Source organism: Megascapheus bottae, chromosome 23, assembly GCF_031878675.1.
Source record: "Megascapheus bottae isolate mThoBot1 chromosome 23, mThoBot2.hap1, whole genome shotgun sequence".
Lineage (NCBI taxonomy): Eukaryota > Metazoa > Chordata > Mammalia > Rodentia > Geomyidae > Megascapheus > Megascapheus bottae.
In genome coordinates, this window is record NC_143531.1 from 24,851,531 (window position 1) to 24,923,619 (window position 72,089).

The window sequence follows — 72,089 nt, forward strand, 5'->3', positions numbered from 1 at the left end:
AATTCCATGAAGACTCCAATTCATGTAGAATATTCTGTTGGACAGCTCTGCTCCTAGAAAGCTCGCCTTCTGTTTCATTGTGTTGTACTTTTTTTCTCCAAACAGTCATATTTACTAACCTTTGGGAGTTATGAGGGATCGGAAAACTTCATTGAAGTATGAATGTGTTATAACAAGTAAGAATTCTGTTTGTAGTCCTGTAGAAGAGAAAAGACTTTGTGGTTTATTTCATGAACTTTTAAAGTACTCATTTAAATTTATTGAACAAAACAACGAAACAGAATCTATTTAACCAAGTTGACATATATTCATACTTATACATAATATGTAGTATCATACATGTATGTATATATTATACATGTACATTATATATTTATGAATGTATATAATTAACATTATAGGAACTTAATTGATTTTGAAATGAATTCTCTGATGAAGAGAAAATCTCTAAAAGCTAGCATGATATACTCAAAATTGCTTTGGTTCAAGCATATTGAAAGCAAAAGTACTTTTTTTGGTGGGTCATGGGGCTTGAACTCTGGGCCTGGGCACTGTCCCTGAGCTCTTCAGCCTTACTCTTGAGCTAAGCCCTACTTCCCATTTTCTAGAAGTTAATTGGAGATAAGAGTCTCAGGTCCTTTTGTGTCAGGGATGGCTTTGAACCTTGAGCTACTCAGCCTCCTGCATAGCTGGGATTACAGGCGTGAGCCACTATGCCCATAGCAAAAGTACTTTTTAAATAAAAATAAAACCATGTAAAGATACTACAACAACTTACTTCCAAGTAAAGAAGGACTAATGTCTGAGATACCTATGCTGGAAATTTCTTTGAAAACAATAGGAAAGTGAATCATGAGGCATTCCAGCCTTAATAACATCATTTATGACAAGAGGGGTCAGGCCAAGTTGATAGAATATCTAGGAAATTAGAGTAGGTTGATATAACAAATAAAGAAAGTAAATAGCAAGCTTAGCTTTAATGCCAGGTCTTTAAATTGCTTTTGTGTGTACCTCAGAATGTGTCCTTGATACATTTGAGATTAAATCACTTGCCATGTTTTCAATTTTTTTAAAACCCTGAAACACAGGAACTAGGGTTTTTGAAGGACTGTCATCATGGCTGGTTGCTTTCCCTTCTCCTGGAGAGCATGGTGAATGCCCAGACCACATTGGTCTGAAAGCATACTATTGACTGAAAGTGTGCTATTGTAGTAGCACTGACAGTACACTATGGATCATGTAAAGTTGTCATTTTGCTGCTGTGGAAGAAAAACAAAGGTAAGGGACATGGGAGAAGAAAGATAAATGAAGTCATATCCTAGGCAGAACAGACCAAGATAGGTTGCTAAGGTTTATTCTACAATTGTTTCCATTACTACAAAATAATTCATAATTGTTATAGATGTGTTAGAAAACACAAGCAGATAGAAGAATATGATAATTATATGTTCACCCTCACTAGAGATAAACTGTGCCAACATTTAGGATATATTTTTGTTTCTTTGCCTAGAAATAGTATTGGTGGGCTGGATATGGTAGCTCCTATAATCCTAGCTACTCAGGAGGCTGAGATCTGAGGATCAAGATTCAAAGCCAGCACAAAAGACCAGAGACTCTTTTCTCCAATTAACCTCTAGAGAACGGGAAGTGGGGCTTGGCTCAAGGGTAGGGCAGTAGCCTTGAGCTGAAGAGCTCAGGGACAATGTCCAGGCCCAGAGTTTAAACCCCAGGATCACCCCCAAAATTAGTTGTTACCACTAGAAGGGGTGAAGATGAAAGTGCTAAGTTGAGGTCATGTTTTAAATTTTAAGCCTTGTTTCAAGATGTCAAACATCTTATATCAAGTGTTTAAAACATTGTGAGAGTAGTCTGAATTATTCCTGACATGCAGGGACTCATTTGATTTGTTTGTCTGTGGGTTTGTTTGTGTGGTTGGTTGATTGGTTGGTTTTTATATTTAGTGCTGGTGGTGGAAGCCGGGGACTGGGCATATAGGCAAAGTCAACGTAGGATATTAAGTTTTGCATTTTTCTTACCCAGTCAAGTGCCTGAATCACACTGTTTGGTTTACTGAGTCCCAATGTTGCCACCTCCCTAATTTACTAAAAAAAAACAAATGACCAAAAAAAATTAAACATTAAGAAATGTTCCACAAGCCTCACTCTCTTTCAATGCCTGTTCAAATCCAAGAGAGACATTTGTATCTTTGCAAGACAGTATAGCAGGCTTTTTCCTTAAATCACTCATGAAGCTAACATTTAAATATGGCAGACCATCCAAGGCAACAATCGTGGTTTTCTCTGTAACAGTGCCCTAGTGCTGAGCACAAGCCCAGAGCATCATTTTTGAGTTTCAGGACCATCCATCTGGAGTCAAAGTAGTTCTGAAAGCAACATAAGCTATGTACATAGGGAAGAGGAATTGGGCTAGATATTCTGAAAAGACATATATATCACCATAGGAGGTTAAGTCAGCTGTAGTCTGTGGGGGAATGAGTGTGGAGAGAGAGTCCACAGGACTTCTTGGGTCTCTTTCCAAGACCCAAAGAGCAAACCACAGAAAATGACGTCAGGTTCCTGAAGGAGAGGGATGTTTGAAGAGAAGCTGTGTGTCCATTTTGATCAGCTGTCTTGGGACAGCTCAGGGAAGTGGCTAGAAACAGCACTGTCAGACTTTGAAGAAGCCTAATCTCCACATGTCATTTTTAGGGCAGCATTTTCCAAAAGTTGTTCTTCCCAATGCTACTGCAGGTTGGACTGTAGGTCTCCAAGCAAAGTATCTCAGAGTTATTTGCATAAGATCCATTGGGCCACCACTTTGGGGACACTGGCAAGTCGGTGTCATTGAAGAGTGGGCATGACTTGGCTGTACACGTGATGTGCAGAGAGGTTAGGGGCACAGAGTACCTTTATTTCTTCTTTAGTGTAATTCTTTGTCCTAATGAGAACTTTTCTTTCATCCTGCTGCCCTAGAATAAGTGATGCCGTGTCCTAATTTTCACAGTGTACTTACATCTATTAGGTAATCGTTGGCCATTTTATTGCCACTCATGCAGCTTATGAAGTGTCTTGTATATCTGAAAAGTTCAGATGTGTAGTGGAGGAACACAAACATTTAACAAGTGTAGAATGAGCCAGGCACTGGTGGCTCTTGTCGATAAGTCTAGTTCCTCAGGAGGCTAATATTGGAGGGTTGTGGTATGAAGCCAGCCTCTCCACCACTGAAATTCTACTGTTTTATTTTGGAGAAGTATGTCAAGCCAATATAGTCATCTATCACCCCTTTCCCACTAATGTTCTTCCTCGTCCCTAATCATTTCTATTCTACTTTTGTGTTGGGCAGGGGTGGGGATGTTTTCCAAGACACAATAGAAAGATGCTGTCCACTTCATTCCAGAGCACAGAACCTTGGTTTTTGTTCATTTCAGGCAGTATATACTAGTCAGTATTCAGCAACTGGCTCTCTAGAAAAGAATAATGAAATCCCAGATGCTCTCAGGTGTCTTTTCTTCATCTCATCCTAGCCCTCAGAAGGCTGAGGCAAGCAGATCAACAGTTCAAAACTTGCCTGAGCTACGTACAAGAACCTTATACAACAACACCAAAAAGCTTTAATTTGTTGACCTGGGTGATTTTCCTGGTTTCAATACTCTCACCATGGACAGTGTCAAGCTACCAGTTCTCCATCATGAAATACAGAGCTGAGAGGAGCTGGAGAGTGGTGCGGACGCATGTAAGATTTTCACTCTAAAATGGGGACCAAGACATGAGAAAGGGTATCAATGTATGTGAAGTAATGCACCTTCTATCTGGTGAATGTAATGTGACCCTTCTATTGATTACAATAAAAAATATATGAAAAAAAGATTTTCACTCTACAGATACAATAGATGAAAATAATAAATCTATAAATCCTGGTAAAATAATTAGGAACTGGTGAGTTGTGAGTAGTTATGGGTTTTGTTTTCAAAATAGTGTAGTTAATTGCTAGTCTGTGTAATTTAGTTTTTAATAATGCCTGTGTTGAACAGCCGTAGCGAAGTCGCTGAGCATGGAATGAGAAACTGTGGTCAGTGTTGGCCTGGCTCAGGCATACCACTGAGCAGCCACAAGCACAGCGTCTGTGGGCTGGGGCTTTCAGGACTCTCAGGACCCAAGGTTTTGGCTAATGCTCCTCAAGTGAACCAGAAAGACCCTATATTAGGTCCAGTGGGGAGTCCACAATTTTCATTCCTTTCTGTGAATGAGACTTCATTTCCTTGTTCTAGTCTGTGACAGGAACTAACAGCAGAGCAGGTCCCAGGAAGTCATTGTTCATTTCCTCAGCCCTTCCTCGCTGTCTTTCCCTTATGCCGATGCTTTACTGGCCAGAAATGCCTAGTGAACTTTCTGCAAGGCTCCCAAATGCCGTTCACCACACTTGGCTTTGCTTTTGTTCCATGGCATCTTATTTTCTTTTCCCCCAGGATGAAGGCTTTATCTTCGCATTCATTATCATGCCTTTTTATTTCAGGGGAAAATTGGAAAATAGTTTTGAAGGATACAAGATGAACCTACCACGGAAGTGAAAAAGCACTGCACTGGTTGTGCCTTTTCCCCTGTTCCTGGGTGCCTCCAGGGCATCTAGGACTTCTGGCACTGTAAAAGATAACTAACAAAGTTTTTAAGTGGGTAGGCAGGTTTGGGTTGTGCTTTGTTTCTCTTGGTGAGAGTAGGAAAAACTCTCCTGTCCTCCTCTACTCTCCTCCCTTTGATGTCATATCTCATCGAAAACCTTCCCTGAGCCAGAGCACCAAGCTTGCTGGAAAGTGCAACTCTATGACAGGCTGGCATAGGTTTCTTCTCTGCAGCTGTGTGTTTACAATCCTCTCTCCAGCAGACAGAGGCCTCACAGTCTGTCTGTGTCATTGCTGGGGACACTAGGAACCTGGGCTAGGTAAGATGCCCTGGGATCCTGTCCTTCCTGCTCCATATGCCTACACTGTATCTTTTGCGTGCATAAGAGAAGACTTTGTGTTACTAAAATAACCTCAAAGCTACAAAATTCTAGAATACTCATTTCTTTCCTAACAAGAAAAACAAAATTGGGTGAAAACAGTATGTCCTGCTGAAAGGTTTCCAGGGTGACAGTTGCCTAGAACTCAGGTTGGGATCCCCCTGTGGCAGAGCAGGCCACTCGGCAAGGCCCTTCACAGACACGTCACTTGCTCCAGCCCCCCACCCCCAACCTGAGTCAGGATCCGTGGGCCCATTGCCTTATTGAACTTGGCACCACGACATACTGAAGTGGGCTCACTGCCGTACTAATTGGTGAGTGTGTGTGGACACACTAGAGGACCAGTGTTCATATTAGGTGTGGCTAGGCAAGTGCTTCTGCTCAGAAATGTCAGAAAGGTCCAGCGTGCTGACTGACTTTGTGTGCCAGGGCAAGGGAGAAGATTGTATCTGTGTCACCACTATAGCTTTGATTTATTTTTAGATGCCCCAAATAGCTGAAAAGGGCAAGGAAGATACGGCCTGAGAAAGAGCAGGAAAGGGCAAGGTTACTGACTCCTAAAAGGGATGGTGCTTGCCAACTGGGATACAAGAAGGCTTTGTCTAAGCAGTGAGCAAACAGAGGGATAGGAGCCACCACGTGGTAGGGCTTCTCAAGGTCATCACAGTGGGGACTGCTGGGAAATGTCCCCAGGCACCTGTGATCAGCTAGCTCAGCGTCATTGAACCCAGCAAGCTGGCTATCCACCCCTGACCTTCCATCGCCTAGAGTTTGGGGGGCATCACTGGGGCAGCTTAGGAACGACCCTATTTTAGTGCAGAACGAGAGATTCTTGATAATATTAGAACGAGAGATAGTGGAGAGGGTTCTGAACATACCTTAGCCGAGACCACACCACGTTTCTCTCTGTGGTTGGCATTGGCAGTCTAGCACAACTTTGTGGCCAACACTCAAAGGAATGTAAGCCTTAGTAATAGAGATACTGAGTCATCTCAGTATAGCATGGCATCTGTACCTCAATGCAGGCATGTGTCTCAGAAGAACAGACAACACCAAAAGAAGACTTGGTTGAGTTCAAGAAAGTAGCTGTTTAAAGGCTTTTATAAAGCTCATTTTCAAGATTCTTTTATTGCCATTTGAATTGGTTATCCATATGCTGAAATATGAAGTTGCTCCCTTCAGCTATGTTATAGATTATATATGTAATATTTATGTGTGTATATGTAAATATATTCTAGTCACACGTAATACATAACACCTGTCTCTTTGCCTTTATCTCGATCTCTTTCTCTCTCCTGGTTCTTTTTATTTTTGTGATAGGGTCTTTTTATGTAGCCCATTTTGTTTTCTTAAACTTGTGATCCTCCTGCCTCATCCTCCCAAATCCTGAAGTTCTAGGATTATAGATATGTACCACCATGTCTGGCTCATTTATGTTTTTTCCCAATCCTGGGCTTTATTTAGCTCAGGGCCTGAGCCCTGTCCTTGGACTTTCTCAAGGCTAGAGCTCTACCACTTGAGCCTCAGCACCACTTCCAGCTTTTTTCTATGCATGTGATACCAAGGAATCGAACCCGGGTCTTCGTGCATGCTAAGCAAGCACTCTACCACCAGGCCAAACTCCTGCCCTCACTTATTTTTATTACAACACAGAGTTCTTACTAAGTTGAGTCTGTTGGGCCATTTTACAAATAATAAAACTGAATCTTGAGAAGTAATCATTTGTAAGAGTTACATGGGCAGCAAGTGAAGGATCTGAGTTTGATCTGGGTCTGGACAATTCCCCAAAATTCCATTATACATTATACTCTGTTTTTATAGAAGACAGATCTAGTTTTGTGTTATTTCCATGCAAACTTCCATGGTTGGACATAAAAAGCAGTACAGATAAAGCATCGAAATGTAAGGAGATAGCACATAAAAATGTGATAAAATTTTAATGCAGGAATCATTAGATAGTGTAGTGAGATATTTTATATTGATTTTTAAGATGAAAAACAAACAAAAAATGTAATAGCTAAAGCCCATTTTATCCCAAACAATGTTGATCAAAATATGTATGGAAAGTCAGATGTTAGAAATACAAGAAAAATTGTCAAACCACAATCTTAATGGCAGGCTATACCTTTTACAATGTGCCAGGTCAAGCAGCCAAAAATCTACAACATTATAGAGAATTTGAATCACAAGCAATTAACAAGCTAGCCAAAATACAAAAGCTAGACATTCTTCCCAAATCCCTACAGAACTCTTAATTTTTTTATCATGTAATAAGCCATAAAGAAAATCTCAACAAACTCCAAATATTGCATGCAGCCACGCTCCAATCATTGTGCAAGACCAATATGAAATCCAGAAATAGTTTTAGAATAAGGTACAACTACATGTGTGGCTTTGACTATATCACCAAATTAAAAATTTAAGAAGCGTAAGTAATAAAACAGCTAATAAAACAATCTCATTTTTATATATTTAAGAGAGTGTTCATATATGTGATATTGAAACATAAATATGTTTCCTGGGAGAATACATAAGAACCCATTGACCTTGGTTATCTTAAGAGAAATGGTGAGAGGCAGGGAGGAGAATATTGTGGAAAATTTAAATCACATAGAATTAGTAAATGCCTCCGTATACATATGTACACATTCTTTCCAAATCCCTATGAGACACTTCTTGAAAGTACATTCTGTAGCAAGTCATTTAAAAACTTAATAACTTTAAAGTACTATACACAAATCATGCTGTATCTTCTTAGCAGTACTGGAGTTTGAATTAAGGGCCTTGTCCTTGCTTGGCTGGCTTGTTCAGCTGGCTAGCTAACACTTGAGCCACACCTCCGGCTCAGATACTTGCTAATTATTTTGTAAACAGTCTCGTAGTCTTTTCTCAATGCATGATCCTCCAGATCTCATTCTCCTGAGTAACTATGAGTATGGGCATGAGCTATCAGATATTTTTTAGAATATTTGAATTTTCCATCCACCTAAAGAAATGAGACCAAAGGCATTTATAATCATTTGTTTTAAAAAGTACCCAGTAGGACAAAAATCTAAATTATTGTGGTACACACACTTCAGTGAAAAACCATTTATAGCCCTAAAATTAGAAAGCATTAGAGAGCAATGTAGTTTTTTTTATGATAGAAATGTGACTAAGTCCACTCATTAATAAAAATGGCAAATCAAATTTAAAGAAAATCCAATTATCTGTACTATGTATATATTCTGTAATATTCTATAGTATGTAAAGGCTTAAAAGAGAAGCATTTAACAAAAATTAAATAATGAAAAAGGACAGTTATCCATGAAAATGTAAAAAAAAATCAATCAAGCATTATAACCTTACTATCAGAAGATGTGAATTTAGATGATAAAGAATTAAACCAGAGTACCTTCAGCCGGGTCCAGTGGCTCACGTCTGTAATCCTTAGCTACTCAGGAGGCTGAGGTCTGAGGATCATGGTTCAAGCCAGCCCAGTACTAACGTCCATGAGATTCGTACCTCCAATTAAGCACCAGAAAATCGGAAGTGGCCCTGTGGCTCAAGAGGTAGGGTAGTAGATCTGGTTTCAGGTCTCTCAAAAATGATCTCAGATAGTTTCACACAGTAATTTAAGTGAATTTATTAAAAAAGATAAATCTCGTTGCTATCAAGCGTGCTTATAAAGTACAGAAGGAAATGTCCATGTTCAATGTTTAATGATATGAGCATAGCAGTAAAAGGTAAAGAGATTATGTTTAAAAGAGAACTACAGCTGGGTGCCAGGGGCTCACACCTGTATTAGCCATTCATGAGGCTGAGATGAAGCTCAGGGTTCAAAGTCAACCCACGCAGACAAGCTGCAAGAGTCTAAGCTTCAATTATCCAGCAAAAGTTGGAACTGGATGCATGATTCAAGTAGAGCCAACTGAGCAAGCAAGTTGGGCAAGGGCCTTAGTTCAAGGCCCAGTGTTGTCACACAAAGAAAAAAGGAAGAAGAGAGGTAAACTGCAGAGCAAAGGGTTGGCTTGGTTATATCCTTGAAGGATAAAGATTACATAAGCCTCCTCCCCTCATTGCCTATATAGATTCAAGGTCCCTAGGCTCAGCATTCTTTGGCTGTAATATGTAATATGTTCACATGTCCAGGCAGTGATCTGGGATTCTCTGCCCCACCAACACAGGATTTGGAAGCAAGGAGAGTAGCTCATACGTATATACTCTTGATGCCCATGCTTATGGATGTGCTGTGAGTAACAAAGTTCCTTACCCTGGACCTAGGACTCTCAAGCTTTCTGCCATCATCCATAAAGCTTGGGTTGGACAAGTAGAGGAAAATTTCAAGCTCTAAATACCCCTTGACATACGCAGACTTCTCTAGTCTACATTACATAGAAAAGCGTTTTTTTAAAAAGGCAAAAAAACCCCAAAATACTATGGCTTCTTATCTAATAAGTATTTAAGCCTGGTAGAATTGTCTTCTCGCGAGATGCTTCCAATATGAATTATAGCCAAATGCTCCCATTCCACAAGTTCCAAGATTTGCTTCTTATTTTGATATACAAAATGCTTCTCTAGAGACATCAGCTTATCTTGCAAAACCATGGTCTGGATTCTCCTTTTTTCTTCTGGAAGTGTCAATATCCATAAATTCTTAGAAATCATTATTCCCATTATCACTCACTCTTTAGTTCTCCCCTTCATTTGTTCATTCACTCATTCATTCATTCACTATCTCTAACTCTTCTCATGTTTAACAATGGGTAGGTGCTCAGTGGCTACTTGTTGACACTCAAGTCATACATAATTATTAACTACAAAAAGTGCAATGAAGGAGAAATAACAGTAAAAAGGACATTGATTGCTCTACTGCTCTAGCCGGGCCTTCCAATAATATTGAATAATTCTAGGGTGAATGGATACCCTTTCCCTATTCCTGACTTCAGAAAAAAAATGGTTTCATTTTACCCTCATTTATTATGGTATAGCTCCAGGCCTGTCAGATGTAGCTTTTATTATGTTTTATTATGTTTATTATTCCTAGTTTCTTCAGAGTTTATACTATAAATGAATGCTGAATTTTGCCAATGGCTTTTTCTGCTTCTATTGAGATGACAATTTGGTTTTGTCTTCCATCTGGTTTATATATTGCATTACACTTACTGATTTGCATATGTTGAACCATCCTTGCATCCCTGGAATCAAACCAGCTTGATTATGGTGAGTGATCCTTTCAATGTATTATTGAACTCAGTTTAAAAATATAGTATTGAGGAATTTTGTGTCTGTGTTCTTCAAGGAAATTGGTCTATAATTTTCTTTTTTTTAATTTTTAACTGTGGATGTCTCTTTTATTACCATTGATTTTTATAATTTTTTGGTTATATCTTTGTCCAGTTTGGTAAAAAAATAATTTTAGCTTCATAAAATGAGCATTCTTTAACTTCTTTATTTTATGGACTAGGTTGATGTGCATTGGTGCTAGTTCTTAGAGGTCTTGTAGAATTCAGCAATCCATGTACCTGGGCTTTGCTTTGTTGGGAGACTATTACTGACTCTGTCTCATTTGTTATAGGTCTATTTAAATGGTTTAATTTTGGTAAATGAGATGCATGTAGAAATTGGCTCATTTTGATGTAGATACTCATAACTATAAACTTTTTCTTTAGTCATGCCTTTGTTGTATTTAAATTCTGGTAAGCTGTGCTTTTATTTACATAGATTCTATGAATTTTTAAATTTTCTTCCTATTTATTCAATGATCCAGTCAACAATATATTGTTCAGCATACATGTGTTTGACTATTTTCTGCAGTCTCTTTTGCTTCTGATTTCTATTTGTATTCCATTGTGTTCTAATAGAATACAAGGCATTTCAATGCCTCTCTATTTTTTTTGCCTCTATATTTGTTAAGGCTTGCTTTATATCCTAAAATATGATCCATGTTAGGGGAAAAATGGGATATTTTCAATATGTGTTTTGTGCAGCTGCAAGATGAAAGATTCTGTATATGTTAAGTCCATTTGGTCTCTAGTATCATTTGCTTCTGAAATTTTTAAACTTTTTTTTTGGATGGGGCTGGATGAGCTATCTTTTGGTAAGAGTGGGTTATTGAAGTCTCCGACTATTATTGTGTTGTACCTATCTGTGTTTCTAAGTCTAGTAGTATTTATTTAATGAAATAGCCTGTGCCAGTGTTTGTTGCATATATGTTAACAATTGTTATTCCCTCTTAATGGATTGTGCTCTTTATTAATATGAAGTGAATTTACTAGTCTCTTCTAATTTTGTTTTGCAGGGTGTTTTGCCTGATTTCAGGATCCATTTGCTTTTACTTCCATCCTCTTACTAGAAGAAAGTATTTGTCTTTGTTAGTGAGATGTGTTTCTTGCAGGCAACAAGAATTCTGCTGTAACATGAATCTATACCTCATTACATCATCACGCAGATGGTGTCAATGACACATATCATTTCTGGAGCTTTCCATACTTCATCAGTCCTTTCACTGGGCCAAAGCAGGCTTCTTATTTCAGAAACACTGAGTCATCACTTTCTCACTGGTTGGCACATTCCCCATTCTAATTGTGTATATACCTCAAGTCCAATTATTTATTGCTTACTGCATTTGTATGCATTGCCAAATCCTCACAGATACATCCCTTATGTGACTTTAGATAAGTGTCACATTAGGCTTTGTGATAATCCTCTTTCTTAAATGACAGAAAGTAACACAAATGACATAGATAACACAAGTAGAAAAAAAATTGAATACCAACACCTTACAGGACCATCTGTCAGCTTAGCGATTTTCTCTACCAATTACCTGGTATTTTCCTGAACAAAGTAAATGGAAAGTTTAGCCAGTCGCCCTCAGAAAAGTATCTGCTGGCCAGTGCTGAACCTCATTTGTTGCAGTGAGTCCTGCTACCTTTAATCATATTACAGTGGTTGCGCTGCCTTGTCAGTCCAGTGTTGGTATTGCAAAAACAAACAAACAAACAAACAAAAACACTGCTGAAGCACTTTGTAGCAAAGCCTAGGTGTGTCTTTGTTTTTATCACCCTCCAACATCATGACGAACATCATGGGTGGTCAGAAGCCTGCATTCTAGCTCTGGTGTGTGTTGGGGAGGGGGACTGGGTAAAACACCATTTCTGGTCAGTGCCAACTAGATTTGCTGTCAGTAATGAGATAAAGCCACGGCAGGGTAAAGATTGCTGTCTCCTGCAGAAGACGGCTTCTTGTTAGCCACATTCCTTTGCTGCTCTGTGACCTGCTTGCAGGGGGGATGAATAATATGACAGGCTTATTGTGTGCTTGTCTAGTAAAATAGATTGTTCCTTACAGTGAAATGAAACTGAATGTTGAATCCATGTATTGTACATAGTTGATATTTTCTTGTCTATTAACTAGGATTAATCCTGTTAGGATGCTATTTAGCTTTGAGAAAGAAAACATAATATTGCCTTCTGGAGACATAGCTTCTGAGATTTTGAGGCATTCTTCACTTTAGCTGGGATTTCTCTTTCTGAAATGCAAGCTCAGTACTAATGTCAGGAACTTGTGATTGTTCTAGAACCCCCTGTCTGAAGAGTTTATAATATAAACTCCACAGATCTTTGGTTTGAACATTTTAAACAAAATAAGAGCTAATGGGTTTATTGTAAGAAGACTATAAATTCTCCTCACATTAGTACAAAGTGCCATGAGTAAGCTGCTTCTGTGGGTATGAAGTAACACAAAATAAACTTATTTTTAGTAAAAATAAAACCAGAAAATCCCCAAAATTTGATCAGGATAAGGTTTTTCTTCTTTCTGTAATAAGTAGTTAAGGAGAAAATTTCACAGATTGCCAGAGAGAATGAATCCAGGAATTGATAGTCTTACTGTGACAGACATCCAGGAAAAGAAAATTTGAAGGATGTGTTGTCATCACTCACACCATGCAGAACTCTTTAACTGATGCCAGAGAGAAAGAGGAGAAGGGAGGGAGAGGGAAACGGGGAGGGGAGAGAGGGGGGGGGAGGGAGGGAGGGAGGGAGGGAGAGAGGACACCTGTAGACCCAAACCATCTGCAGCAAGGGCTTCAGTGAACAGGTTTTCAGGAGCAAAAGTGGAATTACCACATTCAGTTTAAAGTTCTTAAAGGGGAAAGAAATGAGCATGGGGACATATGCCTGTAATCCATACTACTTTGGAAGCAGAGTTAGGAGGATCATAGTTCAAGGGTAACTAAGGTAAAAAAGCACAATATCATATCTGAAAATCAAATTAAACCAAAAAGAACTGGTCTGGAGGTGTAGCTAAAGTGGTAGGGTTCTCAATACAAGCCCTCTCCCCGCTTCCCCCAGTATTAGAGAAAGAGGCCTGGGAAAGAGAGAGTACATACAGATGCTTGCATAGGCAGGGTCTAACATCTAAAAGAGTGTCCCTCTGGCCTAACATTCTGTAGTGTTCTCACACTTTGCCAACCACCAGTGATGGGTTATTTGTGGGGCCTAGGACACATTGTGTTATAACACTAGCCCACTCCTATTTCCACTGTAAATCAAGAGGGCCTACCGAGAGGTATACCTTACCCAGATTAGCAGAGGAAGAGAATAGAAACTATGTTTCTGGTTGGTAGTCTAAGTAGCTATCTTCCATTGGGCCAAAACTTTCTAGTTCATCAGCCAATTCAAAAATCTCTGGAAGTTCTAGGTTCCCCCTTACTTCTTTTTTTTTGTTGTGGTTGGTTTTTTTTTTTTTGCCAGTCCTGGGCTTGAGCTTGGGGCCTGAGCACTGACTGGACTTCCTCAAGGCAAGAACTCTACCATTTGAGCCTTAGCACAACTTCGGGCTTTTTCCTAAGAATTGAACCCGGGCCTTTGTGCATGCTAGGCAAGCACTCTACCACTAGGCCAAACTCCTGGCCCCTCCCCCATGCTTCTTTAAAGGTTGGGAGTCCTTAGGCAAAATGATAAATTGTGAGAAAGACCAGCAAAAGTAGCTACTGCCTACAGTGTCCCCATTCTGAGAAATACCTGCTGTGACCAGAGTTTCTTCCAGAGGGCTGTCTTCATGGGTTGTACTCTTGGTACCAAGTGACGTTATAACTGTAGTCAAACTGCTTAGACCTGAGAGGGGTGTCGGTTAGCCATCTCTGGGTTGGTCCAAAGGCCTATAAGAGTATAGTTCAAAATCTCAGCCATAAAAAGACAGTAGACAGGAGTCAAGAAACCAATTACAAACTTTTTGTTTTGCCAGTCCTGGAGTCTGGGCCTGGGCACTGTCCCTGAGTTCCTTTTACTCAAGGTTAGCACTCTGCCACTTGGGCCACAGTGCCACTTCCAGCTTTTTCTGTGATTAACTCAAGATAAGAGTCTCACAGCCTTTCCTGTTCTGGCTGGCTTTAAACTTTGATCCTCAGATTTCTACCTCCTGAGTGGCTAGGATTACAAGTATAACCCATTAGCTTTTGGCTCAAAAACTCTTTTTGAGTGATAGAAGGCAAAGCATTTGAAATCAGCAGATTGGAGAGTCTAAGAGACACATGCCCAGAAAAAAGGTGGTAAGAAAAACTCAGCGGGTAGGCAAAGCTAGGAGATAGAAGAAATTAATAATATTCTATCATAGTAGTATCAGGAAGAGAAACCAAAGCCAGGAGCAAGTAGATAATTCATTCCTGAAACATAACACAGCAAAACCAAATCTGTGAAGATAAGCAGAATGGAAGAACTAAATCATGAGTACAGTCAAAGGCTGAAGACAACTGCAGAGTTCTTCAACGTGCACAAGAGCTTTTGTTCCAGAAATTTCTGTGTGGGGGAGAGCTCAGAGCTTTAGCTTAGGCATTATTCACAGCCAATTCCCAAGCATACCCATATATAACGTAGGTTGACAGCAGGTAGATTTGGGGAGAGTTTGATTTTTAGTGTATATGGATTTATTGTTTGTGTGATACTCAGGATCTCCAAGATGCTAGCCCATCTAGCACCTGATCCATAGCTCTCGCCCATTGCACTTCAGTTACTTTTCAAATAGTGTTTGTGTTTTTGCCTACAGTCAACCTTGGACGCTGGACCTCTTACGTAAGCCTGCCATGTAGGCTGAATAACAGGGGCACTCACAATGCCCTACTTGTTGGCTGAGGTAGAATCTTATTAATATATTTTAGCCTGGGCTGGTCTCTCTCACTTCCTCCTACTACCCACCTCCTGAAAAGCTAGGACCATAAGCATGAGGCACCCTGCTGAACCCCTGTCATCTTCATTTATTTTGTTATGCTGTGTTTTATTTGTCTTACTTTCTTCACCTGCCAGGTACTTGCTTCAAGTATAATGTAAGCATTAAACTGCTCCTACAAGCCTTCTATGTTTATACCCTGTATGAAGCGCTTTCCTCTGAGCACCCTCTGTGTCCAGCACGGAACTGATGGTAACACTGGCCACGCTAATAAAAACGACGGGCATTGCCTGTTGGGGGCCGAGTAACGCCATGTTTAATAACTTTCTGCTGAGACCTGTAGTAGGGGTAAACAAGTGGACCTCTTTATCCTGCCCACCTGTTGTGCTGATAGGCTCCCGCACCCAATATAAGGAGGGGAGTTTTGGAGAGAGAGGGAGATTCCTGCCTTGATGAAGCTGCATGGCGTCTCTATTCGTGCTCCGGAGAAGCAAGGCTGAGTGCGGGAGGACAGTGGGCCCTCCCATCTCGTGGATTGGACTGGTTGGGGTGTGCTTTTCCCCATCCCTCCTCAAAAGGGACTGGGATTGAAGGACCCCGACATATTGGCACCCAACATGGGGCTCGAAAGAGGCACGAAATGGGGCATGAAAGGGGCATGACTGTGAGTTGAGCCAAGTGAGAGATACATGGAGGAAAGACTGAAAAACCAGAGAAAACCTGAAAGGCACAAAAAATACTGATACCAGGGAAACCTGAAGGGAAAATGCAGGCTGAAGTTACTCACAGGGAAAAAGAAAAAGACAGGAAGACAGGAGAAAAAGCGGGACAAAGAGAAAAAGAAAAAAGGTGGTAAACAGGAGAAAGGGAAGCAACTACCTGCAAAACCAGAGAAACCTGAAAGGAAAAAGGGACTGAAAGGCCAGGGAAACCTGAAGGGAAAATGCAGGCTGAAATTGCTCACAGGGAAAGAGAAAAAGACAAAAAGAAAGACACAGGGAGAAAGAGAAAGAAAAACTCAGACTGAAAAACCAGAGAAACCTGAAAGGAAAAAGGGACTGAAAGGCCAGGGAAACCTGAAGGGAAAATGCAGGCTGAAATTGCTCACAGGGAAAGAGAAAAAGACAACGAGAAAGACACAGGGAGAAAGAGAAAGAAAACTCCTCAAAGACTAAACCAGTGAATGTGTGTGTGTGAAAGGGATTTAATCATTCCCAGGTCACTTCGGGAGGAACCTCGTGGAGGGCGAGGCAATGTCCCAGGAAGGGAGGAACCTCGCGGGAGCCTCTGGCCAGAGCAGTAGGGCGAGGCCTATCTTCTATTTTTCAAGAGATTTTAGAATAGAACCAAGTGGGTTCAGACTGGAACGACCGCGAATGTGTGTATGAAAGGGAACGAATGTGTGTAAAGAGATTTTTAGAATAGAACCAAATGGGTTCAGACTGGAACGACCGCGAATGTGTGTGTGAATGGTAAATCTAAGTCTACACGGGAGTAAACAGTTTAGGAACAGGTGAAAAGTAGCGCAGAGACGCTTGATGGTAGTGATTGAGAAAGCCTGTGTTCGGGTTCAGAATAGTTGAAAACAGACTAAAGCTTTTTAAAGTCCCTGACAAAATATAGAGACGATGCCCCTGAGTCATCTTGAAGTTACAGAAAATGGATCTTCGCCCATAACCCCCTTAAAATGAAGGGACCAGAGTCATTTTTGGAAAACAAAGGGGGGGACTGGAAGACTCCTCTAATTCTTCCATTGTCCTGCTATTCCCTATGGCTTGTGTGAATGTTGTTTTCTTAATGTTGGAATGTTTCCCTATTTTCTCTGTTGTAGTCAGAGCCACTCAGTATATACTAGTGCCTGTATAGGCGGAGGAGAATGCTTTCCTGCTCATCAGTAAAAGAGACTGGTGTTTTCCTGCCCTTACTGGTGCGAGTATTGTCCTTGCCACTGTGGTTCCTACAGAGAATGATTTGGGTGATTATCTTGACACTATTTTGGGATTGATCAGTTTGGATTTGTTTTTATGCACTATAATTATAAGTCAACGCAGAAAGTGCTAATGAGTCAGGCATTTGCTCCCATGGAAATAGATGCATCCCCTCAGGTCTGATTTGCTTAGACGGCTGGTAGTCAAAGACAGGAAAGTCCCAGCTATTAGCCTATCAACCTAAGACAGGAGCCAAGTACCTATCAACCTAGCCAAGTAAAAAGGACTTGGTGATCCCATGATGAGTAAGAAGACTAATGAGCTTGGAGACACCTAAGACAGCCACAGCCCTGTGGTGGTAGCCCCACATATCCTAAGTTTTGTCTTTTTTAAGATAAAAACGGGGGAGATGTTGGGGCCGAGTAACGCCATGTTTAATAACTTTCTGCTGAGACCTGTAGTAAGGGTTAACAAGTGGATCTTTATCCTGCCCACCTGTTGTGCTGATAGGCTCCCGCACCCAATATGAGGGGAGTTTTAGGGGCTGGGAGTTTGGCCTAGTGGTTAAAGTGCTTGCCTAGCATGCATGAAGACCCGGGTTCGATTCCTCGGTACCACATACATAGAAAAAAGCCAGAAGTGGTGCTGAGGCTCAAGTGGTAGAGCTCTAGCCTTGAGAAAACCCAAGGACAGTGCTCAGGCCCTGAGCTCAAGCCCAGGACTGGCAAAAAAAAGGAGGGGAGTTTAAAGAGAGGGAGATTCCTGCCTTGATGAGGCTGCGTGGCGTTTCTGTTCGTGCTCCAGAGAAGCAAGGCTGAGTGCAGGAGGACAGTGGGCCCTCCCCTCTCGTGGCTTGGACTGGTTGGGGTGTGTTTTTCCCCATCCCTCCTCAAGAGGGACTGGGAATGAAGGACCCCGACAATTGCCCGCCCAACTTCTCCATCTAAACTGTGTGTCTGAGATGGCATCATCTTTGTTTCCATAGCACCCAGTATTTAGCAAGGACACAGGGCAAATTTGTGGATTTCAAACAGCCAAATGGAAGCCAACAGGTCAATATCAGACCTGAACACTTGGGCTAATGTGGAAACTTTAAGATGCAGACATACCACAATGTACAAGTTTACTTGCTAAGATAGACAAACCATGGCCTTTTCTCTTCCCTATTCTGCTTTTATCCTCAGTATCACCTGTCCTATAAAATATTCCTTATCTCCCTAAACATCAGGTATGTCTCTGCTCTTTTTATATAAAATTTCACATTTTGCCTTTTTACTTCTATTCCCTATTTGCGTATGTAGGCCAAACCTTGAGGCCTGACATTAACCCTACTTGAACTCAGAATGAACTACCATTTGTTTCATATTGGAGACGAGGGGTTCACTTCCAATGAACAAGCAAGCTAGCTGTTCTTTCGGAAACCACTGATGCAGGTAAAACTCAGACTAGTTCTCATAAACCAGGTGGTCATCTTAGTTAACACAGTAACTCTAAGAGGTGGATCCTGATATTTCCATTTTCTAGATGAGGAAACCGAGATAAAGATAGGAAGGAAATGCTACCTGCCAGGGTCACACAACGTATGGGTGGTAAGAGTCAGGAGGCGGAAGGGGGTCAGGCAGCCCTGATGGCTCACCTCTGCTGCCACCTGCAAAGCTCTTGCTTCGCTGTAGAATCACGTACATGGTACTGAGCACCGCACCTAAGTCAGCTTCCTGTACTTCTGGAACTTTCCAGAATGAATGAGAATTCATTCAGCTCATCCTAGGTTATTTCAGTAATGGGGAAAACCACTGCACTGCGGATGGGAAACAAACAGTTCATGGAGAAATGACCGCACTGAAGATTGATGCCGCGTGGCTGTCCTTCCCAAGGTGTTCGTTCAAGAATTATTTTTACGTGCAGCCTTGTATTGATAAAAACTGTCTCTTAAAAGAAAGTTTATAGTAATTTCTTCTGAGACATTCACTATTTCCTCTGACATCACCTTATGCATGGTCTCATTGGAAGAAGAAAAAGTTCAACCCAGAAAAGAAAAAATATTATCATGTTGCATGAGGGATAAAAAGTAAATGCTACCAGTAGATGAACGGTCTTTTGTATATTTCCTTTTAATTTTCCATGCTTGTAAAAGCTACTGTGGTATTATTTTCTTCCATTAAAAAAAATCTTGAGGGTGGGGAGTTTGGCCTAGTGGTAGAGTGCTTGCCTAGCATGCACGAAGACCCAGGTTCAATTCCTCGGTTCCACATACATAGAAAAAAGCTGGAAATGGTGCTATGGCTCAAGTGGTAGAGCTCTAGCCTTGCGAAAACCCAAGGACAGCTCTCAGGCCCTGAGTTCAAGCCCCAGGACTGGAAAAAAAATCTTGAACTGGAAAAGACATAAGTCATGCTAAATAGAATAATTTCTTTGATATTTAATCCTCAGTTTAAAGGAAAATACCAGTTACAGCTGTTCCTTAGATATGTCCTTGGTGTGTGCTTATGCAACAATAAGGAAAGCCAACTCAGAACCCTGCAAAACTAAAGAGATTTCTAAATGCTTGCCTTAACAAACACGCAAATGTGGCAATATGTGAGACAGTGGCCCATCCCATTGAGAATGTGGGTTCTGGAGTATAGTTTCCAGCTACTTGCCTCAAGAGCAATGAGGTACTTCATATATGCTAAGAATATGATTTTCGGGGACCAAGACATGAGAATGTATATGAATTAATGCACCTTCTATCTGGCAAATATAATGTAACCCTTCTATTAATTACACTAAAAATATATGAAAAAAAGAATATGATTTTCCTACTTTTGTGAGATCCTTGGCCCTGAGAATGAAAGGTGAAGATCTAAGTCTTACAAGTTTTAGCTTCTCTGTTTCCTCTAACATATATGAAATTAGGGGAGTAAGATAGGCCTCTGTGGCTAACATATCACACGGCAAAATAGACAAGAAGGCCACGAATATCAAACGATAAAGTACTGACAACACCCCTGTCAGCTAAGAAGAAACTATAACTTGGATTGGGAATGACCCAAAAGACTCCTGTTTCTGTATTGTTTCTAACTACCATAGAGTTACTGAGATTCTGAGGGGAGGGGAGGGGAGGCATTGAAATAAAGTCTCAGAGCACTCTCCATACAGCAGCCATATTTTATAATATTCATCTTGACTTCTAATACAAGGACTGACTCTGCAGGACTTAGCAAGCAGGGACTGAGAGGCAGTGTGATGCAAAAACAACTGGTCACGCCTGGTAAAATTCATCACAACCCTGTGGATGACTGGAGAAGGCTGGCAGAATTCTGCTCAGGCTCTGAAAGGCCCCATTTCACCCTGCATTCTTTAGGAAGTCCTCATAAAGCACCATTTCCTTGCATAACTCTGTGTTAACAAATACCTGATAAAAACCATCCAGGGAAAGGGACATCCCTCCTAGAAAGGGCCAGAATGATAGGGTGAAAGCCAGGCAGTTTCTAGAGTCCTTTAGTAGAAGAAGCCCACAGGATTATCTGCTGTGTGTTTGATGATAGGATCAAGGCTTATAGGTCATCAGATGTTATGCAAGAATGGACTATGACCTTTCAAATTCTTTTAAATGCCCCTGTATTAATTTCCAAAATGCAGAGATTTTCCTCATATGAATGAGATGTTATGCCGTTTTTCATAGTTAAATACAGCATTTTTCTATCTTAATGAAACACGAGTTTTGTCCAACTGATTTTATTAACTCCAACAAATAACAGGGGAGTGGCAGTAGGGCTGTAAAGCACTCAGAGTCCTTGAAAGTTAGAGTCCACACAGGCCCGACCAAGCCCTGTCAAGTTGACATCTAAGCCTCCATCTGCAAATCAGAAATCTTGGCTCTGATACACTGGAGCCCTTAGCCGAATAAGTCATTCAAACTGTGTTTGACTTACTGCCCCAACAAGGGATCCTAAGCTCTAATATTTTAAATTAAGTCTTTACATTGGCGTCTGTGTATGTACTTTTAACTACAATATGTTCCAGCACAGAATGGTTTGCTACCTTGAACAAGGAATGGGGGAAGGAGGCTAGGGGTCTGATTATATTTGGATTTTCTCTTCTAGGAAAATCTGGGTCTAGTTATGTGTGTCCTTCCTGGTGCCTCTAATGTAGTACCTATTAGGAAGGCGTGAGAGTTCATTGAGTTTCATTGTGGTATATCCCAGTGCATTATGGATAAAAACTTTCTTCTTTGAAACTCTATTGGAGAAAAACAATAATACTCTAATAAAGCGAGGGTTGTGTTGCTCCATACCAATGGATTAATGCTCACCGACACACAAATACACACATGCACACATATGACTCCTAGGTTGCTTTGGGGGAAACAAAAGCATTTGAGATTTACCATCACACCAGGCGATTGGGTTATTGCATTCTTTCACTCATTTGTATGCCGAGAAATAGTTTCCAAAGCTGCTTCTACAGGAAGTTACTTCTTTGGCAGCACATATGTTGGCTTGCCACTTATTAAGTCCAAATATTGAGGATGTCCTATTTTATGATTTGCAATGTGCCTAGTGTCTGAGACATGACAGGCCCTACAGTTTCTCAGGGGGGTTGTCACCAAATAAGTTAATGGCCAACTTAGGCTTTTTCTGCTCTGCAGTTACAAGGCTTATGATGTCATTGTCCCGAGTTCTATGCTCCCTGGGGGCTTGTAGAAAGTTCCAGATGAGAATCCCTCTTCTACGTCCTGATTTCTACCATGCGCAGTTCCTGCTTTTCCTAGAGCATGGTACTACGGCATCAGTGGCAGCAGGAGATGCCGTGATGCTTGAGGCTCATAACATGTGCGATTCACTTTCTTCTGATGACAAGAGGTTTTTAGAATTCAATCTGAGTCTCAGAGTGGGCGAAGCTTTAATTCTGTCATAATTCCTTTCATGTATTGAGTATATTAGCTAATTTTTTCTTTTTTGCTAGAAACCACACTGGGTAGGTAGAATGTGGACTGGGCGTGGTAGATAAGGAACAGGCAAGACTATACTTGAATAGATTCTGTCCTTGCTGAGAAAGACCCAGTGTCTTCATCTAGAGAGGCAGTTCCAGACACCCAGGTCACCAGCTTGCATGCCAGGACTTGAAAGAGTACCCATATGCAACTCCTATCTCCTAAGCAAGCCAAGACTGGTTTTGCATGTTCTGCCCATACACAGCTTCCTGAAAATACATAACCTGTGCGACTCACTTTCTGGGCACCACCAAAAGTCAGCTTTTTCCTGGTAGTAATTAAGGCAGCTGTATAATAACTTAGATTGAATTGTAGCTGTTATAATACTCAGGTTAGAGCTGCATGACCAGCGCCTTTTTACCCTTTCAAAAACTTGGTCAGTGCTTTCAACAACCACTGTGGCTGTGGTGAAATACCAACTCTACTTTTCCAGGTTCTGACCCTTGACTAGAGTGACAGTCCTTCTGTGGTTACAAGTATATCTGTATTATAGAACATTATCTTCATAAATACCATCTGTTACTGATTTGTGATACAGCTTCGATGGATTTTCATTTCTCTTTACACAGTCTGTTAAAATCAAAGCTAAAATCCTTTCCCTAAAGTTCCTGAGTTCTGATCATCTTACTCATCCATTCACATGTTCTTCTTCAGCGCGGGGAGTTGGGGGTTATTTTTCTTATGAACAAAAACTGGGTGAAGCCCCCAGGCAAAAAAACAGGTCTCCTTTCCGTGTGCCATGTGTCTTCATGTGGAAATTCCTAAGTTAGTTCTCCAAATCTTGTTTGTTCCTTCTCCATGTCTGGGCACAGAATAAGATTGATTGTATTTTCTGGCTTCCCTTGAGGTGATCCTGACTTGGGTGTTAGAACAAAAGTGGCAGGATTTGAGCATTTTATCGCACGTGTAGTCCAGGGTTCCATGTTCCTCTGGTCTAGAACAAGGATTGCAAAGGTCCAATGTTTAAAGGTGTGGTTATCACCGCCATCCCAAAGTGACTTGTGAGCAGAGATCTTGACCAACTTGTAGACAAATCTCGGGAGCAAGAAATGAAGTTGTGTTGCTTTGAGCCACTGAGGCTTGGTGTTACTTGTCAGGGCAGCAAAACCTAGTCTATCCTGACAAGTCTGGTATTCTGACAAGAATATCATTTGTTAGCTCCCATAACATCTTAAGTTCCTATAAGACTACTCCCTGAACTCTGTATTTTCCACTAACCAACCATACTTGTTTTCTTTGAAGCCCCTCCCTTTGATGCTAATAGTAAGATTAGGGTGTCATTCAACATTACCTACTATTTGGTATTGCTCTACACTTGAACTTTATGACCCCTGTCCCCTATTTCATAATAAATTGGAGGTCATACATGTTCCTGCTCTGAATAATTCATCTGCACAGCCTCAGTATTTCAGTTAGGACATTTATTTCTTTCATTTTACTGTTTCATCATTTTCATCCTAAATGTATGACCTTAACTGGTTGCCATGCATTTTCTTTCCTTCCTGCCTTAAATATTTTAGAAGTTTCAAAGTATAAACATTACTCATAGAGGGTATACCCAAAAAAAGTCCACTTTTAGTTCTTTACTGTTTAATTATTGCTGAATTTCATTCAGATGTTCGCACTTTCTCCTTCTGATTTCTTTTTGCTTTCGTTCGGCCTTCATTTCCCTTGCCATATTTTAGTGCTTGGCATCTGGCCACAGGCCTGTTACTGGAAGGTAAACTCTCTGGCATTGAGAACTCAGAGTGTCTTCAGTGTTAGGTCACCAAGGCTTTGGGAAAGCAGCAGAGAACAGAGAAATCATGGACCTGAAGGGAGTTTAAACATGGAACATGATGACTCAAAAGCCTAGGCATTAATGTCTGGGAAATCTGGGTAGTGTTGCTGACAACTGATGGGCCCCAGAAGAGGTGGGGGTGTGATAAGGGTCTCAAAGTCACCGGGGTCACTCCTGACCTGTAGCTAGTTTTTAATCACCATGTGCTTCTACCATGGTGTTGCTCAACTACCAGCACAACAAATCAACCTTTCCTCTGAATAAGTTGACTTCCTCAGATACTTTGTTATCGTGATGGAAAGGTGGCCAACATGATCTTACTTGCTTCTTCCTTCACAGCTGCAAAGGTAAAAGTTCTCCTGTTTCTTCAAACACAGGATGTGCAATAGTTTCAAACCTCCATGAAACCTCAGCACCCCTCATGAGAGCAGTCTCCTTGATTCTTCATCTCATGAACAATGCCACCGAGGGGATGATTCATCAGATATTCGGTTTTCCTAATTCCTTCTAGGTCCAGGCGGAGGTACTGGCTGCTGTCGAACACCAAGGGGTGGAGGAAGGAAAACCTTACCCTCCCCAGGCTCAGTCAGTTCATTGTGCCCAAGACTTGTGTGCCAGAGTATGTGGAGTGCTGTGTCTTGGTCATATTTCAGCTGAGGACAGTTGTCTCTTTCACTACCTGCCTCAAGTAAAGGTTATTGTTAACATATGTTCTCACGGCGGCTGCCTTGTACCTTTCCCCCGAAATTCACACTTAAGACCCCCAAAAAGGTGTATACACTAAGTCTCCCATGTATTTCCGTCTCTGGCCTGCTGCTGTAACGGCGCAACATAGATGGAGTCAATGATAAACAAAGGGATTTGTTTGGCTCATAGATCTGGATCCTGGGAGGCCCAAGACTGAAGGCCACGTCCGGTCAGGTCTTCTTGCTGTGCCATATGGGACAGAAGGTATCGTGAGAGCAAGTGGAAAAGGGAGGGATGAATTCCCCCTTTTATAACTAACCCACTTCCTCAGTCATGGACTTGCTTCATTCACAGACAGCAGCCAGTGACGGAACTACCTTTTCAAAGGTTCTACCTCTTCCTCTTGTGACAAGGGCAGTTGAATGTCAAGAGCAGTCTGCAAGGGGTTTGTGTCATATCCCACTGTGGACCCTCCCTTCTCGGTGGCAGCCCTTGAGGTGCCTCGTCCAGTTTCTGCTCATGATGAAACCTTGACAGCAAAGTGACTTCGGGACTCAGAAGAATGTTCCTCAAATGAGGGATTTGCATCCTAGAGATGGCAGACACAGCCTTCCCTCTGTGTCCACACACTCAGTCGTGGATGTACTCGCTGAACTGTCACCTGGATCTTGATGGTAAATGCAACATACCACCTAGAAACCACAGTGTTTGACTCCATCGTTTGAAGACGTCAGAGGAGGAATTCTATAACTCAAATGCTATTGACATGCCCATTAAAGCATCAGCATTCAGCTGAGATCGGCTTCGTAGAAACTGAAAGAACAAGTCCAGCATCAAAACCAGCAAGATCAAGGTTGAGATGACGAGAATGTTGAATCTCGGAGAACCAACGACCATCCCAGTTTGCACACACCACAAACACCTCACTGATAATGACTCCAACTTACAAGAACACAAGCAGTAGTTAATTTCCTCAAGTCAAGGAATAGTTTCCTTTGAAGTTCCTTGATATCTCCTCTTCATTCCTTGACCTTGTAAATCTCCTGCTTGATTTCTTCTTTATTCCAAGGGTGTTAGATCGTTCCATTCCCCGACTTTTCATGTTTGAATAACAGTAGCTGACTTCACATATCTCCATCTAAGTCCCCATCAGAGGCCATTCACCTGTGAGCCAAGTGCAGTCGGCTATGTCTTGATGCCTTGGCTTAGGGAGAACCTAGCTGTGTCCTGTGTGGTACAGAAAATGAGCTGCAGATTGGCTGTCCAGCCACTTTTGCTCAGTGCTGACGGTTTAAAAATTGGTAAGACTATACTGATTGAGAAGATGAGAGGCGGTGAACTGGATCGACCTGTGTTACTGTGTTGTCGTGTAAGCCTCATGTCTCCACTCTCTCTTCACCATCCCTTCTTTATAGGCCTCCTCAACTTCCAAATGTAAACCAGGCCCAATCCTTTTCTCATTTCATGACTTCCTCCTTGACACTTGTTTCAAAATGCCCTATCAAATTCTGAGCATAGTCACTGCTTAGAGTTCTTTAAACTTGCCCTTTTCCAAGGAAAAGACTATGCAGAATAAGACCAGGAAAAAAAAAGAGGTGATTTCAACTTAGACTTGCTTGTGTGAGCTACAGAGTAAGACATTAGGTATGTTGTTGGGGCCTTCAATGTAAACAATGGTATCATACCAGCCTCTTTGCTCTGTTTTTTTTTTTTTTTAAGTGTTTGAGTTCACATTTTCATGTTAACAGTGTTGACTGCGCTTTGACAATTTGACCTTGGACTATAGTTGCTCTATAGCCATTTAGTGTTTCTAACCAACCCTTGACTCTGACCTTGGCTAGTGTTCAATTATCTTCCTGATTGTCCACTCTTCCTCCTGGCCCACTTATTCTCGGGTTACTCATATTTGCCACACCAGCTGTTTGAGAGTAAGAAATTTGGAGACTAAACCAGTACTGTGTCAGTTCATATGTCTACCTAGGTCTGTGTCAAGTGTTCGTCTATGAAAAATCTAATGTTAAGATGTTCAAAAACCACATTTTAGCAACAACCAAGCTTAATTGCTCTATAGCGCCATCTAGTGACACTGAATGTTGGGACACTGAGTGTCCCAATCCATCATAAGTCACTGGAGACATTTTTTCCTGGGTGGATGGCTCTCTGTGCGTGCACAAGTTCTCACTGTGCTTCACAAATAGGATGCGTATGTCTGCAGTCAATGCAAGTAGACTTAGTCTAGGTCCAGCCTTCGATGCCTTGCTTCTTTCAGAAATTTATGACAAGTTTCTTCATTCTTACTATTTTTTTTCTCAAATGAGGAATCATTTCTGCCAACTATTTCTTGGTCTTCGCAACAGGTAATGGTTACTCACCAGACCCTGAGCTAAGTAATTGAAACACGTATTAACTCACTTGATTTGCACGCTACCCCAGCAGAATAGTTGCTTTTGGTCATTTGTGTGAGACCAAGGTTCAGAGTATCTGAAGTTACAAAGCCTGTTTCAGGAAGGAAGAAAGGATTTTAGGGACAGACCTTTTCTTAGACATTTACAAAATGGCCCCCGAATTAAAAGCTGTTCCTCTCTCAGGTCAGTTTGGAGATAATTAGAGCTTCTTCTGTAAGGTTTCTAGTAACAGATCTTTTGTCATAGAAGTAAGGTAATCTCAGGTCTATAATTCTGGCCTGGAAGAGTTAGCCATTTGTGGCTAGCACCCAAAAATTATAATATATGGAGAAGACAAGAGGAAATAATCAAAGTAATAAGATTACAATGTAGGGGAGATAGAACATGAAAATGATTTAAAAGCTTGAGAAAATTAAAACCATGCTGATTGTATTATACTTTCCCCGATAGCTGGAAGAAGTTCATAATAAAACTTAGAAAAGAGTCCAAGAATGGGATCATGTTTATCCAGAACTAGCCAAGGGTTATGAACTTGAACCCACAGACATTTCCCCCAAATAAAGAAGTATGCTTTATGTTTGGACAGACAAGGAGAAGTTCTGTTCTATTTTTTTTTCTCCTCTTGGCTTGAATGGTATGTTTTAAAGATTATCCACCTTCTTTTGAGTTAATTTCATGCTGGAAGGCTTACTCATTGTGCCCGTCACTAACTTATCGACTAATGGTTCCAAACGCACCCTTTAGCATCTGCTCTTTCAGAATGGAGCCAGGTCCAATGGATATTTCACCTTTACCCCCTGGCAGGATAATACTTGCATCGGTGGAGGGTTCAGGAGGGACTGCAGTAGGAAGGGGATTTTCCCTCAGTTCTGACCTGACCCTTTCTTGGTGTTGATGCATATTATGGCTTCTTTACTCTCAGGTTTCTGCAGCAAGCAGTGGCCTGTAGTATCCAGAAGTCCACACTTCCTCTAATACCTCCTGAGTGACTTTGTGGTGGATTCCAAGCTGTGACATCTCCATGGGATAGCTTCCCGGACAGCCTGCAGGTAAGTTTCCAGCAAGTTCTACTGGTGAAGCATTTCGGTGGTATTTGGCAACCATCCAGTGAGCAGTGATCACACCTTCTCTAAGAAACTATTGCTTTCTTGGTGCTTATCTCAGCACTAGGAGTAATGGCTGCTTTCTTTTAGCTACTGCTGAAGTTCATAGTTACTTCCTTCCATTTCCTACTAGCCAATCCCTATTTACTCTGATTTTCTATTATAATTAATAGTATTTTTGTGGGGCTAGGGATTAAACCCAGGACTTCATGCATGCTAGGCAAACACTTTACCACTGAGTTGTGTTCCTTTGCCCTATAATTAACAATTCTTTACCCTAAACATTCCTAGTTTGAATTGTTGTCATGTTTTTCCTGTCATGGTGCTAAATCACCATCACTTTCTTATAGTGAATAAGTTTATGGAATTCACCTAACTTTGCAGAAACCATGATGCAACAATATTCACTGCTTATTCACTGATTATTAGAAATCAGACTTTAGTTTTTACATCAATCACTTGTGAGTTTAGTTATTTATTATTAGCATTCAGCTTCATCAAATCTGATAACAGAAGCAACTCTAGGCCTGAGACCACCACTGCATCAGAGCTAAATTAGGTCTGTATTGGCAACCATCTGACCTCTCTCTTAAAATTCCGTTTCAGCTCTTGAAATTATAATACTTAATGCTACTTTGCTACATCAGAAGAGATATAAATTTACTAAAATGGAAAATTGTAATGATCCAAGAAAGAACCTTATCTTCTGGTTCATTTGCTTGGTGGTCGGCTGCAGGGGTTAGGATAATATGGTGGTTACTGACAGTGAACTTGACCTACAAATGGCTCACAAGCCAATAGCCATCAATGTGCCATGAAGAAGCTGTGAACCTCTCCAGAGGCCTACCATTCCATTTTATAAAACTAGAATTATTCTCTTTCACAGGGCAGAGATAGAATTTTAGTATTCAACACTCAAAGACTTAACAAGTTTGGAACATAAAGAGGAAAATGTTAAACATTGTCAAAAAGATAGTGACATTTCTACTTTGAATTCATAGTTTAAACTTATCTTTATTATTTCTGGTTTTAAATGAAAGCGTCAAAAATAAATCTTGACCATATTAGGCCAACAACTTGATCTCCAAATCACACTTTTAAACAACTCTCTGGCATTGCTTATATCAGAAGCCCTCTATTCCGATTCAGAGCAGAGCATCTGGGATAGTATGGGGTCTTACCATAACTGCAGAATTTAACTGCTTGTAAATACAATGATCCTGAAGAGCATCCATCTGTGAAGACTCTTTCTACTCTGTTTTCTTGTCCATCACCCAGCATTGCAAGTCACAGACCCTTGAAGCTAAAAAGGACTCATGAAATTCCATTGATTTCACACTGAAAGAGCAAGACCTGTAGGGATTACTTACTTGACACTGTCAATCAAAACAATGGAGTTCTCCAGGGAAGAAAAGAGGGAGGGAAGAAAGGAGGGAGGGAGGGAGGGAGGAAAGGGAAAGAAAAGAAAATGTTATACCTTTCCTCTTCTGCTATGCACTCTGGATCAAATCTTTTTTTTTTTTTTTTTTGCCAGCTCTGGAGCTTGAAGTCTGGGCCTAAGCACTGTCCCTGAGCCTCTTCTGCTCAAGGTGAATGCGCTACCACTTGAGCCATAGCACCACCTCTGACATTTTTGAGTAGTTTATTAGAGAGAAAAGTCTGAGTTTCCTGCCTAGGCTGGCTTCAATCCTCAGATCTCAGTCTCCTGAGTAGCTAGGATTATAGGTGTGAGCCACTGGGTCCCAGCCAGGTCCCCATTCTTTATCAGAAAAATGAGCAGTGGTCTCCAAAAATCAATCACTAGGAAAATTACCAAAAAGAAAAATAAAAAAAGTTTCACTAATCCTAATTACTGGTTGTGCCTCCTGGTCTAGGAGCATTGTCAATTAAGAGGTGTTTCATAAGTGATATTTCCATTTCTAAAATAAATTCTCCAGCATGAAAGCAGAAGGTGGTATTTACCAATACTTGAATCCATTCTCTTTTGCACTAGGTCAAATGGCAATTGAAATAAATTGAAATGATTGATTTAGATAAAGTTTTGAGCTTTTTCTGAGGGATCTGACATCTCTCTAGCAACCTGTGGAGAGCTGACTACACAGAAGTGTCCTCGTCACACTCACGTGGAAAGCCACACAAAATGGCGGCATCCCTCATGCAAGCATTTCTCACTATTGGATCATTTTCAGTTTCACTGCACCGTAACATTTGGGGCCCACAAGTCTAGAGATGCTTCAGGCTCTCAGAACATTAAACATATAGCTTCCTGACACTCTAAAGGTTTAGTTTCTGCTCTAAAGCACTGTGAACTGTGACATATGGTCTCATGTTTGCACAGACACATTTAAATGTCTCAGGCAAGGTGTGGGTTATGGGTATCCTGTCTCATTACTGCTAGCCAGGGCTTTTTTGTACTTTATGTCTGAGCATGAAGTTTGAACTGGTGTTATAAGAAAAGAAAAGGAACAGAAAGGGTGAATGTAACAGTTCATCAGCCTTTACCTTGCTTGGAAGGAAAACCTGGGAAAGGCAATTGAGTCTTTCAGCTTGGCTGAAGGGGAAATGGCACACCGCCCCCCCCCACCCCACCTTCCAACAAGGGTTTCTTTGCGTATTAAGTGGGGTAGATGGAAATGAGGTGAGATGGAGGAGCTTCAAGGTCCCAGCAGCATCCATGTCCACCAGGGGTGGTCTTGGCCTCAGGCTCTCTTACAAGAGTGTGGGGTGCATTTATTCAGGAGTGAGAGGGGAGGGGATTCGGCAGCAACGACCTTTCTAAGGTATGGCTGTGGGGGAAGGATGAGGGTTTCAGTGCAAGTCATTTTCCACCAGCTGCTACCAAACAGTACCTGGTACTAGGTCCTTTCAAGCTGTCTGTCCCAGGCCTCACACGAACTCCCAGCTCTATATTGCCCCCCAGAGGTGGGTGCAAATGGAGCTGGAGAAAGCATCTTAGACTGACTAACTTACCCCGGACCTATGACTCATAAATAATAGGAACTAAATCGGCCTAGCTCTTCCTAAGGCTCAACTTCATCCTCCTTTCAGTTTAAATCTTTTATTCCAGTATGTAACTGTATGGCAGGGTTTCATTTTGACATTTCCAAACATCCATATATTCACGCTCTCTAGTGTTTTCTTGTATCCTTCTTCAATCCCCCATGTTTATTTTAATAATTTAATAGGCTTTATAATGCTACTTGTGTATGTAGGATGTGTTTTGATCATCTTCGTTCCAATCTTCCTGTCCTTTCTCCCTTCTCACTAGTAAGCGATCATTCTTTCATGTTCATATTGATTTAGGTCTAGATTCCATAGGTGAGAGAAAACATTCAACATTTCTCTTTTCTGAACCTGGATTATTTCTCTTCACATGATGATCTCCAGTTCCATACAGTTTTCATTCTTCTTTATGGTTGAATAATACTTCATTGTGTGTATGTCACATTTCCTTTGAAACACTTATTTGCGTTTTCATTATTTTATTATGAAAATTACACACATCATGAATAGAAATAACAGTTGTTGCTCCTCAACTTATGGGGCTACATCCCAGTAAAGCTTCTACATGAAGAAAATACTGTTAAGTCAGAGATGCACTGGAGCCTGGATATGGTGGCTTAAGCCTGTAATTCTAGCCACTTGGGAAGTAGAGACTGGGTGATTGCAGTGCCAGGCCATCTCAGACAAGGAAGGGAGGCGAAGGGGGGAGTAGGAGGATGAAAGGAAAAATAGGAGGAAGAGTAGGAGAAGCAGCAGGAGGAGGAGAAGAAATGAAGAATAGGAGGAGGAAGAGGAGGAGAAGAAAGGAGGAGGAGGAGAACTTGTTGATCTTTGGACTCCATCTTAACAAATGGCTGGGATAAGTGGTAGAAGCCTGTCACCCTAAACCACATGAAGTTCAAGTAGGGAAAGGCTACAGTCCAGGCTTACCTGGACATAAAATAACCAGTGCACAAAAGAGCTGCAAGTGTGGCTCAAGTACAACAACTACCTAGCAACTATGAGGCCCTGAGTTCAGTCCCCAGCTCTTTCAAAAGAGAAACTGCACGTTACGTATCTAACCTACGAAAGACCCCAGCGACGGCAAAACACAAGCCTCTTTGTGGTGTCGTGAAATGATGGTGAGGCGAGCTGATGGCGTGGCAGACTGCTCATAAAGCCATGGCGCCATCAAATACCGTGCACACAACCTACTCAGGTGGGTTCTCCGTTTTCTTTTGTTGGTTTCTTTAATTTGGAAGCTGTCCTCTTTGCTGGTATAATTAAGATGTCCCAAATGTGGATAATTTAGGAGACTATGCAACTTAAAGGGAAAATGCGAAAGGACTTGCTTTTCACCAGGTTGTCCCAGTCAAATCAGTGCTCAAATCTATGTGGGCTCCGTGGGCTAGCAATGAGAGGCAGTGCTTCAGTTCTTTCTTTTGATTGGTATAAGAGTTAGCTTCACGAATCAACTTAGGTAGGGTGTGTTTCTCCAATGTCTGGTCAAATCCTACCCAGGAAGGTTACTTGGAAGGCATTCTTAGATGTGTGTGTAAGATGGCAAATGTACGCTAGCAGCTTCTCTAGGACACAGTGTCACAACACTGTCACTCAGTCATCAATAGCCAAAACACAAACCTGGAGCAAAGCCACATTCATTCAGTTTCCTTTGTTGTCTTCATCGGGTGTTGCAGAAGGGCCTGGGGTAAATGCCACTGAGTGCTAGAGCCTTGGTCCTGTGGAAGTGAACTGTCTTAGGGGCTAGACCCAGCAAGGGACTTACCAGCACTAAGGAGCCTTCCCAGTTGGAAAGAGATTCTACTAAATAACATGTTCATCAAAGAAAGGCAGCACTGATGAGGCCTTCGGCCTGGGTTTGCTGTCAAAGCCCAGATTGGAAGCAGGCCCTGGGGTTTTAAAGACAGCCGTGCGGGAAGGTGTGGTCCTGGCTGGATGAACGAACTGCTGGCTGGAACTCCTGGCTTGAAACGCCAGAGATGCAGAAATGCCCTTTCCAGCCCTGTGTCTTTATATGGAAGTGGAGAACAGCCTTGCTTAGCGTAGCATCTCAAGTGTTCTGAAATGTGATGATTCTAGAAGCTGCTGGAATTTGTGACTAGAAGGTGCGCAGCAAAAGCAGAGCTACACACTGCTGAGGTTTATCATCTTGATGAAGATGTATATTCAGACAGAAATTGCGAGGATGCTCAGGGCTATCTCTGTCTTAATCCACTAATTTATCTTAACCCCTTTCTTTCTTGTACAGTAACTATCTGTGACAAGAAGCTCTTTGGGGACCCTTTGAAAACCCTGTATTGACTAGAACTTAGACTCCCCAGAAGGGAATTTAGGATGTTGTGTCAGGCTTAAATATAAAAGTCTGGAATTTGTAGTCTTCTGTCAAAGGCTTTATATTATTTTAGCATTGCCTTGAATTTTTTTTTACCATAACTAATGGCAGTGGGGAAAGGTGGAGCATTTATCTGGTGGAGTTAGAGGTGCTGCAGGTGAAGAACATGTGAGCGTGTCATGGTGTTATTGCAGCCTTGCTGATGCGATTTTCCCTTGCCAACATTCAGAGACACACGAATCCTGTGACTTACAAAACTCATGGGAGACTGGCAAAAAAATAAATGGAAAATTTCATATGAATGGCTTTTTGTCAAAGTAAAGTATTTTTCCAATAAGGTACTGTAGCAGTAAAATACTTAAACAGTCTCATTAACATCATACCACAATACCAACTAGCAGCTTACAAGACATACTGGAGACCATATTAATAAAAATGTGAAGACTGTAAGATGCCGAAGGAATCACAAATATAGAAGGAATTAAATTAAAATTCTACCGACAAACTAGAGCCAAGGATGAGATCAATAAAATGAGTTTAATAATGATAAATAGAGAGCTGCATCCAGAAGACAGTAATGATTCAATGTATGAGTTAAGTAGATAGAAAGGGTTAGGATGCAATACAACAAAGGGAAAAACTATGATCTTACATGGGGTGATCATTTAAAAAAAAAAAAAGACTTCTCAGAATGAATTGGGTGCTCAGCCCCTGCATGAACTCTTGTGTTTGTTTGTGGCCTGTGAGTTCACACATACTTCCACCCAGGACAGTTTTAGATCAGATTCCCCAAATAGAAGAAGAAGGCTGTAGGGGCAAGGTGGGGGAGTGGAGGTATGGGGTGAAGGGAAGATGGATGGCTGGTATTAGAAAAGCCAAAGCAGAATAAATCACATCCATGAATTTTCCAATGGGAAATACACCTAGAGATTGGTTGCATCAGTGGCGGTGGATCTGATAAACAGCCAGCAGCCTGTGTACACAGGCTTTGGGTGTGGGTGACAACAAATGGGAAAGCAGAGAACCTTGTCGCCACATCTTTTTTTTCTTTTTGCCAGTCCTGGGCTTGGGCTCAGGGCCTGAGCACTGTCCTTGGCTTTCTCAAGGCTAGAGCTCTACCACTTGTGCCACAGCACCACTTCTGGCTTTTTGCTACATATGTGGTACTGAGGAATCGAACCCGGGTCTTCGTGCATGCTAGGCAAGCACTCTACCACTAGGCCAAACTCCCGGCCCTTGTCGCCACATCTTTAATGATGAACATGATACTGTAAAGAATAGCTCTTAAACATCCAAGGCAATATGAATAGACATACCCTAAACATTGTATAATAGTTTAAAACTAACCTCACAAAAGCACACAAGGAGAGGGAAAGCAACAATAAAAATGGAAAACTTAAAAAAAAAAACTCAACCAGCTTCATTATGAATTAGCTTATAAGACATCAACTCAGCCAACTTAATTTTCTAAAAACAGGTCCTACTTTAACATGAACTCCAGAAGTAGGATTACATCCATTTGAAAATCGGACCTGTAATTTGTGTGTTTGTGCATCCTTTTCTGGTTAGATACTGCAGAGGTTTATCCAAAGAGTTGTTGACCTACAATAGATGAATAATGATGGAGAGATGAATCTGATACAATTTCTTACTGGTGTATTTACAGAAGTTATCACAGGGCCTTCACGTGGTATCATGGTCTGTAGTCTCCTGGGTAGCTTAGGAAGACCATACCTGTTCTCACAGTTTAGGAAGCTGGGAAATCTAAGACAAGCGGGGCTCTTCTTCGTGTTGCATCATCTCATAACAGAAGGCAGAAGAGGAAGGGTGAGAGAGAGAAAGGGCTTGAACTCACAATTTCAAGCTCTTTAATGACGAGCATTAAGCAGTTTGTGAGTGATGAACCTTCATGACTAAAATTCCTCCCCGTGGGCCTGCTCTCCCAGCACTGTGGCATTAGGGATTTAAGTTTCCAGCACACATTCAAACCACAGCAGCACTTTCCTTGGTGCAGCTTGTAGATGAAGTTGCATTTGCTACATGATCTGGTGGACATTGTGAATGAAGACTTTCCAGTGAAATTGGTCTGTCCTGTTACTCATTAATAAGTGGGACATTTCTGGCTGTCACCTTTCCTTCTAACATTCTATTGAATTTAGAGAGCCCTTAATTTGCCTTCAGCTGATTCAGTGAAGAGATAGGGGTTTTTTGGTTTCTTTTTTCCAATGCTAATTCTTACACCAACTCGGACCAGTGGGATCTTCTGTGTTTGGGAACTGGACTAGGCATTGACTTTTAGTCTGTCCATACTGTCCAGTAGTGGCCAAATTTGGAGATGGAGTGAGTAGATACTTCTAATTTTTGTTTAGAATGCTTACAAATGTGAATGCATAAGGGGGTTAAAACATGGGATTGAATTTATATTTATCTTTTAAATACCTGGTGAATTTCAAAAGATTTCCCTGTATGAAAAAGTATATGAGACTTGTTAATAAATTGTTTCAATGAACAGAAATGTCAATAGAGGCACTATCTATTAGTTTGCTGATGGATGAACATAACTAGTGATGATCAACAGTTGAAATATGGGGCAGAATTTATCGCTTTCATCACCTTTAATGACTGGTGACTTCCTTCATTTCACTCAGTATGAAATGGGCCTCAGAATTTACAGCTCTCTTCTTGAGTGCAGAGATGCTGACTGCTCAGGGGTCTCAGGGATCTGTCATAAATACAAAGTAGTTTTCCTAGGCTGATTTCTCACAGCTAGTTTCACTTAAAGGCTCTCAGGAAATTGCAACCAAATATTGGCTTTGAAGTACCTGGAATGGATAGAAAAGGAAAAAAAAATACCGGTACAATGACACATAAAAGTTAGAGCAAATCACTCTGATTTCTGTGTGGGTCCATTTCCCTCGCCACAAATCGTGGGGTCTGACCATGAGTAGATCTCTCCATCATGACTCGAATTAACAGGGCCATAGCTATAAACTCACCCACACTGGACTGAGCCAAGAGCTCTTAGGAGAAGGATGTCAGGTTTAATGAGTAGTACATTTGAAGCCAGACAGAATGCGAGTGTCAAAACACATAGCTATAAGTACCAACCATGTACCATGCACTCTAAAATGTGTCTATAATATTTAATTTGCTGAAACACTTTATTAATAAAAAAAAAAACCTTTGTGCTTAAGTACTTAGAGTCTTTAAGGATGGGAGTGAGACTCTGCAAAGGAATGTTATTTTATGTAAGTTTCTGTGAAGAAGTGCCCACAGGGACCAGGCTAGGTTGGCAGAAGCCAGTGTGTTAGCATGAGCTAATCTTGAGGTCCTATGAGATACAAGTACTCATCTGAGATTTTAAAATATCGCCAAGTGCGCCAAGTGGAATGAATTGTATTATCTTGCAGGGGAGAGGAACCACACTAAATCAAAGGTTCTTATTAATGTTAATAAAGAAGGAAATAGCTGGAAGAAATACTGGGCAGGTACAGTCACAGAAATACAAGCAGGAGCAGAATTTTCTTGTTTTCTGGTCTACAATGAAGGAGAAAATACATAATAATTCATAAAGACAGTACATAAGTAAATCACATTAAGTGAAATCTGAATTTCAGATAAATAGTAACTAAATTCTTAGTGTAACTATGTCCCAAATATTGATATGATCATGCAACTGAGTTCCTAATATAACTATTATCAGTTTTATGATTATTATAAATAATTAATTCCAATAATTAGCCATTAAAATAATTAACTGATTAATATTTCATGCTGCAAGGGATATTTGGCACAATCTTACATGAGCAAACTATTGTTTCTCTAAAATTCAAATTGCAATAGACATTCTGTGTTTATATTTGCTAAACTGGACAACTTTAGAACAGAATTTCTAGAATGGGATCCATTAAAAATTGCTTTTAAATAGGAATGAGGGGGAATAAGAAGAAATAATGGAGTGAATTTGGTCAGAGTACATTATATGCTTACATGGATGGAAATAAGACAATAATACCCTTTTATATAATTCATATGTACTAATAAAACAGGAAAATTTTGTACTCAGTAACAATTTGCTTTGGTTCTAGATTGTCCCACAAAATAGTGGTTCTCACTCCCTATTTTTTCCTATGTTAAATTTTCCATTATGCTATTGTGTGTTTATTGTGGTAAGGACAGCTAATATGAGATCCAGTCTTCTTAACTGTTAAGCCCACAGTTGAGCATTGCTAGTCTCCAGTGGTGTTATGCAGGAAATATCTAGAACTGTTACTGTTGCATCAATGAAACTTTGTATCCCTTGAGTGGAATTCCCCCATCTTCCACCACCCCTGGCAGCTACCATTCAACTTTCTGATCCTGTGAGTTTGGTTGTATAAAATACATCACTTGGGAATCATGCAAGGTTAGTGTCTCTCTGGTTGACTTCTTTCACTTAGCACAATGGCTCCAAGGTTTCTCATGGAAAATGTCAAGGTCTCCTTTTTAAGGAAGAATAGATTTCTGTGGTATGATTATACCACTAAGGAAGAACCAGTTCCCAGACTAGGCTGTGTTTGTTTCAGAGAGCTTATGATGACGTAAATTACTGGGTGTTAGCCCCTGAGTTTCTGATTTAATGGCTCAGGAATGAGACTCAAGAAAATGTATTTCATTCAATGAAATACCCATCAATATCCCAATGTCATTCTTTAAAGAAATAGAAGAGGCAATTCCAATTTCATATGGAATAATAAAAGACCCCCATATAGCAAAAACAATTCTCAGCAGAAAGAACAGCGCAGGAGGAATTTCAATACCAAACTTTAGACTCTATTACAGAGCTAGAATCATCAAAACAGCTTGGTACTGGCACAAGAACAGGCCTGAAGACCAATGGAATAGAACTGAGGACCCAGATACTAAACCACAGACCTATGGCCACCTAATCTTTGACAAGGCAGCCAAAAAATAGAATGGAAGAAAGACAGCCTCTTCAACAAGTTGTGCTGGCAGAACTGGTTAAGCACCTGCAGAAAACTAAAGTTGGATCCTGCACCAGGATTACCTCCAAGTGGATCAAAGACCAGAAGGTAAAAGCAGATACACTGAAAACTTTACAAGAAGGAATAGAAGATACACTAGGTCGTCTTGGCACAGGTTGAAACTTTCTTAATAAGGACCAAGAAACAACAAATCAGAGAAAGTCTGGATAAGTGTGACTGCATTGAACTGCAGAGCTTCTGTATGGCAAAGGATATAGCTAGTAAATTAGGAAGCCTACAGAATGGGAGAAGATCTTCACTAACCATACAACAGACAAAGGCCTCATATCTAAAATATATCAACAGCTCAAAAAAATTGAATCACTCCAAAACTAATCTCCAAAGTAACAACCATCCCATTAAAAGATGGGCCAAAGACTTGAAGAGAGTTTTCTCTGAAGAAGAAATAAGAATGGCCTACAGACACATGAAGAAATGCTTGACATCTCTGGCCATAAAAGAAATGCAAATCAAAACAACTCTAAGATTCCACCTCATTCCAGTTAGAATGGCCAGGATCAAGAAACCTAATAACAACAGATGCTGGAGGGAATGTGGCCAGGAAGGGATCCCTACTACACTGTTGGTGGGAATGCAAACTCATTCAACCACTATGGAAAGCAGTATGGCAGCTCCTCAAAAGACTAAACATAAAATTCCCCTATGACCCAGCAATTCCACTACTTGGCATTTACCCAACCGTCTAGAAACAAGGGCATACTAAATCTTTACACTAGCACAACCATGTTCATTGCAACACTATTTACCATAGCAAAGATATGGAACCAACCCAGATGCCCCTCAGTTGATGAGTGGATCAACAAGATGTGGTATTTATACACAGTGGAATTCTATGTTGCTGTCAGAAAGAATGACATTGACCATTTGTAAGGAAATGGAAAGACTTGGAAAAAATCATATTAAGTGAAGTAAGCCAGACTCAAAGGAAGATAGGCTCAATGGTTTCCCTCATTTGTCATAATCAGTAGAAACCTTGGGCTCTCCTAGCAGAGATTTACAATAGAACAAAACCTAGATACATAAGGCCATATGGTATGATGCTAAATGAAAGGACCTCCAGGATATAGCAAAAAAGCCATATAATGAGTGATTGTTGTCCTTAATGTACTATGTTATCTCTCATCTCTTTTGCTGTCCTTTGGTTATCTCATATGGTTACAATATTTTACCTTGTTATCTGATATATTATATATTTTGTTATTTGGTTATTTGAAATAGGATAGTGAAGAGGGGGAAACAAGATGAGGGACGGAGGTAGGAAGGGGGAAATTGGACCAAGACATGTGAAAGGGTATCAATATTTGTGAAGTAATGCACCTTCTATCTGGAGAATATAATGTAACCCTTCTACTAATTACAATTAAAATTATATGAAAAAAAAACATGTATTTCACATAAATTCCTAAGAAATAACCAGTACTGTCATTCATGGGCAGCATTTTGAGAAGTATGCACTGGACTGTGAACTCAAAATACCTAGGATAGGAGGGAAGCCAAGATGCTCAGGAAAGCCCCGCCCCATGGCTGAGTGGTTCTTAGAAACATGGAAAAAGGCAGACGCCTACCAGAAAGCATACATACAGCAAGGAAGAACACCCAATTAGACCAAACAACTTGGGCAGCTGATGTTAGCTACCCTTTGTCATTGACTGCCTCAGAACAGGTCCAGTCGATACCTGAATGACATGGCTTTGCAAGGAGAAGTTGGTAACTACAATGGACCCTCAGCATGGACCTTCCAACAGCAGCCCATGCCCACAGTGAGCCTACAATGTGACATTCTCTTTTAAGGAGACCATATTTCCACTTGGTCGAGAGACGAGGAGTCTTCTGATGGTGAAGGCTGGTAATTCACCCTCCTTGGAGCAGAGGGCTATTCCTGTGTGAGTTTGCATTTGCTGCCCACAGACCTTCCATCTGCACCACTCAGGTCGGCGTATGGAATGCTCCAGCCACAGATGGAGTGCCCTGTAGCATGGTGTCCAGTGAGAGACTTGCTCAACCTTCCACAGACTCCTGCAGTAGCCAACTTCCCAGGAAGTCAACAACTCATTTGCTCTGCCTTTCCCTCTTCTGCCCCCTGTGATAATGGCAGTTAGACTTCTGAAGGCCAAATCATTTTTTTCCTCTCCTAACATGCCTAAATATGTAAAAGTTAATGTTTTTTTTAATTTTCAGAAGTAAATGTGCTCATTGAAAAAGAGTGGGAAATACCCAAACACATAGGAAGATAACACACAAGCATATGTGTTGTTTACAGAAAATAGATAAATGTATTTATATGTTTGTAAGTTTATAGAGCAAAGAAAAAAATAGGATCCACTACTTCAGGCTGTCACCATTGCTTACCTTTGGGATGAAAATGGAAGGAACTGGAAGAATGTTTTCATGTGCAGCTCTTGGCTGGAAGCAGCCCCTAAAGCACCTGACCTCACTGCTCGGCTTCCAAGAGCGAATGCAGTCTGCAAATACTAAGTGGAGGAGTCCCAAAGTAAATAACTCACGACTTTGAAATAACTTCTTATAGTATGTTGCAGCGATTGCAGTTTGTGCCAGTCTCTGGTTGTGCCTAGCTAACTAAGAAAACATTATCCTAGGTGTATACACACGTAAGTCATTGACCCTGCAAGGCTCAGTTCTGTTGGTGGTTTGGGACATCTAAGGGTTGAGAAATAAGGATGAGTGGGGATTGTAACATAGCACATCTCCAGGTAGCAGTCCTTCCGTGCCACACATGCTGTAAGCATAGGCAAAAAGAGGAAATGTCTGTAGATAAAACAAACAAAAACTTCGCCTTGTTTGTGGGTAAAAAAAAAAACTAAAGTTGGGAACCTGTGGTTCACGCCTGTAATCCTAGCTACTTACGAGGCCGAGATCTGAGGATTTCAATCCAAAGCCGACCTGGGTGGAAAACTCAATGAGACTCATATCTTCAATTAATTGCATGCACACCGACACAGATGTACATACATGCACAGACACACACACACACACAGCTGTGAGTGGAGCTCTGGCTCAAGTGGTACTAGCCTTGAGCAAAAAACTCAGGGACAATACAGGACTAGCACAAAAGTAAATATGTATGCATGCATATATACAAACATACATTATATGCATACATACATACGCTTTCCTTCATTAAGTCACTGAACAGCTACCATCTCAGAATTGCTTGGTCAGGAGGTAACAGAGAACTCAGCTTGCTTCAGGTTCATAGGAGGAAAATCTTCCAGCTAAACATGAAACTAACTTTGACCCCATTTTCCAGTTAAAAAAGAAAGGAAAAAATCACACCCAGAATTCCCAATCCTTTAAAATCATCTTTAAATAAAACAGTATTCTAGTCTCTCCCATGTCTGACTCATCCTTTACCCAGCTACCAAATATATTTTCCTAAAATATTTCTCTGCACACATTTTCTCCTGAATAACCTGTTCACGGAACCCGAGGCCCCATCTAGCTCTCCAGACTCTTGTACAATTCCTCTGTACAACCATCTGTTCCCCATCTCTTTCCATGGACTGGGTCACATGTTTCCCGTCTCCGCCTAGCTTACCGCATGTCTCTCACGGCTGCCTTGCTCACTGAGTCGGCCAATAGACATGTTATGTTTGGCCTATGTTGATGCTTTATTTTTTTACATCATTATCAACATTTTTTTAAAAATTGTACATTTCAGAACAAAACTTGGGCTTCTTGCTTTTTCTGAAACATGGGATGATCTGGCTCCCTTCCCCCACCCCCCTCCTATGGCAACATTCAGCCCTTTGCCTATGGATTTGGGGCTCCCAGTGTCACCCCCGCCTGACCTATTGGTGAATGGACCCAGGCTTTTGCTCTGTCACCCTGGCTTTCACTGTCTCCCTGTCTATTGAAAGAGAATGAGAAGCACAAAGTAGACCCGAGGCACAGGAGAGGCAGGCCTGCTATACCCAAGTCCAAGCGTTGTGGGAGGGAAGTGGCTCCAGCAAAGCCCTGGGCATCAGAGTAGATGGACTCCTTCTCCCTGAATTGCACAGGCCAGCCAGTAGCCTCCATCCAGTCCACAGAGCCCAGTGCCCTGCCGTCTTGAAGCTGTCCAGAGTGAGTCCTTGAAGCTCACGGCTCACATCCCGCCGCCTTGCCTCCATTCCTGTCTGTTGCTGCCTGTCCTCCCTGCCTTGGCTCTAACAAGAACTGGGATCCTCTTAATTTTCAGGAAATGCAAGGTGTATGCCGCCACACCAAGCTCAACTGATGGTAATTATAAGGAAGGTTACAACAATAGCCTTTATCCCAATTACCCTTCTCCAACGTAATCTTAAACCAAGTAAGGCATGAAATCAAATTCCCATCCCTTTGATCCCTGGCTGGACTTTTACTGAGTCTGACTAATGGTACACAGCAGAAGGGATGCTCTGTGCTTCCAGCCCTGGACAGCTTCCTTGTACAGGGAGACATCCCCTCGTGTTCCTGCCCCAAGAGCAAGGAAGTAGATCGCTCCTTTCCAGTGCTCTGTCTCCAGAAATATTCTGAAAATTGTTTATTGCCATTTTAGATAACAAATTTAAAAACTGTGTGTGTGAGTGTGAGTGTGAGAGAGAGAGAGAGAGAGAGAGAGAAAGAGAGAGAGACAGAGACACAGAGAGAGAGAGACAGCGAGAGAGACAAGAGCGAGAGAGACAAGAGCGAGAGAGACAGAGAGAGGGGGAGAGAGGGAGAACACGAATCTGTTACCTGGTGACAACACTGGTGGAAATCTGGTGTAAGTGGCGTCTCTTGAGTGGTGGAGTTTGGAGAGGGCAGTGGGAAGAAAGATTAAGGAACATTAATACTTCCAAATTGGGAATTCTTGCAAGAATGTGTTATTTGTAGGCTAAGGACCCATGTGCATTTTGTTATGATAGCATACAAATAAGCTGCTTAAAATTCATTTTCAGAAGACTCCACTGAATTTGCTGAAATTATCAATTTCTTAATGAGGGGAAGATTTACTGTGTAATGCTTAGAACTTTCGTGAAAATATTTATACAAGAAATTTGTGTTTATATGTATGTAAGTGTGTGGATAGTTTGTGTGTGTATGTACACATTCATTTATTTATCTTTCAAATTATTTGAATGCAAAAAGTCCAGAGAAAACCCAGGACTCACTAGAAACTTTTCAGATGTCTTCTCTGTGTATGTGTGGGTGTACCTTTCTTCCCTCTTTCTCTCCCTCTCTTTGCACCCTCTGCATACATGACATGCATTCTCCTGGCTGCCTCACGATTGCAAGATGACAGTCAGAGCACCAGCCATGACATTTGTGTTCAGGGAAAGAAGAAAGAATGAATTCAACAGAGCACATTTCAGATGACTCATTCATCCCCCTTTAAAGAGCATTTTAAAATCACATTGGCAATAATCTAACCACATAACCACCTCTGTTCACAAGGGAAACTAGGAAATGTAAATTTTCATCCGGGCACATTGCCACCTCCAACAAAACCAGGGTTCTCTTAGTAAGGAATAAAGGGAGAAATTCATTTTGGATAAACAGCTAGCAGTCTGTATACAGGCTTTGGTGACAACAAATGGGAAAGCAGAGAACCTCGTCGCCACATCTTTAATGATGAATATGATGCCATAATGAACAGCTCTTAAATATCCACGGTAATATAAATAGACATACTGTAAACATTGTATAACGGTTCAAAACGAACCTCATAAAAGCACACAAGGAAAGGAGAAACAGCAATAAAACTTTAAAAACTTTAAAAAACCAACTAGTTTAATTATGAATTCGCTTATAAGACATCAATTCGGTGAGCTTAATTTTCTAAAAACAGATCCTAGTTTAACATGAACTCCAGAAGTAGGATTGCAGCCTATCTCTGCTTGGAAATCGGATCTGTAATTTATTGGTTTGTGCATCTTTTTCTGGTTAGATACTGCAGAGGTTTTTCCAAAGAGTTGTTGACCTAGAAAAGATGAATGCTGATGGATTTAGGTGCTAATGTTTATTTGGAAGATATCAGACATAACAGCTGAGCGAAGACTTGGGGTTTGGGTGTCATACAGATGTTCTGTTGAGAGCGGTTGGCTCCAGCTGCAGTTCACAGCTGGTCAAGGCATGCATTCATTAGCAAAAGGGAAGATGGAGACTTTGGGCCTTTTAGGGAGGGAAGTGCCTGTGCTTACTCTCACAGACTGAGCCAGGAAACATTCTGGAGAAAAGTCTAGACGGGGCAGTGTTTCATTTTGAATCTGAGAAGTAAGAGGAGACCAAGATAGACCATCTAGATGGACATATCTACAAACAAAAATCCTCAGCAGATTGCACGTGAACTGTTTATCAAGCTCCTAATACCAGAGCTGATGAAATAGGAGCTGGGTACTGTGTGACACAATGGACAAGACGGGCCGGGGTTCTAATCTAGTCCCACAGATTTATTGGCAGAGATTTAAGAAGACTTAGGGAGACCTGAGTAATAGAGCACATGAAATATGATTATTTTGTCAAAATGGCCCTGAAAGAAAATTTTAAAATGTGATGTAGTGGCTACATCATAGTTACCTGGCTTGGTGGATAGCTAGAATTTTATTTTATCAAGGGAAAGAAGTGCCATTTCAGAGCTCCTGGAGGGGTGTGGCCTGACATCCTGTTGCCTGTCCCCCTTGTGGAGGGGCAGTCTCCTGTTGGGTCCAAAGTTCTCCACAGGATTCTCTATACCATCGGTAGGGTATGCAAAGAAAAATAATAGAATATTTTTTATTTAAAGAATGTGCAGAATATACTCTGAGTGTTCAATATATGGGTTGGCAGTAATGTTGTCACTACATAGAGGCTGGAGGTGATGGTGACCTTTATTTACTATAGATGACACTGTCTGGGAGAAGCAGGACTTATCAGCTGGGAAGGTGGCGTCCCCACCCTCTCCAGGTACGTGTGACCACTTATTTTTGCCAGGTTAAGTGGGTTTATATAGCTCAAGGTATTTAATCTGTGGAAAGTGACAAGCACAAAATATACGTGGCCCCAAAAGATAGAAGAAAATGGCCAGGTGCAGTGGCTGGTTCCTGTGATCTCTTCTCAGGAGTCGGAGATCATCAGAAAGGCCAATGTTCAAGGTCAACCTGCATCAAAAAAAAATTAAGCTATCATTTCAGTAACACATACCTACCTGTTTTCCAAACTCCTCAGGAGTAAAAGGTATGAGGATCATAGTCCAAGCCTGCCCCAACAAGACTATAAGACGCTATCAGGAATAACAACTACAGCACAAAAGACCTAGAGCCTGGCTCAAGTGATAGCCAGTGGAAGGCCCTGCAATACCACAAAAAAGAATTCTAGAAAAACAGCAAAGCCTCTTGATGAAAGATCTTCAGGTAAGCAAAACCAAACAAAGCAGAGGAGCTGGCATTTGTATACCTAGACCAAGATTGATAGACTTTTCACATAACAGTGCTCTCACCAAAAGCAGAGATCTTTTTTGTTGTTGTTAATTATAAATTTTATTTTATTTATTTTTTAAAATATTTTTATTGTAATGAATAAAAGGGTTACATGATATTTGCCAGATAGAAGGTGCATTAATTCACATCATTGATACCCTTTCACATGTCTTGGTCCCCATAACCCTCCTCCTCACCCCCTCATCTTGGTTTTCCCCCCTTCCCTATCCAATTTCAAATAACCAAATACAAATATATCCAATATATCAGATAACAAAGTGAGGTACTGTAACAATATGATATAACCAAGGGACAGCAAAAGAGATGAGAGATAACATAATACATTAAGGACAACAATCATTCATTATATGTCTTTTGTTTCAATATCCTGGAGGTCCTTTCAATTAGCTTCATACTATATGGCCTTGTGTATCAAGGTTTTGCTCTATTGCAAATCTCAAGCAGAGATCTTTTGAGGACTCCCACATGTGGAGCAGCATGCCAGCCAGCATGCAGGGGAAGCTCATGCAGTGTGCCCACAAGCTCATGTGTCTGTGAAGTGTCTCTCAACCCAAGCAGCCACTAAAACCAAGGACAAAACCCACTAAATGGAGAAAACTTGGAACTGCAGGAGTATCTTGAGTTTGAGGCTAGCCTGGATTATAAAACAAGTTCAAGGTCAACCTGAGCTACATGTCGAGACCCTGTCTCAGAAACACACACACACACACACACACACACACACGGCTGGGGTTTAGCTCAGGTATAGCTCTGTGGTAGAACACCTACCGTGCTGTAACATTTGCTAATGGCACTTGCACTTTCTTCTTGTGTAGTTGTTACTGGAGCACATGGATGCCCCCCCCCCCGCCCTGTTGACTTGAGGGGAGCTCACTGTGAGGTTGAGCCATGGTTTGCTCAAAGACGTGCGTCGCACAGCGCATCTAGGAGATGCCCAGCCACATTTCATTTAGAAGTTAAGAGGAAATGAGGATGTATCTAAAATCCTTTAGCACAGATGACCACAATCTCAGTAGGAAATCCTGTCGTTTGGCAGATCATTGGGAAAGCCCCTGTGCAGTGCCTTACCCAGGGGGTGTGGTCTCTGTGTAGGATGATTCTGCCCTTCCCGTGACTTCGAAGGCCACTGGTTACTGGTAGGATGCTCATGGGCACACAGAAACCCCAGGCTGAGCCAACCAGCTGCCCAGCTCATTCTCATGTGCTTCCCTGTTGAATTGTTGTTTCAGGCTCTCAGCTTGATTCTTGCATGTATGTTCATGAGATCCAAAGTTATTATGCATAGACCATTAATAGTACACATATATTATAAAAATCTATATTACTATCCCATATGTAATAAAATACTATATAACATGCATATAAGACGTGTATACACACAAACATACTAACCCAACTGTAGTATTACAGGGGGGATTCCAATGATGCAACCCCTTTGAACAACTAACTTTCAGTTTGTCAAAATGAATACCAGGAAGCTGGAGCATATGTTGGGGGCGGGGAGGGAGACCAAGGGGAGGAAAGGCAGATGAATGGAAAGGGGAAGGGTGGGTGAGCATAATCACAACACTGAATGGATGTATGTGAGAATAAACCTGGGTAATTTGGGCACGTGGGTGAGATCAGTTAGGAGAGACGGGGAAATCGATAGAAGGAACTGACATTGATCAAGATACCCTGTACTCACAGATGGATATGTGGAACTGAAGCCTTTTATACAGCTGCTTAAAGATAATGCAAATAAATAACTCAAATATGTTACACATATATACACAATTTATACTAAAATATTGTCTGTTTATATTACTCTGTGGATATATAGTAAATATTATTTGATATGGTATGACAAATTTATATTATGTACCTGCATGACATAAATTAGATGAAAGTGATAGTTATATAGATTTTCAAACACTCTTTAATAACAACTAACCTTACTATTCAAAATAATCCTAGTAACTTAACCATCTATAAACTACACAGTAAGTTCTAATTCACTTTTTCAGAGTAGGAACTAGCTGGATTTATGCCTTATGTGTTGGCCTGAAGATATTTATTTGGTATTCATTATTATTTGACCATAGCCATATCTCTCCCTCCTCTTTCTCATGTAAAGACAGCTTATAACTGTACTTCTTCTAACAGATACCTAGTTTCCTTTGATTTGTCAACTATTTCCCATCTCACAAACTCTAGCCACTAAAAATTCAATATTTTCATTTGCCTTTGCCAGAAAGTAATAATTTGATGGTATTTTTAATTCTTGGGAATTTGACTGGCTCTATATTTTTAAGCAGTCTAATATATGGTATATTTATATTGGGTTGCATGAACAAGCTCAGTTTGTTTGCAAATTGAACTTTACACCCACAGGTGAATAGAGCAGTGTTCTGAGCTCTGAGAACATGACAGGGACCAGACACTGACTTGTGTTTGAGGGGAGACAAGACATATAAACATGTAATTACCTAAATGGGGACGTAAGTACTATTCTATGATTAAGGAGTGGGTACAGGAAGAAGATGGTTTTTCTTCCTCCTAATGCAAAGCTGGTATTTTTCTCTCCCACCTTGGCGCAGGAATTATGTTACACAAGAACAGTTAGCTTCTACATCACATGGGTATACGTAAATGGTCATTGATATAAACACCTTTTTAAAACTAGCCACAGACTTGGGCACCATGGCTTATACTTGTAATTTAGCTACAGAATGGGCAAGAGATTGGGCAAATCTCAGTACAATGTCAGGGAAGGGGAAAAGTTTGCAATACCCCATCTCAAGAACCAAAAAAGGCAGGGCGGGGGGGCAGGCGGGGCTGTACTGCTGTGTGCCAGTCAGAGCAGCTATAGCAGCTATTGTAAATAGGATCGTGGTCCATGCAGGCCTGGTCAGAATAAAATGAAGTACTACCTCAAAATGACTATATAAAAAAGACCTGGAGGTCTAGAGGCATAATTCAAGTAACAGCTCCTCTGCTTTTCAAGCATGAAGCCCTTAAGTCAAACCCTAATATGCCAAAACAAATGAACAAAGAATACTAGTCAGTGATACCCTTGCACAAAATAGACCAGATTTTTTTTTCTTGCTCTGCAGAAAGAAAAATGGTAGTTGAGAAAGTATTTCTGAACTGAAATCAGTGAACAATAGATCCAGAATTCTCCTAGATTACATGGCTATTCCAGGGAACAGAAGGCACCATAGCAAGTACCCAGCGTGAATCAAGAGAGCACAGTGGCTCCTCTCTGTGTTCTCAGGTTTCCTCCTTTCTGGCTCATTCACCACTGCCTGTGGCCTCCCCCTCCCCCCAGCAACATTCCCCGCTATGGTCCGTGCTGTCCACGTGTGCCTCCTGGGACCATGCTCTGGAAAAAGTATTATTCCCATCACCCCATTTTACAGATATGGAGAATGAGCTCACCAGATAAAGGAAATCTCTTGAGCAATTGAAATGAAATTCCACGTAGTGCTTCTGCTGGAGGGTGAATTTGTATACATTTGAATAGCTGGGAGGGGGTTGGGGATGGGGACGGTGACTGGCAAGGAAAGGTCTTGAAAGTTCTTTGGACATTTGGCCAAGAATATAAAAAGAGAAAAAGAAAGGGGAAACCCAGGTTACTGGTGAAAGGCATAGAAGCAGAAGCACAGGAAATAGAAGAGGGAAAAAACACATACAAGGCAAAGAGAAATGGCCTTTGGCCTGCTAGGGAGCTTGGTGAGTATGTGTAATGGCCCAGGGCTGGGATTGAGCACCTGGGTGTTTTTGTAAGTCTGTTCCCTGGGTTTCCAGAGCCTATCTCTGCAGCAGCCCACAGGGAGAGGAGGTATTGCTCACTTACATCAGTTTAAAAACACCGAAATACAAAACATGAGCCTAGGGAAGGATAAGATGAAATCCTAGCCACAAAGGGAAATTTCCAGAAGGTGTGCTGGACCCCATGTCCACTGAAAGCAAGATAACCGCGGTAGGAGATAGCAGTATGCGACGTGGTGGAGACTTAGCATTCTCCGCCGAGTTCCATGGCATACCAGTCATCCAATAGGTTGTTCACACAGAACTCCGAAAGCATATCTTCCCTGTGACCTTGGAGCATAACATTGACTCTGCTCTTACATGCCCCTAGAATACGAATGAGATGGAAAACCCTTGACAGCTGCTGGGAAATGTTCCATGAAAGGACTGGGTATCAGGAAGGAAAATAAGATTGTTCTCTGTGCGCTAGGCAACAAAATCAATATATATTGCATAGGGCAGACATATGCAAAGTCATCATGTTGAGGATAATATCATACCTGAAGGAATAAGAGTCCCTTCAAACTAAGGCAGGGTATGGTGGGAGAAAAAGGAGGAAAAAAATACTGTATACTGTACCTATTCTGAACAAATTCTACCCCTGCCTTCCTGAGTTCCAGGATAGACTGAAGGGTCTGTCAGGAGCTCAGGGGGATGGGTCTTAGTCAAGGATATTTGGTATTCTAAGTCAAAGCTAGCACTCTATAATGGGCGTTGGTATTCTTCTGCCATCTTCCCGACTCAGACTCTCTTGTTGATTTGTGTAGAAGTTTAGAAATCACCTGAGACTTTCCATCTCTGTCCTTCTATCCATTTCATTAATCTGACTCAGAACATCCCAACTGCGAGATTCCATGGACCAGCAGTGGGGTTATAGAATCCAGGGCGCTGTCCAAGCATGACATGCTCTTTTGCTTTCTTCCCATTGGAAGTCCTCAAGAAGCTGCTTTTTGCATTGTCTCTGTTCTAGCTTCTCCAAGTGCATCTGGAGAGGAAAATCCTATTAAACACCGTTACACACACGCATCTGAAATCCCAGCTACCCTGGAGGCAGAACTAGAGAGCATCATGGGTTGAGACCAACCTGATTACACGTGTGTGGAAGCTCACGTGTGTAATCCCAGCTCTGTGGAAGATATGGGTAAATGAAGTACCATCTGAGACCAGCTTGAGCAAAAACTCAAGACTTGGTCTAAAAAATAACTAAAGCAAAAAGAGCTGAGAGTATGGCTCAAGTGGGTAGAGCTCCTGCCTGGCAAGTGCAGGCCCTGAGTTCAAACCCCAATATTCTGTCACTTTGGTAGCAAAATCTGGGTTGAGATCTATAGGTCTGAGCACTGGGACCTCAAAGCCACAGCCACTGTGTTGGTCTGTTCACTGAGAATCTACCTGGGTGGAGGGAGAAGACTGGCAACATTTGCCTCTGACAGGTGCCGGTGGCCAATCTGACCTGATAACTTGAAGGCACTGTTGACGACTTTGTCCCATTCCTAATCTCACTCTCAGCAAGCTAACTTCTGTTGGGTTTTGAGTTTCATGGGCTGGTGAGGTGGACTCCAACTGTCCAGGCTGATCCACAGTCACTCTGAACTTATCAGAAGTCTTCTCAGTGGGCATTCAACTCCTGAGAAAGTAGGTGTCTGAGCCTGCAGAGCTGAGGACTCTGCTTGGCACCAAGTGCCACATGCACCTTATCCACGAACAAGCAACTGGATTTCCTTTCCTTTCCCTGTCTCAAAGCCAATAGCTACTATCCTTTTCCATGCAGAACTTCCGAAGGAGGGGAAAAAACCTTGTAAGTGTCCAAGAGGATTGAGGACTGTGTTACCTGCTGTCCCTAACAGGTGCCAGGCACCAAGTACACAAATAATTACTGTCTCTTAAGAAGTGGGAGTAATTCTTCCCCATTCTAGATAGCAACGATTTTCTTCCCATTGAATCTGAAGACAGGAGGTTGGGCCACAAGGTTGCTAAGGGCCTGTTCTGTCCTCCCTTCCTATAACACAAGCAATTGCTTGGTCCAAATGATTGTTTCCAACCTAACGCTCTAACACATCATTTGCCTTTCAGCTTATACCATGAGGCCGTCTGTTTCAAGGTGGCTTGCAGTCATGATTTGCCTCAATATCTAAAGCTGACCCTGTGAATCGACCCAAGGATACATTGCTGTGTGTGAGAGAGGAGTAAGCCCTGAGGATGCCTGAGTTTTGGATCATTCTCTTCAGTACCTATGGGGCAGTCACTGATGCTCCAGCACTGGGGCCCTTGGCTCTCCCAATACACATGTGTGTGCATTCACATTCATGCAGACACATGCATCTATAGGACCAAGACGAAGGCAGTATAAAACTATACTGCTGAATGTGTGGTAGCAAGGCCTGAACTGAGGGTGGTTTGCTACATGAGCCTGTATAGTCTTGAGCCCTAGACCTAGACCTTCTGCTTGTAGTACTTTCTTCAGCTAGGATCTCTTAACTACTTTTGCCCAGGTTGACTTTCAACCAAAATCTCCTCTCGCTACCTCCTGCGTGGAATGGCTGGGATCGCAGGCAACATTACTGTGGCTGAAACATGGTTTGTCCTCCTTGAAACGCAAGTAGAATTTGATCCCCATTATGAAGCAAAGCTTAGAGGGGTAAGCAGTATTAAATCAGGCCGTCGGGACTGCATCTTCCTCATGGAATACTGGTAGTTTCGTAAGAGTTGGGGCATAAGTCAGAAAGCATGGGCTCCCTTATCTCTAGCTGAGTGAGGTCCATATCTTTTGGGGCTGTGCCACCAAATGCAGTCCCTTGACCTCTCACCAGAGCGGAGAGCCAAGAGTCTTCTTGGTGACTTAATCAGTCTGTGATATTAAGAGCAACAGAAAAATATCTAGACTAAATACCCTCACTACATAGAGTAATTTCATTTTGTAGTCTGTTCTTTTATATTTTTTAATACTTTCTGAAACCCACTAAATCAATTTCAAAACCCACCAAGGGCCCAAGACCGGCTCTTTCAAAGGGCGCCATTGTGAGGCCTGCACCCCATGGCTGTGTCCATCTTCACTGAACAGTTACTTTCTGAGGATTGGCCTGAAATCGCATTAAATATTTAAGAGGATCAAGCCACGATCTTATCCTTCAAGGTTCAAAGTATAGCAAAAAACACGCAGACATCCATCCCAGCTCTACGAGCCAAGTGTGGAAGGATTAGTGGGGAAGGATGGAGAAGTCTCAAGTTCATAGACTTTGGCTGTGATAGAAACAATGGACAGCCAGGTCCAGGCCTGTCATCTGCTGACTCGTGGCTTAAGTAAATAGAGGCCCATTGCTTGATACGTAACAAGAAACTCCAAGGTGAGTGGTGATTGTGTCTGGCAGCCATCACAACCCAAATCGCTCACCGTCTTCTCTCAGCCTTGTTTTGTGCTTACGTGTACATGGTACCTGATGTCTTCAAGGGCTGGATCCATCCACATTCCAGACAGGAAGAAAGGAGCAGATTGAGCACTCTCTGTAGCTCCCCTCTGTGTCTGTCTCTTTGATTAAGCAGTAAAAATTCTCAAGAATATCCTCAGGAGGATATTTTCCACCTTTACTTGCTAGAAGGGAATATGGCAGCAAAAGATGTATAGTAAATATCCTGTGTAATTATACAATATATTACATGTGTAGTAAAACAATACGTTATATTCTATATAATATGTGGAACATTTTATGTTTTATATGTATATATAATTTTATATATTGTTACATTTTATTTATACTTGTTACGTAATTGTACAAAGTAGTCTCAATTCCACAAGTCACAATATGCACAAAATGCATCTTGATCAGTGTCACCTCTTTTATTGCTCTCCTTTCCTTCCCCCTCCTATCCACACCCTCAAGTTATGTAGTTTAACTTTTACATAATGTACATTATAGTGACTGCGTCTGCTCACCCTTGTGTTCACTTTTCATGCGCACGCACGCGCATGTGTGTGTACTACTGTGCTACGCTGTATATATTTATATATGCATATATAGTACATGTATGTACATGTAGTACATATACATATACATATAGATACACACATATGTATGTACTACTCTACTACACTGTCAGCCCTCTACATCTTTGTTGTTGGAATTTATTTCTTTTTTAAGCCTACATTACTCTTATTGTTAAAATTTTCATTTTGGTGCAATCAAAAGAACAAAAACACATTGATGTATGAATAAAGGAATATTTCTGGGCGTACTGCTTGGGGTCCTGATTGCTTTTTTCCTCACTCTCAAGAAGAAATCGTGTATCACGTGACCCATGTGTGTTGATTATCCTTTTCTTTGCATTCATTCCTTCAACCAGTTGTGATTCCTTCTCATTGATTTCCAGTTATCTGCCCTGCCTCACTTCTACTTCCCTGCAGTTCACCTTCCTAGCTAAAGAAAAAACTAAGTAGGATTCAAAAACCTGGCCAGTCCACGTCACACCACCTTCTGTTTTCCATCCTCATTGCCTTGCATCTGCCGCTACCGTCCTCACCCCACCTACCCTCCCTCCCTCCCTCTCTGCACTCCACAGTGGCATTTTATGCAAAGAATGCATGCATGCCTGGAGAACTCATCATATAATTCAAAACTTCCATAACTCAAGCCTACTTCTCCCCCAGGACTGAATATAAATGTGTGCAGGGGGCGCCATGCAATCTTACAGTGCATAAATCTGCAAATGTGGTAACATATATTTACTTTAAGGCTGCCTTTCATTTTCCCTGAATTTCCTCTAATATTTTGAAGTGCTCTCTCTTAAATTAGAAGCACGAAGCCGTAATGGTGGCTATTTGGCCTTCTCATAAGAGATTTAGCACATCTAAGTTGCATTCCAAATTTTTCCAGTTTCTTAAGTGTTAAGAGCTCTACACTTAACGAACCCTTGGGTGACCTTGTTGCCGCATTATAGGGAGAAGACTTTTAAGTAATAACTGTAGCAAATGTTCAAATAACAGAATGGAAGCCACCAGGTCACTCATAGAGCTCCATGTATGTAAACAGTTGTGGTTCACTGGCCATTTACAACGGCTGGAGGCAGGTAAGGCGGTCCAGCCTACGCCACAGTCCACCGGCTCTGAGAGGAAGTGCTAACTAATGGAGAGCTTTGTTTTTGTTTGTTTGTTTGTTCTTGTGTCAAGAGCAATTTGAATTCTCTAATGCAAATCTCTCATTTTTGATGAGTATTTTAGATAACAGTGATTCATTTTTACATAACTCCAGTGAAAGTACCACATGTGGAGAAAATGTTCTGCTTTTACCCAGCACTCAAGGTCCCGCTGGTGATTCCCTCCGTGGTTAGATTTATTTTCCTTATGCCTTTCTCCCCAAGCACCCGACACTTAGCTTTCACTCACTCTAGTGCATTTTCTTTCCTAATCGGCTTTAAATAGTTCAATTTAGAAAATGAGGCGACTACAAAGAAGCAAACAATAAAAACGTTCAGTATTGCATCATTCGGCATTATTATGACTATTTCCTTTTCTTGACTTGCATAGTTATATTGTCTACATATGCAAAGAAATCAGAGCATTAGGGGCATCATGTTTTAAGCAGAAGATTCGGCAGTCTTGTGCTGTGGCATATCAGATGATTAACTGATTTCCCTGATTGTTTTTAGAAATTTGCATCGGCTTCCACTGTGTCTGCTCCACAACACAATGAAATCATCACTTGATTTTGGACATTTCGATTGTTGAAGGTTTTGACTACTATGAGTAATTATGAAATGAATATCCTTGTTGCTGAATGTTTGCAAGCTCCGTGACTGGTTATTAAAGACACATTCCTTTAATAAGTAGGATTTCTGGGACAAAAGAAGTGAACAATATCAAAGCTTTGAATGTGCACTGCCAAACTGCCCTGGGAAGATTGGGAGGACTCGACTCCTGTCTCAGTAACAACCGCCCTCATTGAATACTCCTGTGCTGCAACTTTGCTGTTGCATCTCTCTTCCAAATTTGGGGAGGCAGCATCAAAAAATCCCCTGAAGACACCTATATTAATTTGTTTTATTATAACTAACTTCCCTATTGGTGAAACATGCTAGCAAATCCTCAGTAGGCTTTGCTTATTTGTCCTTCTTGGACCATAAGCTGAGAGAAAGTATATGTGTATGTATGAGGAAATCCCTCTTGGTATAGGACCTCACAGAAACAGGCTTTCCAGTGTCCAGAGGCATTTGGTAAGTGAGCTGATAAATGTATTTTACTTGCTGACCTGATGTGAGTTTTGTCTTTCTTTGGTCTCCAGCTGATGGCTTTGTTCATAGCAATGGACGGCATGGAAGCACACTCATATGTGTGAATATGCATTGTTTTTGCTTTGGTTGTTTAAATTTTTTTGACTGTACAGTCCAACTTTTTATTTTAATAAAATCAGAATATGCACAGCACATGCAGTGCTAGCATCTAAACTAATACAATAAGCAATTACTAAAGCTACAATGACTTAAGGTTCAATCTTTACATTCAGCAAGTTTAACTTCTAACATAATTTTTGAAACTAACTGAAAATATTGCTTGCTGATAAAACTTGCTCAAATGCTATCACTGAATGTACAAGTCACTGATTATGCCAATACAACAAAGATTACCACTGTTTGAGGATTGCAACGTGCCAGACATTCACTGAAAATAAAAACACACAACTAAACAAAACTCACACAACAAACGTCTGAGAATCTGGACACTTCGTATCAGTGTTTTGAAGTGTTTCATGTTTAATTTTTAATTGAGGGACATACGTTTGTGGCCTTGTGATGGGTCCGTTATAGGAAATATTTAAAATCACCAGATTTATCAGTGCCCTTGAAAGAATCGAGTCAATTTGGGTTAAATGTTAGAAAAGATACTCCAATTTTTTTTCTCTCATCCAGTACTAAGTGATAAGGTTAAGATCACTGATTAATACACACACTACAGGACTCAGGTTCATTTGCACGCTAATTATCTCTATCAACAAGCCTGGTTCTATAGCTTCTGTGTGAGGTTGTTACCATTTTGCAACCCATTTTGCTCAAGTGTTCCTCTTATAAAATATACTTCCTGTGCATTTTGCCTTGTAAGCAACATCAAGGAGCTTTAACTGATAGAATAGCAGTGGTTTGTTACCTTTTTCCTGGAACTATCTAGCAATGTAGATAATGAAGGATATTCACTCCAGTAAGGAATAGATAGATTCATCCATTCACCCAAGTCATCCACTTACAAGATGGATCCCTATTAAGACACATGACATATTGAGACTCTAGGGAAAAACCGTGTGACAGTAGTCACAATTACTGTAAAATCATGTTCGTAAGTACTGTGTTCTTCTCTTTGGACACACCCAAATCCTCCTTCAGCTGCCAGAGGAAAACCCCTGTGGGATGCCATCTTTTAAACTAGAGCTACTCTCAAGGCGTTGGCTGCTACTACAGTCTCTTATTAGAAGGAGATTACTGCCTGTTCTGGGAGAGAGGGAGTGAGGGAGGGAAGGAAAGGGAGAAGGAGGGAAAAAAGGAGGGAAGGACAGAGCAGCTTCACAACTGGGAGAAGACTCTGAGAGAGCAAGAATATAACTAAATAACCCTTTCTCTCAGACTCACTCAAGTGTTAAGGGGTCATTTCCTAGAAAATATTTCCCCTCTCCTCTCCTGCATCCTAATAACAGAATTCTCTCCATCAGTTGCCACTTCTGGCCTACTTTTTTTTGAGATGTTACACATATTCTATGTTTTTACATGCCTATAGCAGAAAAGGATGTCAATGAACAAGAAATACGATTTTTTAAAATAGGGGTAGCTATAATGGTGATTAGGATTGACCATAAAACTCTCGACATAACATAGTGCTCATAACATAGTGCTAGTTGCAGTATTACCTGTGCATGAATATATCAACATTCCCACAGATATCCCAAAGGGCCTAGAAGTCCAGCCCTCCCTCTCTCCTGAGCTCCCACTCCAATTACTGAGAGAATGAAGATGATGTAGACAAACCATTGAGAAATCCATCTTCTGGTTTGCCAGCAGACCTATGAAATGTAACATTTGCTCTCCTGGACTAATTGTCCTCCCAGAAATAACATTATTCTATTTTTTTTTCAAAATGGAGACTCACCTTTTTCAAAGCTTTTGATGAAGACCAGATGTTCCAGTAGAAACCATAATGTACGTTACACCTGGTTCACCACTACAACTGAAGCCAAATGTCACGTGCCCATGACCTTGTGACATGGGCTGGCCTTCTGCCTCGTTCAGCTGATTCTGCTCCCCAGGATGGACCCATCTTCTGTGAACTACTTCACCATCAGTGTGTTGCACTCTGGTAATTGTTGACTCTAACGTATCTCTTGTCTTAATGATATATTAATGTAACACGTTGTCGGGGCTAGGGCAATGGATGACATGTATTGGGAAGAATGGTGCCATTCAAACAATGCAGGATTCAAGAAAAGACTCATTAGAGTTACAGGATAATCACTGACATATGGGATTCTGGAAACTATAATTTCAGTCTGTTTTCTGCAGCTAAAAAAATGTCTCCCTGGCTCTACCTCAGACATATCCCCACTCTGGCACCAAATTCCATAAAACATTAGTTGCTACATATTTTATAAACTCTTTATACATACTAACAATGTCTGCCATGAACCTTGGGTCACTGCAGGCTCATTGTATCCAGTTACATTGTTGTTACTAGAAAGCCCTCCTTACTTACCCTGAACCATCGGAAACCAAGTAGCATTGACCTTCGGACAGTCAGAACAGCATATCATCTCTCATTACAATAATCTGAACTCCAGTCATTGCTCAACATTAATTATTGCCAAGGCTAAAGCATTTTCTTGCTACTTGACAGTTGGTCTTTATCCTATCATTAACCTCAGGTCAATTTAATCCCAGCCTCCATTTTCAGCACTATACAAACAATTTATTTTTGCATTTTTTTCTAACCACACAAAGGCAAACAATGTCAGGCAGTTCCACATTGTTTTATGCATTACAATGATTAAACATTTTTAAAGATATCCAGGCATCAAAGTTTAGAAAAGACTCAACAGCAATAGGCCCAGAAATGAGTTATCTTAGTAGTCGATTTTCCTAGCTGACAATTATATAAGGAAACATTCAGAGAGAGTATAAATTTAGGGAATCAAAATATACTTCCTTTTAGGATTCTTTTTTCTATAAGGATAGAAGATTTATAGGTATCATCCACTAGACAAACTGTCCACTGCGGAATAAAATGCTGTATGTTGGATGTTCTGAAAGCTATTAGCAGGTTGAAGAAGAATGCTAGAAGGAGTGACATTGATCAAGATGCATTATACTCATAAACTGACATATCAAATTGAAACTTCTTTGTACAACTACTTAATAATAGTGCTGAAGAAAGAAGATAAGAAAAATAAAATAAATGAAAGCCATGAGCAGAAATGGAGCAACATTCAGACAGTTTTATCTGCTTATAAGATCCTCTTTTCTTTACAGAAATCAAAAGTCTGAACGTATAAGGAGAAGAGAAGCTGGAATTCCTGCTGAGAAATCTGTTTGGGGTTTTCTATTCTTCTTGACCCCATGCTTCCATGAAATGCCAGAAATAACAGTTTGCTGCAGTGAGGACTGTCGCAACAATAGGGCTTAATGTGTTACGTTGAAGAGTAAGTAAGTACTGTAAATATAATCACATCCAATTGCAAGTTGCAGACACACGTGGCAGAACATTGTCAAGCTCTTCTCTACTAAATATAAAACTCAGGAAAGCATTAATTAAAAATTTCTTGAAAATGAGCATTTTCATATGGAAAAGAAGTGTTTTTATGCTCACATATGATGCATCATGCTGAGTAATGGTCAAAATGAAATGGGTTGAGCAAAATAAACATAAAAGGAAAATGCCTACAGATCGATGGCCCCCAAGACACCTTTGTTTGAATTTTTGCTTGTTTATGTGATTTATCAAACAATTAAGATAAAGCAGAATATTCTGTCTTAACAACTTTGTACAAAGTTTGTGACAACTTTGTGACAAGGCAAGGGCAGTTAGTATCAATGAGTGATGACTTTCCAGGCTAAACTGGCTGCCACCTTTGTCTGTCCTGTCTCTAGCAAAAGGGAGAAACTGGAATGTCTCACCCTTGGTAGAAAACATGAAAACATTTATCCTTTTCCAAACTTCCAGCAAATAAAATCAAATCAATGTGCCATATTGCTGTAGAGACATTCACCGGTTTTCCATATAACGTTCCATTTTGTCCAGCTGTTTCCAGATCACTTTTCATGCAGACTGAAGGGCTGGTGGGGTGCTTCACATGGGCAGGTGGTTTGAAGGTCCTTTATCTCTTCATCTCCCAGCCTTATACTGCAGGAGTCTATCAGAGTCATTTCAGCTTTGCCTCTGTGACTCAACCCGATTCCCAAGAATGTCGCCTCTTGTACTTGTAGATGGGTGAAACTCGAGGAAATCAGCTTTCTCTTGGCCTGAATGTATTGGCTAATGCCAGAGCTTTCCCCCTTCCAGGAAAGAATAAGGTCAAGGAGCAAGGTCCCCCTACTCGTATGTTGTTGGCCTAAGGCCTTGGCAGTGAAGGCAGAAGGGCAGCATAGAATGTCCCTACCACCATGCCGAAACAGTGGCATGTTTCAGAACCCGCAGCCAGATCTGTCTACCATTCTGTGCTAGCCCTGAGACTAGAGGGCCAAGGCCAGGGACTCTTGGAACTCTGAGCAGTCTGGAACAGGGAGATAAGCCCACAATGGCTCCTTAGCCCTGGAGGACAGGACTTTATGTACCAAGGCTTCTGACTGGCTGGAGGCCAGAGAAGCTGCAGTGTCAGTCCATCACTGGTTCCTAGAAAATGCAAATTTTAGCAGGAAACCCAGAGAATGAGTTGAAACTGTGCTATCAGCACTGAGTATAAATTGATTTACATAAATTCACATTTATGCTGATTTTTTTTGTTTTGGTCAGAGACCTACTTAGAACCTTTTCTTCAAAACTCAGACAAAACTACTGTCTTCTTATATCTTTGCTCTAAATGCTCCCCACCGCCAAAACTAATTTGCTGTGTGTGTGTGTGTGTGTGTTGTGTGCATGCACAATGTACAGATCTAGGAAATGTGGTCAGAAAAGAAAATGCATGTGTGAGAACTGTGGCCTTCAAAAAAATCCCTTTAAAGACCCAGACCCTGTGCCCCTGCCAGATGCACCCTCATTTCTCATGACAGCTGATGTCAGAGATGCACGGAGATCTCAGCAACCTAATGAAAATCCTCATTTCAGCTCAAACGGAATCCGCTACTGGTGAATTTTTAAATTATTTTAAGTAATCTCAACAGGCAGATGTTGTGCTTCACTCTGAAGAACTTCTACTTTGTATTACAATGTCTAAATTCAACTGTCAGATTTTTTTTAATGCTATTTCTCTGCACATGCAGTGACACTCCCTCCGAGGAAGGGGATTCTGTGTGCCTAAAAAAACCACAGGCAAAGACGGCCGCCTTCCTGAGCTCATCTACAAGGAGGAAGTGTCTCTTGCCTTTCATCAGTCCGACCGTAGCCTCGGGAACCACAGTCGGCATGGAATGGTGTATGGCATGACATATTGCACAGGACCACTAGCTCTCTCCGGGACTGAAGACCACCTTCGCAGGAGTCACTGAAAACACATCTGGAATCAAATTCTGATACCTCTTCACCTCTCAAAGACCCATGTGTGACCTTATTGTGGGGAGACGCTCTCAGCTCAAGTTCTGTCGGAGTGCCTCCTCTCAGGACTGTTCATGGCATTGTCTAAGATGAACTATACTCACAAATTGAGATGTTGCATTGAAACCCCCTTGTATAACTATTTAAAGAGAAATTTTGAAAAGACCAATAAACTACTAAAGAAAAGATGAAATGGATGGGAATGGGAGCTTGACTGAGTAAATCTTAGGCCCGTGGCGTCGTGCACATATCATACCACACAGCTATCTGCCTTTCCTACTGTGTCAAAGAGCCAGTGTTAGAAGAAAGAGACAGGCCTCTTGTGTACTGGGGTTGGTGATGCATTTGGGCTTGAATGTCACTGAGCCAGAGCAAGAAAACACTGGAGCAAGTAAAACTACTCCAGGGTGGACAGAATAAATCCTGCCCCTCTCATTAGTACCTTTTCCTGCACGTTTGCCTTCAGGCATCACACCCCAGAGCTTACACCAGAAACCTGGACTCGCCAGCCAACTTGAACACCAAGCTCCCTTCTCCCAAAGCCTGTGTAGAGTCTCACAAATTGCATGTACACCTTTGGCCTTGATTTAACTCATATGGTAATCTTCATACAAACAGAAGCCAAAGAAGGCCATACAAAGTAATGCAAGTTAAACAGAAACGCATGCTGAGGATACAAAGAAAGTATACACTAATCCCTCAACAAGCTCCCTTTGAACACCAGCTATATCACAGCCCCAATAAGCCTCAAACCAAATTCACAATGAAGTTATGGAGTCATTAAAGTTCTGTCTACTCTTTTCTAAAGTGCCTTCTGACAATTGGCACACTCCCACAGCTAAGTGACAAGATCTTGTTCATTGTGTTGCATGGAGTTAAAATGAAAATCCTACACAAAAGAGAATGTGTCACACAAATCATAGATTACATGACCTCGAGGGAGCAGAAGACTGACATTTTAGATGGCAGAGTTTGTACTGTAGGCCTCTTGAAAATAGAGACTCCTGGTTTTAAACAACAGGTACAGGACAGGCAGGAAGGAAATCAGAGCTTGGGTCATTTTCACTTGACTCCAAAATCTCTAGCTGTGTAAAACTTCCTACTGCATCCATGATTCTTTGGCAATGACAATGACAATCTCCTCTCTTACCACAGCAGCTGAAGCTTCACCTGTGCCTTGTGAAATGTCCAGATGTTGTTTTATTTTTTTATTTATTTTTAAATTTGGTGACCCAGATTCCACAGCCAGACCTGCTGGCACACAGAGGGTTAACTGGGTCACACATGATGAATTCATCCTGAGAAGATGGATGTTCAATGACAGCACTCCAGGAACAAGCCTTCCCATGGGTAGTGGCCATATTACAACCAAACTTCATGCCATGAAATGGCAAAAGTGGGATGTTTGGGGAGGGTACAGAACTTGGGAGTTGTTTCTAGGAAGAGTAGAAGATGTCCTAGAAGGATGGCGAGGGCAGAGCATTGCAGAATTCACTAGCCGCCTGCCTGCCTAGATCTTGTGAATCCCTCTTGTGCTTCCTCCATCAGATTCTAGATCTTTCTATGCCTTTTATACAGGTACTATTTTTAAGGGGGAAACCAATTTTATTTTTAAAAAATTTTCTCTTAATGTTCATCTTTCTACCTCTACTTTAAAGGATGTTTCTCTTTTCTCTACCCCAGAATTTTACATCATTTCTAAAATCAGGGATTATTGTACTGTCAATATACATGTTAAACATAATTGGGTTTTATGTTTTATTGATGGATGGAGCGTCTGGCATGTGATGGCATCTCAGAATCAGGAGTGAGGTGATAAAGGAGGAAAACTTCATGATTCCCTGCTCCTGTTAGAGATGATAGCCAGCTTCTGAAGTCTTGAGGAATTTTCTGGTTGGGTTGGCCTTGAACCTTGATCCTCCACCAAATCACCTCCCACACAGCTGGGATTGCAGGGATGAATCTCCCGTACCTAGCTAGACTTCTTGTATACCACACAGTGTCAGGTTCATTTTAAAGAGCACATGGAGAAGCAAGGCCTATTATGTTTATTTGAGCTTGAGTTTGTCACCAGAGTGCCTGTACAGATTGTCCCATCTTAAACACAGTTACGTATTACAATTTTCCCTAGTGATATAACAGACTTATAAGACAGACTTATAACCTTTTCAAAGGTTTTGAGAAATTGGAGGGTCCTTTTTGTCCTGTGTACCAAAGGCATTCAATAGAAAACAGCAGGATGGAGAAATAATGTTTACCAACTTTGACTGTTGCCAGAATTTTATTCAAAAGCTTGTGGCTTTGTCCACTAAAATACAAGAACCCCAACATGGGAATTTAGTGCCACGCTTCTATTATTCCAGAAGCCATGCATATCCCCAGACCCACCTTCCTCATTTCCTCGACCACCTTGTTTCTCATCACACTGAATTGCAGGAACATGTTTTAATCTAAGGAATCTGAGAATTGGACCCAAGAAAGTGCTGTAAGAAGCACGAAGAACACAGCACAGAAGATCATCTTAAGGAGAACCACATGTGTCTGACATCTGTTTGTCCCTCTATGGTAACAGACTTTTATAAGTTCTAATTTCTGATGGGAGAAAACAGAGCTCTGAATATCCCTAGGGAATTCACCTGGTAAGCATCTATGTTGTCTCTTCATCTCCGCTCATCTGCTTCTCACACTTATTAATTCCTAAAAACTCTCTGAAAGTGTGTAGAGAGAGAACATAATTAAAATCCACTCAAAATGACAAAGAACTCATCAAAATAAATATAAAGGCAACAGGTGGATTTGTGTACATTCTTTTGTTCATTTTATGGATTGAGAGGGTGCGTGTGTGTGTGTGTGTGTGTGTGTGTGTGTGTGTGTGGACAAAGTTATGTTTAACTGACAGAGAGAGAGAGAGAGAGAGAGAGAGAGAGAGAGAGAGAGAGAGAGAGAGAGAGAGAGAGAGAGAAATAATTCATTTGCTTACTGTCTGTCCATGGGCCCACAGACCTGGAACAGAAATGGAGTCAGCCACATCAAAGTTAAAGAGAAGCTTACATTGTAATTCACAACCAAACAAAATTGCATAATCAGACAAAATATACAGCTCAGACCAATCATTTAGAATCACCACCTACCCAAAGATGATGAAAATGCTTTCAAAGCATCCTCCACACCCCCTCCCAAACCTTCATCTAAACTATGCATGCCCTGAGATCATATATTCAAGTAAGTCTCAAAATTTTACCTTTAGAGATCAAAAGCATCCCAAGTCAGGACTGAGTCATTTCTGGACCCCTGCCTTGGACTTTCCAGTGTGTGTCTTTACTTCCCCAAATAGAATTCAGGTTCTTGATGAGCAACCCACAAACAGTGTGCGACTGAGTGTGTAACAGGTGCAATTTTCATGTCTTCAATGGGTGCTTGCTGAGAGAGACACCCTGAAAGGCTCAGGGCTGATGAGCATCCACAGTGCAGAGAGAAGAGCACAGGAGGCTCCTGCTGAGTTACTCTCCTCCTGCATCCTCTCAGTGACATGTGAACACATAGTATACCTTCCATGTATTCAAAGCCCGTGTGTTGGATGGACACATAAATGTTCTGCAGGCCAGATTCAGTGAAACTTTCAAATCTAGGTCCCCTTCTAGAAGGGTGACACAGGATGCATTTTATGCGATGGGGACAATGTGTATAAAATGTAAGTTAAGGGAGGGCAGGGGTGTCAGAGGAGTTTGGGCAGGCTGGTCACAAGGTTTCAAGAGAGAAGGCAGAAGGTCAGATGAGTGAATTTCTTAGGGTTAAAGAAGGCTCTAAAACTCACTGTACTAATTACTAAGCCTTATCTAAAACACTCAGGGCAAGGGATGTCTCCTTGCAGGATGGTGTCAAGAAAAGACTTTATTTTACTAAGACAGTTATCAGGACCAGAGAAGAGGTTGGATGGAGGATACTTGCTGTGAAGTCGCTGGTTAGTGGTGTCATGGTCTAAGGGAGAGTTCAAGATGGTAGAAGTGGAAGTGGAGGGAATGGAATAAAACTAGGAGATAGTAAGGAGGCCACATAGAGTGTAGAAAGAGGAGTAATAAATAAAACATTAAGAAAGATCCCCCAGTTTCTTACTTTGTAAGTTATCAGATACAGAAACCAAAACTAAGGCAGGAAAGGAGCAAATTAGAACAGTATTTATTTCTCTGAAATATAAGAAAGTTTATAACCTAGGGTTTAATTAGATGACAGTAACCTTTTGAATATCTTAAAGTTTTCAGAAAAGCTAACAGTATAAAGCAAGTGGTTCACTTTCTACTCTCACTCCTACCATAACCAGTGGTTGACCAGATGCCCATTGCTTCCTAAGCCTTTAGTATTTCTTCCTTAAAAATAGTAACATCTGTTCTTTACTTCCTCATCAGAAATCCATGGCAGTATCAGAAACCCAACTCTAGATACTTTGTTACTATGGGAGTCCCATAGTAACAGTAACTAGTCTTCCTCAGCAAGAGAATCTGTTCAGAATGGCAGGTTGCTCATGGCCTGGCTCCTCAGCCTCCTTCCAGAAGCAACAGTGCCTCCATCTTTCTTTCCTTGACTTTCTCATGTCCTTGGCTTTCAGAAATAACACAACTGTGATTTGGTTGTGTGTCCCTCTTTCTGAGTTTGTCTGTTTTTTCATGATTAGATTTAGGTTATGCATCCTTGCCAGGAAAATCAAAGAGGTGACATGCTATGTTTCTTTTCTTGCATCTTATCTGGTGGCACAAAATTTCAATGTATCCCTTTACTGATGATTTTGCTTTGATCACTTGATTAAAGGGGTGTCTGCCAGTTTTCTTCAGTTTAAAGTGAGTCTTTCCCCCTATGTAATTAATAAGTAAATTTGCTTCTCTTTATCCATCTTTCAATTTAATTCATTATTAGTTTATGTCAAAATGCATTCATGACTTCTTTATTCAATTGGTTATAATCCATTGCCAGCATTATTTATTTATGGGCTTAAACTGTCCCAGCTCTGGCCAGTGGGAACCCTTTGTTCTTGTGTGGGAGTGCTGTAGACATACTCCTATTATTCTTTGAGCAATTCCTTGATTTCTAGTGCGAGTAAGACATTTTAGACTCATCCAGGACTTCCTCTGAAATCAATCATTTCTCTAAGGAGTGTTGGTTGCTTTCAGTGGAGAAAAAGATTTAGAAGCCACAGTCTGAGAGCTGGATGTGCTAAAAAAAAATCGCAGTATCACTGAACTGGGCCTAATCAAAGATCAGATCTAGGGATATAGTTACATACATACATACATATGGACATACACATATAGATGCATCAATGCACATTTATTCTTTTCTTCCTAAATGCAGGGTATATGTCAATATATGTAAATACTTATGTGTAAATATATAGGTAAATGCATATGTAATTATGAGTATAAATTACATTACTATTTCTAAATCAATATTAAAATATCCAATGTGATCTCCTTTTCCATATCTGGACAATGGTACTCCAACAATGAAAAACCAACTTTTTAGGCAATTTCTTGATCAGTATATTATATGTAACTCAAACCTCCATTTGCTCTTGTTCTCTCCTCACATCCTTATTGATGGAGAAAGTATCCCACTCTGCTCCATCTCTGATCCCCTTCTGGGGTACAACAGGACCTCCCCTGCCTTTCATCCCACCTTAGGCCAGGTGCTTTCCTTCTGTCTCTCTTAATGTCTCTTTTTTTGGTTCTGTAAAGAGAGACAGACAGACACAGAGAGGTAGAGACAGACAGAGATAAATGAAAAAAAAATCCAGGAAAAGAGAAAAGGAGAAAAAAAGAGTCAAGGAATCCCAATAGACATATTGAGAAGTTCTATAGCTTTGGGGCAGAGACAAATCCACTTGTTTTCCTGTGTGAACTTGAGCAAGCTACTCTATTAGTGTCTTTAGTTATTGGTAGATCCACTTGTACTCTTAAGAAATCATTGAGAGAAATCCATGTATTGTTTATCCAGTTTCTCACTACTCTGCAGAACAATATCACAAATAGGACATTAGTGTTGACACAGTCAAGATTCAGATCATCTCCATCACGACAAAGCTCTTTCTTGTGGCCCTTTCACAGCCACATTAAATCCTTCTTGTCCCCACTTTCTTCCTAAATCTCCAGCCACCATTAATTTGTTCTCATTCCTATAATTTCTCCTATTCCAGAATGTCATGTTAATGGGCTTGTGCAGCATGTAACTGGGAATGGCTGTTTTCACTCTGCATAATACATCTGCAAATATCTAGATGGTTAATGGACCAATTGGTTGTTACTGTTATATCCATGGTACAGAATTAATTACACTATATACACAGTATATATATATCCATAGTTCTCCATTAGTTGATGGACATCTAAGTTGGTTCCAGTTTATGTCTATTATAATTAAAATTGTGATCAATATTTACATACAGATTTTTGGGTGAACATATATGCTCATTTTCCTGGGATTAATGCCCAGGAATGCAGTGGGATACTATTTTAGTTCATATGGAGTTTTAGAAACTACAAAAGTGTTTTCATAGTGGATAAACCATTGAAATTCCCACTGGAAATATGACATTCACTATGAACTCAGCAGCTTTGAATATTGCCTTTTGTTTTATTTTACTCTTTGGCCATTACTGGAGCTTGAACTCAGGCCCTGACCTTGATTGGCTTTTCTTTGATATTTGCTTGATTATTATCTTTATATCAACATATTTAATGTCAATTTCTTATAGACAGCTTAAAATGGTATGGTTTTTAATCTATCCTGCCAACCTCTATCTTTTAATGATTACATTTAGACTAGATGCACTTAATACAACTTCTGACATACCAAAGCTTAAATCTTCCATTTTGTTGTTTTGTTTTGTTTTGTTTTCTGTGTGTTCTTTCTGCTTTTGACTCCTCTCTTTTCTTATTAGCCTTATGTCTGGAGGTGAAAAAAATTTATTTTTAATTTTAGAAGATTTTATCTGAAGTGTTTTAGAAGATCTGTCTTCATATATCTATAGATGTTTCAGTGATTCCTTTAGATGCCATATTACATGTATATTCACTATCTGTGCATTTATAGCAGCATTTACCAATATGCATGATGTATAAAACCATTTTCCCTTTCAGATTTCTTTTTACTGTCCCTTGTCTAATGTAGTTGTCTTGAATATTTCCTTTCCATATATTTAAATTCAAGACAATGTTATAATTCTTTCTTCAGCCATCAAACATAATTCAGAAAACCTTACTTGAGGAGGAAAGCTCATGGTATTGATGAGCTCTTTGCTTACCATGCTTTTCCTCATCTTCCAGGATTCTATCTTGTATTGCTGTCTTTGCACTAAGAGAAATTATACCAGCTATGCTTGCAGAGTGGATTCACTTGTTTGATAATGTCCAGAGTTTTCAGTTGTGCTTAGAAGGAAAAATAGGAGAAAACTGTGTATATTCCATGTACTTAAAATGAAAGTTTTAAGACAGATGTTTTAAGCTCTGTTAAATTGTGTTCCAACCACTGTTGATCAGACTGGATCCACACTGTAATTGTCGATGACTACAAATCAAATGTGCACATTTGACCATAGTTTTATAGTATAGCATCTTAATGCAATGAGACACATTGCTTGAGGAAAACCTTATTTTTCTAGTACAGAGAAAGGCCACAGATATAGGAGGTCCCTCACAGGAATTCAAAGGAAGAACGATTTCCGCAAGTCAAAACGGAGATTCTTCCAGAGCTCAGGGAAAGGTAGAAAAAAGTAGAGATTATTACGTGTTATCTGGGATAGTCCTAAATGAACTCTCCACCAAATTCACCCAGTGAATTTGTTCTTGGTACATTTCCTGGACTGCTACACTAGCAGCTACAGGTGTGTGATGTGATTATTACCTCTGGTGTTCTGTCTGGACAATGACATCCCCTGACATCGCAGCTAGCAATCATTTAAAGACCATTTGAGAAAGGAATATGAGCCCTTGTCCTTGTCACAAACCTTCCATTGATACTTTCTGGAAAAATCAATTATGTCAGCAGCAAAACTTGAAGAATGGGTGTCAGTATCCTGGGAGAAAGCACAGAGATAATATTGGAACTCTTTCTTGTAAACTCTTCTCCCCAGTGTTAGGAAGAGCACAGAAGACAACATTGTGTGGAATTCTATGGGTATCAATGACTCCACTTTACCAGTGGCAAAGTGATTCACAAAATCAGGCACCGTGATGAAGACCTTTATTTATTTGTGTATAAGTGGTATAGAAACTGAGCATGGATAAATCTAAAAGAACTCTTTCAGTAAGCATAAAATAAAAATAAGTAATAAGAAATAATTGTGTTAGGGCCAGGAGTTTGGCCTAGTGGTAGAGTGCTTGCCTAGCATGCACGAAGACCTGGGTTCTATTCCTCCGTGCCACATTCATAGAAAAAGCTGGAAGTGGTGCTGAGGCTCAAGTGATAGAGCTCTAGCCTTGAGAAAGTCCAAGGACAGTGCTCAGGCCCTGAGCTCAAGCCCAGGACTGGCAAAAAAGAGAAATAATTGTGTAATTAGTTAATTGGCATCCTTATCCTTAACAAGACATAGTAGAATGATGTATCTTACAATACATACCATCTTTTTCTTTTACCATTTAACCACTTTTTTGGTTCATCTGTATTCTTGGTTCACTTATCATTTTTAATTCTGGTAAAATACATATATCTAGTTGGGTGCCAGTGACTCATGCCTGTAGTCCTAGCTACTCAGGAGGCTGGGATCTGAAAAACACAGTTCAAAGTCCATGAGATGTTTATCTCCAATTAACCATCAGAAAGCCAGAAGTGGAACTGTTGTCCAAGTGGTAGAGAGTTTCAGCCTTGAGCAAGGCCCAAAGTTTAACACCTACACACATTCGTACATACCCCCACACAAAATACATGTGCCATAAAATTTATCATTTGTAAGGGTTCAGTTCAGTCATTTTTAAGATTATTTTCATCATGATGCAAGTATTGCCACTTCCTACCTCCAAGACTTTCTCATCTTCCCACACTGATGATTTGGCTTGACCCATTCAACCATCACACTCCATCCTTTCCATCCTGCAGCCCCTAGAAACCGGTGTGGTTGTCCAGGTGAAAAACTCTCTTCCTTTTGCATTCCTTTCTTTATAAACTTGACTGTTATTGGAACTTTAAATATGCATGAAATTGTACCGAATTTGTCATCTTATGCCTGGCTTATTTTAGTTAATATAATGTCTTGGAGGCTCATTTGTTTGGTAGCACATGTCAGAAGTTCTTTTTTAAGACTAAATAATACTCCACTGTGTTCAGACCATATACCTATTCATCTCCCGGTAGATATTTGGATGTCTTATTTCTGGATATTAGGAATAGTGCTTCTATGAATATGAGTGTACAAATATCTGCTTGACCCACTACTTTTAATTCTCTGTGTGTGTGCATGCATGCATGCATGTACATGTGACACTAAGATTTAAACTTGGGACCCTGTACTTGACAAGCATGTACTCTATTTTGTTTTTGGATTTTTTTTTGATCCATGCTTCTAACCTTTTTTTGCTTTGGTTACTTTTGAGATAAAGTCTTGCTTTTTACCTTGTCTGGCCTGGCACACTGTCTTCCAATGTATGTTTCTCACACAACTGGGATGACAGATACATGCCACCACATGAAGTTTTCATTAACTGAGATGGAGTCTTACTAACTTTTTGCCTAGACTGTCTATAAACCATGATCCTCTTTATCACTGCCTTCCAAGTAGGTCGGATTACAGGTATGAGCCACCATACAGTCCTATTCTTAGTTTTCTTAGGTGGGATTTTCAGAAATGGAATTACTAGATGATGTGATCTTAGATTGAATAAGAACATCCCTTGTTTTGCTATAAAGTAGCCAGATGTATTTCTCTGGGCCTTGGGAGAGAGTTGGGAGAGGAACAGAATGGGGTAGTGGAAGCCAGTGGTACACGTAAGATTCCCAAGGACAGAAAATAGTGTCAAAAGAAGAGAAGTGAGAACAAGACTCATAGACGGTGATCTTCTAAGAAACAGGGAGGTGACATTAGTGGAAGCCGTGAGGAAAGCTAGGAATGGGATAGCTTAGTTCTGCCAAGGACTATTTGCATATTTATAGCATTCATAGGACATACAAAACTATCATTCCAGGCAAATGGGCTGTGGGCAGCCTATGAGAAGCATATGTGTCTGTTTTGTCATACACAAAGGGGTCTCACAGGCCTCATATAGTCCGCAGGCTGATTCCCCACCCCTGTAGGGAAGGACACAAGAAAAGACCACTGGAATTTCAGAGGTGGGATGACAATTCCACAAGACGACAAATTCCAGAAGGATATAGACATATAGTCAGGATCTAGGTCACGTAATTTAATGAGCTGATGAGTGTTTGAAAAGGGCATAAATTCATCTTTTTAAGACTGCAAGAAAGATTTTTTAAAAAGGTGAAGGAAAGGGGAAAGGAAAGAGTGGTAGACATGCATGGAAAGAGCATTCTGAAATCCCTTCATGGTGTGTAATTAATATGCACTAATATTAAATAAGCTGAGTGTTTAATGAGTCCTAACAGAAAACCAAAGCAACCCAAGCTGGTGGCATGAAGGGAAATGGTAAGAAAGATAACAAGTCTAGAGTTTGGGAGACTACAGTAAATAATGATAAGGACAGTGGGCATCTCAGGTTGTTATAAATGTATGAATCCTCAAACTCTTAGGAGACAGTTCTAAAAATGTGGCTGATT

At 40.9% G+C, this 72,089-nt stretch overlaps 1 long non-coding RNA gene across 1 annotated transcript; it reads left to right on the forward strand.

Moving 5' to 3' along the window:
- The first annotated feature begins 25,826 nt into the window (after positions 1 to 25,826).
- Positions 25,827 to 45,758, forward strand: LOC150047463 (uncharacterized). The gene is made up of 3 exons (XR_016539440.1): positions 25,827 to 25,880; positions 27,839 to 27,965; positions 45,564 to 45,758. It is a non-coding gene; the product is annotated as an uncharacterized LOC150047463 (long non-coding RNA).
- The last annotated feature ends 26,331 nt before the right edge of the window (positions 45,759 to 72,089 follow it).